This window comes from Dendrobium catenatum, unplaced genomic scaffold, assembly GCF_001605985.2.
Source record: "Dendrobium catenatum unplaced genomic scaffold, ASM160598v2 fragScaff_scaffold_716, whole genome shotgun sequence".
Lineage (NCBI taxonomy): Eukaryota > Viridiplantae > Streptophyta > Magnoliopsida > Asparagales > Orchidaceae > Dendrobium > Dendrobium catenatum.
The window spans coordinates 19,662,707-19,716,604 of record NW_021319178.1 but is presented as its reverse complement, the minus strand read 5'-3'; the positions used below and the strand labels follow the sequence as shown (position 1 = coordinate 19,716,604).

Genomic DNA, 53,898 nt, shown 5'->3' with positions numbered 1-53,898 from the left:
TTTTTTTAAAAATTAATAGAAATGATATTTTGTAACTATATTTTTTATTTTAGGAACTTATTAATTGTCAAAACTATAAAAAAAAAAAAATAGTAGTGCTTTTTATATGAAAAATTCTTAGTTAATTATATATTTATTTCCTATTAAGTTTATACTTATGATTGTTTTATACTCCTTAAAAACATATTATGAGATTAGAAATTTAATTTAAATATATTATTTTGTAAATTATGCAATTAGATGATCATAATATAAATATTTGTTATATTGATTATTTATATAAATGATATTTATCATGAAAGGTGATCAATACTAAAGAAATTATATATGTTGATCGAGTAATATATAATAATTATGCTACAAGTTATAAAATGATACTTAATTTTTGTTGGGATTATTAAAATCTTTTGTTTGATCTAGCAAATTTTTTTTTAATAGGAAGCATATTTGATTTAATTAAGATGGACTAAATTAGAGTATAACTTAACTTCATTTTACTAACTGGGTACCTAAATAAGCTCAAAATAATGTAATAAACTAATCGACAATGTTTGATATCTCATATTGAGCTCGTGGACAGTTAGGCTACTCGAGTTGGGGCTTTAAGAGTCCAAATTAAGCTAAGTTGGCTCAACCATAACAAAATTGTGCCAACTCCTTATACGTTCTTATAGGCCACCATTCCTCTAAGAATTTGGCATTCTCGTGAATACCATTGTTGTTAGAGTAGTTCCTTCATTTTGTGCAACTAAAGGTTGTATAGAATTAATATATATGTTTAAGGCCATAAGGCTGATAACTACTTTTTCTATTTATAAGCCTTCTGTTCTAATTCATAATATTTTGTTAAAAACTCTAGATATAATCCTTTACATTCAAGTACTTATTGTAGTTTATTCCTTGCACTCATTTGTATAGTAGTTGTCCTATTGGCCAAGCATTTCAATTTTGCTTCAATCTTGTAGAAGCAAGAGTTATACAACTTGAGTTTGGGTTAAGGGGTTGAATTAAATTTGTCGGTCATTTGCACAATTATTAATGCTTCAAAGATAAGTTTGAGATTGTGAATAATGCAATTAAGGGTGTTGCGTAAAAGTTGAGTGTTATATCTTACCAAGCAAATCATTTGCATAAAATCATTAAGTTGTAGTTAAAGAACATGTTGGAGATGAATGAAAGACTGATGAAGCTTTTTCAAGAGACAGATATTATTAACTTTGTTTACATAAGGGAAAACAATGAAATCTATGAATCTTTAAATTATATTAAGGATGATTTGCAAGTATACAAATATTAATTGATTTTTTTAAAGCAAATTAGCTATGTACTTTCCATTGAGCGCCCCAGATTAAATTTAACCATGGAGAGCCTCTGCTTAACTTGTGACCTTTAATAGGTAATAAAAGTCCTGATTAGCACCCTTTGAACCTTTGAGGCACTATGACCTATTTTTAATATTCTATAACCCCTTCTACCCATTGAATTGTTATTATTTTAATTTAATTAAGTGAAGACTCAATTAGCCTAAAGTCAGCCAAGGGTGACTATAAATTGTTGAGGTTCTAATTAGATAATAAGCCCCAAAGTAGGAAAACCAACCTAATAATCTCTTTACTAAATCTTATTTGCCTAATAATACCAAAATGAATAATGTAAATACTTAATAAAGTCTAACAAACCTTAAGACCTAGATTGACCTTGATTAAGGAGTCCTTTGACTTGTATGAGACCCTTAACACCCGTGAGATTGTGAACCCTTAGTTGACCTTAGATTCTTAATGAACATAACATCTAAAGGTCACTGGTTATTTCAGAACCCCTTACCCTTAGTAGACTATAGCATAGCGATTTCAAGAGAATATTGAGTAATATTAAACGCAAGCCTTAGCTTTACCCTAAACTTAGAGTGATGTTGGAGTAACCTTGATCTTAGCAACACCCACACTCCTAAACTTGGCATATACCCTAGTTAGTTTAACTAACCTAGTTAGCCTTAATTCTAGGTCAACTTAGATGACCCAAGCTAAGTAACCTAAGTATATGTGAACTTATATATTTTATTTCATCCTCCATTGCACTATAGCTAGCTTATTCAAACTCAACTGCCTAAATCAACCCAAACCTGCCTTAATCAACCCTAGCCTAGGTTGACCTCTATAGGGCCCCCAAATTTGACTTAAGCATGACCTAATCAACCTCAAGTTACTCTATGCCAACCCTATATTAGATGATCTCAGGTACAACCCATGCTAGACTATACTTGACTAAACCTAGATATGACTTGACTTATATGGCCCATTTGATTAGAGTGACCCTTAGGAGGATCCAATTAGAAATTGCAACTACTTGCTTTAAACATCTAAACAAAATTAGACTTAATCAATCTAAACTATTGAGAAATTAGCCCTAACTTGACCTAATTAATGCAGGCTAAGCCTGATGTGACCCATTATGGGTCATTGAAGCTGACTTGACCCATAAGACATTAGGTGACATTACATCCACCATTGAAATTTAAGTATTTGGTTAATTCTAGACAGTTTTAAAGAATAAAAAATATTTCGCTCCCATCTGATATATGAATTGGCTTAAGCCAATAAAGCTGCTATTTAAATTATAACAGTTTGGATGGACCTTAACAACTTTGTTTGTAAATTATATTTGATTGTGTCATGATTTGCTTTGCCCCACTTGATGATACTATTTAGCCTAAAAACTAGCTTGATTATGCTAAAAATAGAGATTATGAGCGAGGCAAATGACTTGACAAGGTCAAAAAGGTGTTTGCCATCACTCATGCTTTTAAAGAATATCATCAACGTAGAGCTCCAAATGATTGCCTTCTTACTTTTGAAGATATTGTCCATCAATATTTAATATATGACTCATATGTTCTAAAGACCCAAAGGAGCAATAAAGCCCCATCTCTGTAATAAAGCATATTTTCTCTTCATCCTCTAAGATGCATATTGACCTCATGATATGTCAAGAACAAGTCAAGAAAATTAAGTGTGGTGAAGCCCATGATTAAGGCTTCATTTGAAATGATTTTCTTACCGCTTCTTAAAATTTTTGTGCTGGAAAGCTGCTTTAAGAAGCAGTAAGAAAATAATCCCAAACGAAGCCTACGTCAGCCATAATGTTGATGTTTGGTAGTGAATATAAGTTTTTTTAGACATGCATTGCTAATGTTCTTCAATGAGACTAACAAGGTGCTTTTCTGATGTGAACATGTTCATGCTAACATTATCCAACATACAGTAGCTCAAAATTAACCTAATGCAACCAAAATGAAATTAAGGCAAAAATATACAAATTCAATTATCCTCACAAATCATTTACATTCATTAAAAATAAATAAATAATTTGAATTTAAAGTACCTAAAAAAATACTTTTCTATCATTACAAATTGATTGTTGCCACATAATTAGTTTTATAGATTACCACATTCAAATGTAAAATCTAAAGTATTAATGTCGACCCACAACTTAGAAACAACTTATTGATCTAATTTAGGCTTCGTTTGGTACAACTTTAGATCATTATTTTTCCTCTGCCTTCAAGATATTTTTAAATTAAAAATCAGTTTTAAAAAGTAGTAAGAAAGTCATCCCAAATGAAACCTTAATCTCATTTCTTGAAAATTTATGATCATATAACATGAAAAAATAAATAGTATATAGGTTATAACCCCACACACTTGGAATACAATTTTTAACATAATTTTTTTTTGAAATGAAATGACTAAATTTATTCTCAATATGTTTTTTTATATGCTTAAAAAATTCATTTGATTTGAGTAGTAAATATTGAACTTAATGAGTCATTCATATCCTAATTATCTTTATTGTCCATTATTATTATTTATATATGCTTTATTCATGACCAAATCATCATAGAAATTAATCAAATTTGATATCATAATTTAATTAATCATGAAAATTATCTACTCCACCATTTTAGAGGAATAAAGCATATTTTTCTTTCATATCTTTCACCCCTCCATAAATTTTTAATTAGAAGCCTTTAATTTACACTATCAGATATATAGAAATGGCAAAGCTGATGAAAATCTGAAAAAAAAAATATATATTTATATTTAATGAAAAATGCAGAAGTGAAGCAATGTGCAGTAACATTCTGACTTGTTTGCTTGCTCAAAGTGATGGTATTGAATGGGCAATCACATTAATGACTGATAAATGAAATGCAAATGGAAATGTGAATTTCATTATCAGTTGGGTGGGGTATTCCAATCCTATGATTCAGCTCCAATTAAAAGAAATAAACAAAAGTTAATTTCACCAAATGCTTTGTTTTGTACTGCTTCCTTATTGCTTTCTAAAGCAACTTTTTAGTACAAAAATTTTTAGTTCAGTAAAATTTTGAACTAAAAAACTGTTTTACAAAACAGTAAGAAAACCATCTCAAACGAAACTTAAATATAATTGAATGTTGAATAAGAATTGCTCAACTCTTTCCTTTGATTTACAAAACTGCAATAGCGAAGAACACTAAACAACTTATTTTAAGTGTAACATTGTTGTAAAAATCGAATCAGATTAGTTGAACCAGTCAGATTATGAACATGATGAGATTTTTTTTTCGGACATTTAGGTCAATTAAGACAGATTCACACACACATCACATACACATACTCAAATCCAAGACCTTTTAGTTGCCAATATGAGCTATACGTGACGAGATACCAACCAGATAAAGAGTCAATTGGTTACAACACAATAACAATAGAAACTGTACAAGAGAGAGAACCCAAAATGGCTTATGGGTTTTTCCATAACAAATATTGGCTTAGAAACTTCTCAATCAGAATTTATTTAAGCACCAAAAGCCTCATTACAACAACAAGCTTTTTACATGAATCATGTTTTTTTCTATTAGATTCAAGAAATAAATTCTCATTTAGATCTACTTCTTAAAGCAACACAGTTTACCTGAAAACATATGCTATTATAGCAGCACTTAATATGTGGTAACAAATGATTCTTTCAACAATCAGCAGTTCATCAAAGTGAACAAAATTTTCTATAAAACAAAATTTCATTAAGAAGCATGAAGGCTGCAAAAATCAAAGAAATTATAATAAGATAGTTCTAACCATTTTCTTCAAGGCAATGCTTTACTATTCCACACAGACCGTTTGAAGCAACTTTTCTGTCTCATCGCTTATCACCACATTCTCCATCTTCAATCGTCGCCGCAAGCCGGGGCTCGTCTTTCCAGCAGCTGCATATACCTTTACAAGGGCCTCAAAAACCTCTTCTCCCAGATCATTCTGCACCATCTTTAAAAGCTCAATCAATTTCTCCGCACTCTTTACAGCCTTCTTCTGCTCAAAATAAGCCATCAATGCCATAATAACTTCATTCTTCGGCACCCAGATCCTCCCATGGCTTCTACCCTTCTTCACTCCACGATCGACACACCGCAGTACCATCTTCATATCTCCTTTCCTCATGTAGTAGTCCATGAAGATCTCCCATGTTTTGGAATTTAGTCTTCCACCTCTCTTCTTTGCTCTCTTCTTAAAAGCTTCAGCTTTCTCTAACATGTCTTCCTTTAAATAAGCCCCAATTAACGCATTGGCCACCCGCATATCATATGTTGAGCACTGCGATTCCCATTCCTTGAATAATGCTTCAGCAGCTGGCATATCCTTCAGCTTCACGAGCACCTGAACCGCATTTAAATAGCTAATATTTGGGGTCTTAGGGAAAGCCAGCTTCAGAGAACGCCATATGCGATGAACTTCAACAAGATTACCAGTTCGACCATAAAGTGTGATCAAGAATTGATAAGCCTCGAGGTTTGAAAGTGATTTTCTCTTTTCCAGCTCTAGCAGAGCTACTTCAGCTTTCTGAAACATGCCAGCATCAACATAGATGGATGCCAGGTTGCTATATGTAGTCCAATCTGCCGAAATCCGGCCATCTCTCTTCATCTCTTCAATGACCCTGTCCACCCCAGATATGTCATTCATGGCAGCAAGGCCCCTCATCCAAATGTTATAGGTGTAACAATCGGGTAGGATGTCATTAGCCTTCATTTCTTGTATGATATTGGGAATCCTTTCAGGTTGATTGGTTTTTGAGTAGAGGGTCATTAAGCTGTTGTAGGCCATTGAACTGGACATGAAATTCAACTCTTTCATCTTTTCTACGAGGGCTTCTGCTTTCTCTGTTTTCAGTTCCTTGCAGTAGCAATTGAGTAGCGCCCCATAAGTTAGATGGTTTTTAGCATGGTCTTGGAGCTTGACAAAGTATTCCTCTGCAGCACTAAGTCCCCTGGCCTTGGCTACAAGATCTAGCTGGATTGCATGATCACTGAGTGTCAAGTTCATGCCTCTCTTCGCCATAGTTTCTTGAAGCTACAACAAGAACCTTCTTAAGATTTAGTATTATTTACACCTTCATTCTGATATAACAAATTAGAAGACCAAGAAAATTCAGAGCATAGTTCATTAATTACCGTCATCAACTACTAAAACTCAAAGAAAGCTGAAGAAGAGATGACCAACTTTACAGTATGCCATGATTACGAGACATACTTTTAACTTGATATATCAAGGATTCAAAACTAAACACTACCAAATTAATCATAAAATAAAACAAGACTTCGCGTTATTAGAAGGAAAGAATTAAGAGTAGTAGCAAGGTCTACTGCATGCCTAACGGTTTAAATTATCCAACAAGATTAAGAACAAAAGCCAAGATATTCAAGCCCTTAAGACTAAGGTTTCATTTGGGACGGCTTTTTTATTGCTTCTTAAAGTAGCTTTCTAGCAAAAAAAATTAAAATTTTTATACTAAAAAGCTGTTTTAAGAAGCAGTAAAAAAGCAGTCCCAAATGAAACCTAAGACAAGCTGAAACCTACACTCAAAATTAAACAGAACGATACATATGAACTAAAGTTTTGTTGGTCTCCTTTTAACACATAAAATTCCTTATCAAAGTCAAAAAATCATAAGCACTATTCAAAGATACTCATTACTGCTAATCCCACCACAGAAGGATGGTGAATATCCGGTCCAAGAAAGATGATTCTATGCTGCTTCCTTCAGCTTATTGATGCATTATCAAGGGAATTATAGTTTATTTTTATCAAGGTATTGATCACTCAATATGGATATTAAATATTACAATTCTAGATGATGTATTTCTTGATAACTATTATTTTCTTGTATGAGATCCTTACTACATGGGAAAGATGCACAAAGGACACTGGCTTAAATAAAAACAAAATTATATTTATGGAACATAATTCCACTTTAAAGCATAATACAACCAATAAAAAAAATTAGCAGACTTAATTATGGTATTGTAATGTATATCGCACAATAAATTGATCTTAGAGTTGTAAATTTATCTTATAGAAAATAATTTTTGTATGCAACTTCAGTAAAACTACCAAATAGAAAATTTGTCGAAATGCACAATGCTGCAAGCCTTCATAAATACCTTGTGGGACACCTTTGAACTCTACGAAAACAACAATAACATCAAGTCTTTATCCCACCCACTACGTGAAGTTAGCTGCATGAATCTTTTTTCTCTATTGTGCCCTGTAAAACCTTTATCCCACCTTTGAACTCTACAAGAACAAAAAATTTTATGTACGAAGCAACTCCCAAACCCCAGATCAGTAGAAAGTTTTGATTTTGGGTTCAATATAATGGTCCAATCAAAGCCAAAAAGAGATGAAGTGGGAGCACCCGATGAGAAAGCAGTTGAAAAACTTTTGGGAGCATCGATGAGAAAGAAATCGAAAAACTTTAAGTGCTAAATAGTCTAGAGCTCTTTTGGAATTAAGACTTAAAAATACAAAAAATGAGAGAATGTAGGTGCCAGTAACTCTAAGGTGTTGGTAAATTTGTTTTGATGATATGAATACGGAATTAATGCTATAGTCGCTTTAAAATTACAAACCAAATTTGTTACAACTAGGAATTGCAAAGAGCTCAAAACTAATAAACAGCTACTGGGTTTTAATGGCGTACTTGAAAACTTTAATATAATTTAAATTCTAATGGCATGCATTACTGAAAAGAAGGAAAAAAAAAAACAGAGAATAAAGGAGCTGATTCAACTGTGTAATTAAATGGAGGAAACTAATTATTTTCCTAAAACCCACAAGAGTTATTGCGGGTAGCACATTTACCCCAACTCACCAAACTATTTGTGGCTCTACCACAACTTCAACCTGTTCTTTCAAGAGGGCAGCTCCACGGTTTCGAAGCCTATAATATCACTACAGAAATTGAATCAGCAAAATAGGTTGATAAAGTGCCGCTACATCATACTGGAAGAGGTTACAACTTATAGGCAGGAACCTCTTTCATCCTGAAAGCTATGATATGGAATTCTTTGGAAAATACCACGCAACAGGTGAAGAAGCTAAAAATATAGGAACATTAATGCAGGCTGTAGCTTCTAGGAATCATTACAGCTTATGAATCATTTGACGATTAATACATCTACTGGCTTGGAAATTGTAATCACTAGTTTTTAGCCAGATACAGCAAAAAGTCAACCACGGTTAAAGGGATTTTGCATAACATGGATTTCAATGGCCCCGAATCCCTTTGAAAAGTCAGAAATTGGCAAAGGACGTGCCTTCCAGGGTACTATCCAGGCCTTCGAAGCAAAAACTTGTCAATTTTTTTAACTCCAAGGCATAGACCAAATCTACCAATATCAAGCTCCAGCTCTGAATTCTTACGGTATCACATTGTTATTTCTTGACAAAATACTCAATCATAGCTTATTAGCTAGCACTGAAGAATCGTGGAAATGGGAATACAAAGTCTAAACAGAGGAAAACAATCAACAGCAACTTCAACAGAATCCAATCATGACATCTAAACTTGGTTTAGATAAATCCTCAGTTCTATTTAGTCTCCCATGCATCCCAAGTAATTACCAAGACATGCCTCAGAGAAATTTTTTTTTTTTAAACGATGGCGTATCACAACAATTTACACTCCAACGACATCTAAGCTGAGACTGAATACAAAATTACACCCAAACGGAAAGATTTAACACTCAAAGCATAAAAAAAACTCAAAACAACGTTTTTATAGCGTTTGCGACCTCTGAAAATACTCCTGAAAGCCGAAAAACGAAGAGGACCGAAAAAGCGATAGGGCGACATAGAAGTTGATGTAAGAGATCAATCTAAGGTTTCCCAGTCACCTTAAGTGCTGGAAGGAAGCGTTTTCGTTCCCGAAGCTTGCGGATGGATAATCCGACCTCCCATTTGAAAACGCGCTTTCGGCTCTTAAGGAAGAGGGTAAGCTCCTTTCTGATGCTCGGCGGTGAGCTTCCCTCACGGAAGAGTCTCTTGTACAGCGCCTCCTCCAAGTACTTGCTGGATCTCTTGGCTATCAGCCTCGTCGCCGTCGTCATTCCCCTCCTCGCTACAGTTCGGGTCCAGGTTTCTGCTTCAAGTTTATACAGTGAGGGATTTCGGACCGGACGGTGCCTGGCTGAGGTTTTTCTTTTCAAGTTTTTATTCATAATCTTTTTAATGAACCGGCGCTGTTATGGACCGGGTTTGAATTGATCCAATCCAATATGTGTCTAATTGGATTATTTAGTCGAACTTTTATTACGTCCAGTACAAGGACGTAGAGGAACGTCCGGTTGGAGGCAATTTCCCGTAAAAAAATTAGGTATTTGTTCGGTACAACTAGGTATTATTTGATAATAATGAGGAATACCGTTCTCTGAAGACCAATACCGAGTTATACCGAGTTGTACCGAGAAATACCGAGTTTTTCTGGAAAAAACTCAGTACAACTTTGGTATAACTCGGTATTTGCTCGGTAAAGCCCGGTATAACTCGGTATTGATTCTTCAAATGATGGTATTCTTCGTTATTGTTTGGTATTGCTCGGTATTTGCTCGATACAACTCATTTTTTGGCGGGAATTTGCCTCCGACCGGACGTTCCTCTACGTCCGGTCGGAGGACGTATAGTCAGATTTTGGAGCAATGAAATACAATAATTGTGTGTGAAATAAACAATTGGAGTGTTTGGTTAGGATAGAATCGAAATGTGCCAATTTGAATTGAACTAAGGCTTCATTTCGGACAGTTTTTTTGACTATTTTTTCACAAATTTTAATGAATTTTTATACTAGAAATCTGTTGTGAAAAGCAGAAAAAAGTTGTTCCAAACGAAGCCTAACTCTGAAATGTAATAATCGTATGTGAAATAAACAATTGGAGCATTTGGTTGGAATAGAATCGAAATGTGCCACTATTAATTTAACTAAGGCTTCATTTGGGATAAATTTTTGCGATTTTTTTTTTACATCTTTCAATAAACTTTTATACTAGAAAGCTGCTTTAGAAAGCAGAAAGAAGGTTATTCCAAATGAAGCCTATAACTCTAACAATCTGATTGTGTTCTCCCCAAGTTTGTATCATATGAGATGAACTTGAATGACTCAAAATAATAATAATAATAATTCATGCTGAGTCAAGTTTTAGCCAATTTGAAAATAATGACTTTTATGAAAATTTCATATTAAAAAAGAATTGTATTTTCTTTATTTATCTTGTCCAAATAAAAAACATATTCAAATTAGGTAATTGTGTCCATATCAATTTTAGGTTAATACTGACCCATCACAACCTGCTTGGTTTTTTTTTTCTTCTTTGTGATGGGTCAAGGTCAGGGTCAAATTTGTTTAAGACAGGTTTAGATTGAGATTTTTAACCCACTTAATACATGAGTCAAATATGGGTTGACTACAAACACGAAAGGCCTTCTAAGTGAAAGTAAGAACTATTGTGCAACATTTATAACTTGTTTGGTATAGTCAGGACATCCAATATTGTTGGTACACCATAACCCTACAACAAGTACTTCTCATCCTTGATCATCTAACAATGTTAGGGATGATAACACAGTACCATATATCTTTCATACAATTATGGACTGCAAAAATAGATCTGAAGTGGAACCATCTCACATAGCATCTGGTCGAGATTATTCAATTATGGGCTTCAGGATCTGTCGCTTGCTAAGGAGAGAGAATTCCGTGCAGACACCGGACGAGATAACCGCTCAGTACTGCTCGGCCTCGTGCTCGGTACCGAACGCGTTACACTTTTGAGGTGATGTGACGTATTTTTATTAGTCTCTGAACGACGTCCGAACTCCGCACAGAATAATGTTTCCTTGCTGCTAAGGCCAGTGAACGCACTGGGATCGTGATGTGCACAGCTTGCGGTTCCCATGGGAAACTAGCAAATGGATGGAGACCTGTTATTAAGAAACGCACAAAAAGAAAGCACAAGAAATTAGAATTGAGTGGAGAAAATAGGAGAAAAGGAGAAGCAACAAAGAATAAATGATTTTTAGGTGCTATGGAGTAACATCTTGATCCTGTCGAAACACTGCTAGAATTGTTGTGACAAGTATAGCAAGCATGTTTATCATGAAAGATTTAAAGCTTCTCCTTTCTAGTAAGATCGATGAAATTTGGCTTCTAGTAAGACACATGTATTTGGCTTTAAGGAGAAGTATTTATTTGTATACCTCTTATGATAGTTTAGGAAAAGTCAACCCCTTCCTCCTCCTTAGCAAATGAAAAATTTCAGGCATAATTTTTCATGAGATAGATTAGTTTATTCTAATAAGATTTTACTTAATGTTATGTCAGAATTTATTTAAATCTAAAATCAATAATCCTTACCAGTACAAAACACCATAGTAAATTATCCTGTTGCATGTAGAACAGGACTCTCAATTAAAAATGTTGCTTAGGCTCAAATTAAGATTTAGATTCAATATTTAAGTTTGACGTTAATTGACAGAGAATGGCTAGATGGGTGGGTGGAGATAGACCCAGTCAAAATCACATAATTTCATTATCCCAAGCATACCAATGGGCCCAATATGCGAATGGCAAAGAGCTTTGAACTACAACGTCTACAAAGTATGATTGGCAACAATGGTTGCCTCCTCTTAGATATCGGTGTTGGATAAATTTTTTCATCCTCAGCAGATTGGGATATTTTGTGATTGAGCACAGCATAAAAAATAATATATTATCCTGAAGGATAAAAATATTATTTTGCTATGAACTCAATAACAAAACTCATAATTTTAATTTTAAGGAAGATTTTTTCCTATTCAAGATTTGGTTGAATGGAGTTTATTTTATTATGACTTATGAGGTACATATACCCCATAAGGGCAACCCCTATGGTTAAATACATTTCAAACATTTATCACTTGAGAATACTTTTGATTAAACTAGTGTTTCTTTTTTTAGTCATCAAAATATTGGCTAATGTTTTCATTTTATAAAATTCTTATTCAAAAATTTAGTTTTTGAGAATTTCAAGGATGATAAGATCAATTTAAATCAAATTTTAAAGAATTGAAGCCAGAGGAATGTCATGTGCGAGTAGTTGATTCTCAGACAACTCAGAGGTTCTTAAACTATCTTATGTTGGGTTTTATATTTTAACATCAGATTTTCTTTAAGTTGACCACTTTAATTTAGAATGTTGGCGCTTATATTACGACAACACATATTGGAGGAAATGCCCAGAATATGAGGGCTTATGAAGTAACTATAGTCAACAACAACCTCGGATCCTAGAACTAAGATGAGACTACTAATAGTTAGTATCTCGAACATAAATCTAATAAAATAAAAGAAATTACAAACCTACACCTCACCTGAGGCATAGTCAGCCCGACTGAACAACCATGCCTGTAAAGGACTAGCAAACCCACCTAATAGTTTTTAAAACCATACAGTCCGATCTCAATGCATATGAAGAGTAGGGAATGTTGTTTTTTATTTATAGAATAGGACTAATAGCTTGGCTTTTGGATAAGATGTCTGATCATGTGGTTATGAAAAATGCTAACTAGCATAATGCAAATTTCTTTGTTATCTGGTACTTAAGTGAATGCTTTTTACATGTGATATACTAGCCCTGCATGATCATTTTAATTTTTTTAAACTTAGCTCATTAAAATGAACCATGAAAACTTTTCTTTTATTTGAAAATTGGTGATTCATATGATTGATTTTAGATTGCTTACATATTAAGTGGTAAAAAAATTAATTTTATCCAAAGAGCCTACCGCATAACACAAGTCCAAGCCACCCCCAAGTAATACAAGAGAAGAAACCTAGGAAAAAACATACATTTTTAGTGCACACTCAGTAAATAATAAAAAACATACTTGTATATATACAATCAACCAAAAAACAGGAATGTAAAGAATGTCAAAATTATTATAAATATTTTATGCAGCTGAGTTGTCTACCATTTTACAATCTAGAAATAATTTCTTTACAAACTCAATTTGTGGGATCTTCAAGCTTTGGCTTCTAGGTGGGTCTTGGGCTTCACCTATGGTATGCTAATCCTCCTGATCCACCTCTATGGTAGGAACTGCTTGCTTTGAGACAAGCCTGCTACTTATGAATCCTAAAATACATTGATATAGACATTACACCTGTTAGGGTGGAATGATTAATTATTGTATCAAAGAAACTTAGGTGATTTTTAAGAATTTTGATGTTCTCTTAATATTTGGATAAGAGAGGAGTGTTTACCTAACATAGTAAGGTAGACATACCTAAGGGTTTGACTTAGAACTTTATGAAATTCACCTAATAGAATAAAGTGAATTTCAGAAGATGGATGGCTCCTAAAGGACATCTAAAGATTGTGCTTTAGTTTTCATGAGAGGAGAAAAAGATCACTTGTTTTATTATGTGAAAATGATTGCTTAGATTTTGGATCCAAGTAAAGAGATCATCTATTCGATTGGGGATCAAAATAGATGAAAATGTAAGACCCCAAAGCTTTGGAGCTAAGGGATTGGGAATTCTCTTTAAATTTGGAGTTAAAGAAAGGGGAATCTCCTACAACTTAGAGTTCGGAGGAGATGAAATGAGGCTTGTAGCTTTGAGGCTAAGGAAAGGGGAGTTTCCTTTAGCTTTGGGACTAAAGAAAAGGAAAGAAGATGTCCAACCTATAGCTTTTGTGCTACGGGTTGGAGAGTTCTCTTCAGCTTGGAGCTAAGAAGAGAGAAAATCTCCTACAACTTTAAAGTTGGAGGAGAAAGAGTAGCTTATGAGCTAAGGTTAAAAACCTTCTAAGACTTTTGGAGCCCATAGAAGTAAGAGAAGACTTGTAGCTTTGAGGCTACAAATCAAGAGGATGTCTTCTTGAATTTTGTATTCAAAGAGGAGGATTCACTTGCTTAATTTAGGCTAAGCAAATGAAGTGAGTTGGAACTTTAAATCCTATGTTTGGTGGCAAGAGAGTCACCAATTGATTTTAGCTTAATAGATGATAAAGATGATTTGCAACTTTGGAGTTATCTTTTAATTTTGTGTTCAATGATAAAAGTCTAATTTGCTAAATATGGGTAAAACATATATAAGAGGATGATATGTAGATTTGGACTATAAATCAAGAGGGGTTCTTTGAACTTTTGGGTGTCCAAAGAGAGGAATTCATTCATCCAATTTGGGTAAGGAGAATGAAGGGGAGATATGATGTTGATTCCTTACTAAAGGTGGAATTATGTGTTGATTTTGGCTCAACAAATAAATAATTTGGTGTATGTTTCATTCACTCAATATGAGTTAAATGAATGTTGGAATTTACTACAACTTTTGAATTGTAGAAAGAGAGAAGAAATATGCAACTTCTGGGTTGTAAATTAGAGGATGACTCGTTGAATTTTATCTTCAATGAAGCATGATTATTTTCTAAATTTGTGTTAGGTAAATATGGAAAATGGCGTGCAGCTTAGAGGTTGCAAATTAGAGGAAATTCCTTGAGCATTTGGTGTTCAAAAAGAGATTCATTTGCCTAATTTGGGGCTAAGCAAATGAAGAATTTTCTACAAATTTTTTAGCTTTGTAAAAGGAGGGAAAATGCAACTTAGAAGTTACAAATTTGGAAAGGTTTCTTTGAACTTTTAGTGTTCAAAAGAGGTATCCATTTGCCTAATGTGTGGGTAGGCAAATGAGGAGAACAAGGAACTTGGATCCTATGTCTAAAAGAGTATCCATTAGTTTTGTGTCACAACGAATAAAGTAGAACCCAGAATTTGGTTCTAAATTCAAGAGCTTCATGCAACGATGCCCTTGAAATCTTGGAGGATTTCAAATAGTCATGCATAAAGAAGAGAGATGATTACTTGTTTATTGATTTTGTGTTTCAACAAACAAATCAAATGAATCTAGAAGTTGACCCTAAGATTTGCTAGCGCTCTTTTTGGGCTCTTTAGAGGTCATTTAGAAACCTCTATGTCAGCTTTGAGAGCAACAAATAAGGAGAAGATTTGTTGGTTTTGTGCTCCAACAAAGAAGATAGGGGAACTTGTAGTTTGGTTCTAAGTTCACGAGCTAGTGGCACGATGCATGTAGCAATTTAGGGAAATCCAAGGCACCGTGCATGCGGAAGATCGATGATAGCTCGTATTTCCTAAGGTATGCTAAGATTCATGCAACATAACACTTAGAGCCTTGAGGAGACTCTAAGTATCATGCATGAAGGAGATGTTCACTTGAAAGAGAGCTCCATAATTTCTTTTAGGAGTGTTTTAGACTCATGTAGAGAGGAGAGATTGATTCCTACAATTTCTAAGAGGTTTTGAAATCATTTGGATATGAACTAGAAATCCTAGAAGTGTATGTAGGTGATTTGCATTTTAGGAAATTGATCATTTCACTTCAACCTTCTAATTTAAAAGTTACATAAATAGGGTTAAATAATTCTAAAATATGAGGGCTCGTGGGCCTTTGAGGGCCCATACAACATCCCAAGTTCATTTCAAAATTAAATGACCCTATTTGATTGTTCTCCAAATTTTCAAAGGTTGAGAGTGTTTCAAGCAAGTGATGATTGTCATTTGAATGCTCTAAATTTGGTGAAGAAGCCATCGTGGATTTGGTTGATCATGCATATTTTGAAGTTTACAACATAGGTCTTTGGGGACTTATGGTAAACTTCACAACTATTTGATATCATAGATAATCACAGTGCATCAAACAATTCTATTATAAGCTTACACCAAATTCTAGGGGCAATCAATTTTAATGTATGCGAGTTCCCCTAAATACATGTCAATTGTGTCATGAAAATGAGAATTGAATAGCTCCACATGCAATTTATACATCTGAAACCTACACACGCATGCAAGAAATACACATCTAAGGCCCAAGGAAAATTCTAATAAATTTTGGCATGATATAGTGTATTGGAAGCACGAATGAAAGTCTCCCATCTTAGGGATTTTAGCAAATGAGAGCAATCGATTATTTGTTATCGTCTCTCTACAAGCTTCACAACACATCCGAAATGAGTTTGATTAACTACGCATGCTCGAGGACATGTAAAATGAATCTTTGAGGGTTCACATAAAATCCTACAACAAGTCACTGATTATTTTCCAAATCAATCAAAATGCATTTTGAGTGTCTACAGGAGTTATAGCAACTCACAACCCCTATCAAGTGCAAGCTCCTATAATCGAAGTCAATCTTGTCATGACATATGACTTTAGGAAAGGAGAACACTGCATGCAACTTGCACACTTAGATCCTACACATGAACATTTGATATGTGATCAAATGGCAGCATCTACCCTATGGGATTTGAGTTCAAATGTGATGTAAAACTACTAGGAGTTACGTTCAAAATTAAAAAGAGAATCGTAAAAGTTTGCTTTTATAATTTTATGGGATCATGCAAGATTGAGTTAAGATGTCAAAACGTCAACTTTGCTTAGGCGAAAGAGTTGCAAACTAGATTAACCAAAACGATTCTTTCAAAGTTCTAGGCGAATTAGTATGCAAAGTACGACAACAAAACCCAACGTTTAGCAATGAGAAGTTCACCTTGGGGACGTATCACTCAAGAGGTAGTGGACTTTTGGCGGAGATAGAAGATCCAAGAGATGAAAGAAGTTACCACTAGGGAGAGGGCGCCAAAGAACTTCGAATAGGATAAAAACAGTTTTAAATGTTTGATATAAAGTTCGACAAAATACATTGGGAAGCGTTGCTTGTTAAGGCATTTGAATGCATTGGCCTTGTAGTCCACAAAAGCTTGAGATTCATGGAAAGACTAGCGGCTGACTTTACCCGTTGTCAAGAAATGCAAAAATTGGGAGAGCTTGAGAAATTAAAAAACAAAGAAAATTGAGTGGAGAAAAGAGACGAGGAAGAGAAAAAAAAAAGATTTTCAATGAACATGGAATATCACCTGACATGGTGGATGCCATAATTCCATAAACACAAGGGAAAATACCTTTCTGAGGAAATTTCAATTAGAATTTTTTGGTGTTAGTTAAATATTCTTTATATATTCTCTTGAGTTATTATCTCTTTTGTTTATTTTGAGAGATGTGAGGCTTCTGTTTTCTAGTGAGATTGGGTGTATTCATGCTAAGAGAAGAGTGTTTTTTAATGCCCCGTTATATTTATAAATATATTTGGCTTCTCTATAGCTAATTGAATCCTTTATTCTCTTCTATAGATGTAAGTTATTATTTTGATTGAATCCCGAAAATATCGGTTTTTTTTTAGTGCATAATCCCTTTGTGATCACTATGAATGTCATCAAATTCTATTTTGGTAATGTTTCTGCGTAGAGTTAGGTGCTTCTCTAAAAAATAGTAAGGAATACTCTACTTTTTTTTTAAGGAATACTCTGTGATTTTGCAAGAAATTGTAAGAGATTTTTGTATGACTTCCAAAATTGAAAACTATCATAGCTTTGAACTACATCTAAATAACCATGGTCCTAGAAAAATGACTTTTTCACCAAATAAAACATATTGCGGGAAATTTGTTGAGTGAGCCTTAAGCACACCTAGTACTTTAAGAAAAAATTCAGTTTACTAAGGAATTTTTTGCAATGTTTAATTGATTTATTATATCAACTAATGATTCTAGTCAACGTTAAGTAAATATGAAAATAGATGAATTTTGCAAATCCCACTACGGTTTTTAAATGCCAATTCTCAAATAGGTACAACAAGCACCTCCATTGCTGCTGAATTTCATATAAACTTAGTAGAAATAAAAAGAAAATAATCATTTATACTAGTTCTAAAATTAAATAAAGAAATCAATCGATAAGCATTTAGACAAAAAAAGGATCAAATGAGTGACTTGCCTGCTACACCAGATAAGCATCGCTCATTTCGAAATGCAAGATAATCAGTCACCAGCCATGTCTCCTTTCAGGAGAGTTGACATCAAATAGATATTCCCACAATCATGACTTCGATCATCAAATAGCCTTCAAGTATCAAACTGGTTTGCTTCCTCATTGGACACTCTTGATAAACTCTCATTTAACAGAGCAAATGTTCGATAACCAAGAGAGCAGTGCCTCTCCAACATGATAGATAGCATATCAGAACAAACATTAATAAATCCTTCTTTCAATAGCCCGTCTATAAGAACTTTCCATGCAACTTCATCAAAATTATAATCCATCCCAAGCATTTCATGGAACTTAGCTTTAGCTTCCTCAAACTTACCCTCTTCACAAAGCCCTCTTAGAAGAAGATGGTAAGTCCTTATACGTGGCAGATAACCACATTCAATCATAGAGCCTATCCATGAAGAAGCCTCAGTATGCATCTTTAAATTGCAGCAACAACTAATGAAAAACGTATAGGTATCTTCATCTGGAACCAAACCTCTTTCTATCATCTTAGTAAACAAAGTACTAGCTTCTTCCAATCGTCCTTCCTTGCAGAAACCAGAAATGATGGCATTATAAGAGATAAGATCTGGAAAGCAATCATGTCTAATCATCTCATCAAAAAGCTCCAAGATGCTGTCCATTTTCACCAGTTTCCACACGTCAGCAATGTCATTAGCGTTAAAATCACCTAGCTTTCTCTTAAATAGATGTTTTAGTATAATGAAGTAAATAGAATAATCAGGTTGACATGCAGAAACAATCATTTCTTTCAATAAACCAAATACGCGATCCATAAACCCTAAATTTCCATAACCATCCATCAAGGTTGTGTAGGTAGTCAAGTCAGGCAAAACTTTTGCTTTTCTCATTTCAGTAATAATATTCTCAACCTCCTCCATCCTTCCTTCACTGCAATAGGCGCGAATGAACACAGTGTATGTGAAAGCATTAGGATTACATCCTGAAGAACACATTTCATTCAATAATCTCTTGGCATGTTCATGTTCCCCATCTTTCAATCTGTTATCAATAAGAATTGTATATGTTGTGGCTGAGGGCTCTATACCCTTCTTCAACATATCCCCAAATAATGACAATGCTTCTTGCAGTTTATTCTCTTTACATAAACCATCTATCAAAGAACTATAGGTGTATACATCCGGTAAGCATTCCTCAAAAACCATCTTGTCAAAAAGCAACCGAGAAATATCAATCCTTCCACATTTACATAATCCATCTATTAGCACACTATAGATCACCTCATTTGTTTTTATGCCTATATCATTCAAAGAGTTGAAGAGAGAAAGAGCATCCTCATATCTCCCATGTTTACATAAGGCGTTTATTAGAATCGAGTATATATGCTGATCAGGAACTATGCCACTAAATTCGATTGATTTAAGCAACATAAATGCACTCTCCACCTCACCTTCATTGCAGTGTCCATGAATTAGTAAGGTATATGTATAAAGGTTAGGAGATAACCCCTCATTTTGCATTTTGCTTAGCAAAGTCATTGCCTTATGCACATTCCTCTTCTGACAAAATCCTTGCATGAGCAAGTTATAAATCCAAGTGCTTGCTTTGCATCCTTTTGATTCCATCAGTTCTAAAATCTCCTCTGCCGCATGTATATTTCCAGTATTACAATACCCGCCAATCAAAGGACAGAAAGTAACAACAGTTGGAACTAGCCCTTCCCTGATAACTGTATTCAACATCATCCTAGCATCATAAAGTCTATTCTCTTTACACAAACAGTTGATTAGCAAAGAATAAACATAAACATCTGGCTTGCAATTATTAAATTTCATTAGATTTAGAACACGAAAGGCATCAATAAAATTTTTCCTTTTGGAATGCCCATCAATCAAGCAAGTATAAGGAAAGGCATTAAACTTCAAACCATTCTTAATGCCTGCATCGAGCATGGCTTCTGCATCCCCTAGCCTATTCTCCTTGCACAGAGAACTGATAATGATTGCGTAAGTATAATCATCTGCTTTGCACCCCTTTGATTCCATCAATTTTTTAACTCCAAAAGCAGCTTCAAACTTTCCAGCCTTGGAGTACCCATCAATCAAAGTATTATATGTCGCAGTGCTAGTGAGGATACCTTGCTTCGAAATCTCGTTCAGCAATTCCTCTGCAACCTCCGGCTTTCCATCCTTGCAGAGCCCATTCATTAACATGGAGTAAGTGTGCACATTGGGGAGACACCTTTCTTCCTTCATCTTTGAGAAGAGCAAGAAGGCATCATCGATCTGATGGGCCTCACAGAGACCATCAATTATAATTGTATAAGAATATACATTCCTGCTACATCCAGTTTCAGGCATCATCAGGAAAACCCAGCAAGCCCTTTCCAAATAATTATTCCTACAAAGCCCCAATATCAGAGAGTTATAAGTAAAAGAATCTGGTCTCAATCCAACATCCAATAAATGCCTAATATACTTCTTCACCTCAGCAAGATTTCCTTCATCGCAATATGCCTTGATGATGGTGTTATAAGTAAACAAATCCGGGAAAATTCCATCTTTAAACATCTGCCGAAACAGTACTTTTACCTCGCTCATCAATCTGAAGCTCGCCAAGGCCTTCAGCAGGAGATTGTAAAGCCAAAGAGAAGGCTCAAATCTAACACCAAAACCATGCCGTCCGCCGACAGAACGTCTTAGGCCTCTGATCACTGAAAAAGCCCGGCGCGCATCTTCCGCAGAACCGCATGATTTGATCATGGATAAAACCAACTTGTAAAGATTGATCGAAATTCTAGCTTTTATGAGAATTCTGAATAGCGCTTCATAGGATTCAACGGTATGTTTACAGTCTGGCCTGACGCCAATCCATTGGAAGAAAGCTAGGGTTTTATTTATGTCTCCGGAGAGGCCTTGGAGGATCTCGGTGACGTGGTGGCCCGTGAGAGATGGCGCCAGTTTCCTTAAGACGTGGCTCCGGTGCCAGCTCCGGCGAGTGAGGATGGAGGAGACCTCGGAAAGAAGATGTGCAGTAGGGCTTGTGGCGGGTAAAGATTCGAAGGGGGAGATTGCAACGGCGGCCGCGGAGGACCCGAAGGGTCGGTGCATTGAAACGAGAAAGTGGGAGACAGAAGGAGAGGCATCGGCTAGGGTTAAGGAGGGCCTCCATGTTCTTCTCATGGTAGGAGGGGGTTTAGGGTTTAAACGGTCGCTTTAGATCAGAAGGATCCAATAGGATCCATTCTAAACCGTCACTCGCATTTACGTGAGCGGTGAGCTAATAAAAACGCTAAAATTTATGCAACTCAGCTTGGTCTTATGGTGAATCATGAGAAAAGTAAGCTCATTCTTTCTAATTATATCACCAATCAAATCATGAGAAAAGTAAGCTCATTCTTTCTAATTATATCACCAATCAAATGCCTGTGTGTGAGGCTCTTAACATCTCTGCCTGTTGTGAGAAGATGGTCTATTTCGGATTGACTATTTCAGCCAAGAAGTCTTGCAAAACTAACTTTCAGCCTCTCATAAACTCTATCTCTAATCACTTAGCGGGTTGGAAACCAAGGCTTCTTTCATTTGCGGGTCGTCTACAATTCCTCAAATATACTGTTTGCAATACCATAGCTTATTGGATTAGAGGGGCTATCATTCCTAAAACTTGTTTAAAAAGACTGAGCGGGATTTGTGCTAAATTTCTTTTCTTTGAGGATTTAGATGCAAAAAAGCTACAACTCATTGCTTGGAATCATACCTGTAAACCTAAACATAATGGTGGCTTGGGCATTCCGGATCTCTTTGGACTCCAATTTGCTAATATCTGGTCACTTATATTCAGGTTTCATAATGCAACATCCCCTCTTTTTACCTACTTGAATGCTAAATATGGATCTCCTTGGTGCTTGCCTCCGTCTACTGCTTGTCCCTTATAGAAGGATATGGGGAAGGTTTCAGCACAAATTTACTCTACCATAAAGTTTGAATCTAGTACTTTAACCTGGATTGATAGGGAAAAGCCTAGTTTCTCTTCTTTTAATAAATTCTTTTATAGAAAGGGCGTCATTGTGGATTGGCATCATCTTGTGTGGCATAAACATCACACCCTTAAATACTCCATTTATACATGGATTGCTATTAGGGGTGGATTAAAAACGGTGGAGGAGCTTATTAAGAGATCAATTGCTGTGCCTTCCACTTGTATTTTATGCTCTAATCACTTGGAGACTAATGCCCATATTTTATTTGAGTGTGATTTTGCATTCTCGGTTTTAACTCAACTGATTCCAGAACTGGGTGATTTTCTGTTGAGACCTAGGCTTCTTCAAGTATTGCAACATTTGGGTGATAAAAGATATTTGAACAATAAGCAAAAAGAGTTACTACTTTTGATCACTTGTTGTGCAGCTTATTTCATTTGGAGGGAAAAAATGAAAGGAAGTTTAACTCTAATTTTAGGAGTTCTACACTATTAAAATTGCGGTTGAGGCTAAAGTTAAAAGCTGGAAGCACTCAGAAAATTTGAGAATTCCTTGGCTTCATTAAAATCTTTCTTTCCATGCTTCCTGTTTTTGGCTTTGGGGGACTCTAATTTTGCTCTATGTCTACTGGATACCTATTGAGATGTTGCTTTGGAATGGCGGATTATGGAATTCTTTATGGCAGTTCCTCTGTTTTTGTGGCTCAGTTGGCAATTAATGGCTGTTCGGGACGGATTTTTAATGATGGATTTTGCTGGATCTTCTAGGCACTGCATACTATATGCTCAGATATTTGATGGAGATTTAATCCCTGGACGGCTACTTTTAGCAACATGGGATTCTGTTTTTGATAGATTTTGCTATAGGACGATGATGTAACTGCTAATTATCTCCTTGGAGGGCCTTTGGGCAACCAGGAGATTGCTCTCTCGACGGTGTCTGCTTCTCTTGCGATTAGCAGTCTGAGTCGATTTTGACGACCCATCTACCTCATTCGGTTGACTGTTTCCTTTCCAATTGTTTTTTTTTATCTTGATTTACTTTTTGGCTGTAAGGGGGTATAGGTTTTTGGTTATTCTCAGCATTTTGTTTGAGTTTAATCTTTTTGGTATACCTTACTTGTAATTCTTCTTTTACATAGTAATATATGGGCTTTTTGCCCTAATTTTTCAAAAAAAAAAAAAAAATGACTATCAATTAAGAGGTCTTAAATTTAAATATTCAATATATGATGTATGTATGAATTTGCTTTAATTAATCTAAATGTTAAAAAAAATAGCTAAAATTTAGACCGTCGACTTCTTTGATTTAAAAACTAATTAAATTAAATATTCAATTAGTAATTTACAAGTCTGATGAACAAGTGAGTCAAGATAAATTGACCGACTTCAATTAAAAAAGAGCTTAAGATGCATCCATAAATTTGCGTGGTCAGTATGGATTTAAAACTCAATATCACTTAAATTCTGATTTGAGCAAAATTATAGTTGAAGTGAACATCTCGACAAGACGAATCAAACAATATCAAAAGTTATCTCATCCAAGCATAAATGAGCTAAAAACAAGTATTTGATACGTCATTGGAAACTTCATGTATTTATTGGATAATCAAATTATCTTTAAATTTAGCTTGCTTATAGTCAAATTAAGCGGTTCGACGAGATGAATCTAACGAACATAAGATCACTTAATTGTTGAGTAAATAATTCATGACCAAGAAAATCAATATGGACCCGTATGATGGACTGTTTTGAATTATGGCCAGAATTTACCAAAATGTTTATCTCAAAAAGTTTATAAATATAGTTTCATTCTTTACATAAGAGGTCCAAGAGTTGAAATAACTATAAAGCTTTCTAGAATTTTTTACTATCATTGCCAACAACCACTAAGAGTTATTACCATCTAATAGCAATGCCAACTATCGTCACCATCGATAACTCCATACTCCTATCAAGATCTAATATTTTTGTTGGGTATTAACTATCTAGTACGCACACATGTTTTTTATGATCCCAACAGGGGAATTCAAACATGGTTGTTCTCAAAATAGTTCTTTCCTCTTCGTGTTAAATTGTGAGGTGCTATTATATAGTGAATTTTCGATTGGGTAAGGCCCCATAATTTTTTCACTATTTTGATTTTCCATGTAAACAATTTTTTGTCTTACAACTTTATATGTAGTTGCTAAATTTTTATCTAACGCTAAGAAATAAAACAAAGACTCTATCTATACAATTTTATAGCACATAACATAGCTAATTAAACAAATATTAATTAATAATAATAATAAATAAGTAATGAATAAATTATATTAAAGTTATACAATATAAATAAATATAAACAAGCTTGTTCGTTAACTCTTACAAATATGAAGGAATTATATCAAATCAATATGATAACCATCTTCTTTTTTTTTTTGATATTTTTAAAGTACACATATTTAAAAAATGTATTAATTGGATGTAAATTAATTTCAATGATATATTTTTATGTTTTTTTATGTTATATTTTTATGATGAATAGTGGTCAGTGGTAATCATTTTTCAAATCATAAGGATGTTGACCTCATTTTTGTATGAGGTCACTAGGGTCAATCCAGACCTTAGGATCTACCTAGATCTTTGAAATTTAAACCAAAATTCAATTGATTGAACGTCATTTTGATCTTTCGAGATCATATGTTGTTCCCCCTTTGATTACGATAATTCGGATAAATTTAAAATTCTGAAATTTGAACCCATTAGGGAACGATATGATCACCTCCCGAGGCGATATACTGTTCATAATGACGTGTTCAATTTTAAAAGTTAAAAATAAATATTTCCCAAAAAAATTTAATCCTTTTTCAAAATTAAATATTTTTTTAATCAAAACAAAGGATACTAAAGCCTAAAATCAAAAAATATTTGGCAACAAAACTTAGAATTTAAGGTAGTTAATTCATTTAAAATTTAAATTTAATTCATATTTTAAATATGAGTTATTCATTAATTTCAATTTGATTACCGCTAATAAGTTACAATTATAAATGATAAAATTAGAAATCAGCTAAATTATCAAATATTTTGATTGAAATCTCATTATTAATTACAATAAAAAGAGGGAAAAAATTAAAACTAACAAAAGTTATTAGATGCAAATCCTTAGTGCAGACGTATTCTTCTCTTCTATTGCATGTCTATTTATATAATTTTTATTTTATTTAATCATTATCTATGCTTTTCATGCCTAAAGTGTACTCTTTTTCATGGCCATTTATTCATTGCTGCTTTGGCTTCGTGTAAAATAAAGTTTTGAAAGAGTTGTTAAAGAAGCTTATTTGCCTCCTTAGATGATATTGGATTGAAAGTAACAATGGGAGCTCACTCGCTATGATGGTAATCATCTTTCTCCCATTTCGCAGGTTTCTTCGTCTGCCAAATCTCATAAATCCGTCGAACTCCTGAATTTAGTACGTCCAGAATTTACGCTAAAAACAGGGATGAATCATAAGATTTATTTCTTCATGAGATTTAAGATGTCTATATAGGAATATCCACTTAGACTTCACTTTATTTAGGCTAAATCATTAATTCAAAATGCCTAAAAAACTTTATATATTCTCTGAAGAAATAGAGAAAGAGGAAAGTTTCCAGAACCAAGGACAAGAAGAAGAGATGTAGACAGAAGAAGAAGAAATGAATTATTTCCTTATTCAACATATTGAGATTACAGCTTTACATAGAGAATAGACAATCCTAAGAGCCAATGAGCTCATGCCAACTAAGCAGTAGAACTAAATACAAATATATATTTATTTGTGTTTATACTTTAACATTCCCCCACAAGCTAATGGGTCTTCGGAGACTGTTAGCTTGTTTCGCAATTTGACAAATCTTGGTGTGGAAAGAGCTTTAGTAAAAATGTCCGTTGTTTGATCAATGATACTGATTGGTATAAGACGAACATTGTTTTGTTGAAGATGTTCTCGGATATATTTCTGATCAATTTCAATGTGTTTTGTTATGGCGTGAAAAACTGGATTGTTCGCCAGAGCAATAGCAGATGTGTTGTCACAGAATACTTTCGTGGGTTCCGCTTGATCAATCCCGAATTCAGATAGAAGTCTTCTTAGCCAAATGATGTCTGTCGTAAGTGCAGCAAGCGCTCGATACTCTGATTCCATGGAGGACCGAGCAACTGTGTGTTGCTTCTTGACCGTCCAAGAAATGATTGTGTCGCCAAGATAGGAGCAGTAGCCTGACGTCGATCTTCTTGAATCCGGATCTCCAGCCCAATCCGCATCTGAAAAGGATTTTAGATGAAGATTAGTTTTTGTAATCGGAATCCCAAAATTGATTGTACCTTTGACATAACAAAGTAGGCGTTTGAGCATGAAATAATGTTTCGGTTGAGGTTCATGCATATGCTGCGATAGCTGGTTAACACTGTAAGCAATGTCAGGGCGTGTAAGTATTAAGTATTGCAACGACCCCGTTAAACGTCTGTACAGCTGAGGATCCAGCAGCATTTGATTCGTCGGATATGAGTTCGAGAATTTTGTGCAGGTTGGATTGGCTAACGGTTTGCAATCTTCAAGATTCATTTGCTGAAGAATTGAAGAAGCATATTGACGTTAGGATAAGAAATACATGTCCTCTGTTTTAGTTATTTTGATCCCAAGAAAATCGTGAACTGGTCCTAGATGCTTCATGGAGAAGCGGGTACGGAGCTGATTGATGACCGATGAAATTGCATCCAGATTATTTCCTGTAATTAAAATATCGTCAACATAAACAAGTAAGAAAATGGTTGTGAGCTGATTGCGAAGAGTGAGAAGTGAGGAATCTGATTTATTGTGGGTGAAGCCAATGGAGATGATAAATGAAGTGAACGTGTTATACCATTGACGAGGTGCTTTTTTAAGGTCATAAATGGCCTTGTGAAGTCAACAGACGTGATTTGGAACCTGTGAGTCTTCAAACCCGCGGGACTGCCTCATAAAGACAGCTTCAAATAATGTGCTGTGAAGAAACGCATTGGCTACGTCAAGCTGATCAACTTGCCAGTTGTTGTAAAGAGCCACCGCCAGTAGGATGCGTATGGTTGGTATTTTGGCCACCGGACTGAATGTTTCATTGTAGTCCATGCCAAATTCTTGATGATTTTCGAGAGCACCAGTCGCGCTTTGTATTTCTCTATGGAGCCGTCCGCATGCAATTTTGTTATAAACGTCCACTTGCAGCCAACTATGGAGTAATCTGGCTTCGGTTCAACAAGGCTCCAGGTACCCTGTCGCTGCAAAGCTAAGAATTCTTGAGCCATTGCGTCTCGCCATGCTGGTAATTTAACAGCTTGAGCATAGGTCGTTGGTGTGTCTGTTTCTGGAATAGATGAGGAAGAATGAAGCAAGTTCAGGCGATCTGGAGGCTTCAGATGCCCTGTTTGCTTCCTCGTGATCATAGGGTGAGTAGGATGTTTCGTGACAACAGGAGCTTGAGGCAGGTTGGAAGACGGTGCCCGTATAGGAGATGTACAAGGCCTGAGACAAGAATCCTTAATACAATTTTGAGTATTTTGTTTTGCCTGACTTACATGAGGAGCAGACAGCGGAAGCAGCAAATTCGGATGTATAGTGGAATTTAATGAACTTTATTCTGCATTGGCAGTTGGACCTTTTTGAAAAGGAAATAGCATTTCATCAAAAGAAATATGCCGAGAGAACAAAATTTTGTTTCTTGATATGTCCAAACATTTATAACCTTTATAAACATCAGAGTAATCAAGAAGTACACATAGAGGTGCTTTTGGTTCAAGTTTATGATGATTATGGTTTGGAGATAAGGGGAAGCAAGCACACCCAAAAGTTCGTAGGTGATTGTATGTTGGTTTACTATTGAAAAATAATTCAAAAGGTGTTATGTTAGCAGTGTTGAGAGAGGGTAACCGATTAACCAGATAAGTGGTCGTGAGGACGGCATAAGGCCAATATTTGTATGGGACCGAAGCAGTGTGTAGTAGCGTCCTCGTTGTTTCAATCAAATGCTTGTGCTTGCGTTCTGCAACCCCATTCTGCTCTGGGGTGTAAGGGCAAGAGTTTGATGAGCTATACCGTGCGTTGTCAAGAACTGATTGAATTTATTGTTCACGAACTCAGTTCCTCCATCAGACCTGAAAGTTTATATAGTATGCATAGTATTCTTTTCTAGTTTGGTTTTAAAATTAACGAAAATGTCGAACACTTCAGATTTTTCTTTCATTGGAAATATCCAGGAGAATCTTGAAAAGTCATCGACGAATAGCACATAGTAGTGATACCCTTGAGTGGAGACGACTGGAGCCGGCCGGCCCCCAAACATCAGAGTGCACAAGTGACAGTAGAGAATTGCTGCGATTATTTGATTTTTCGAAAACAATTTTATGACATTTTGATTGTTTACATGGTACGCAAGCTACATGATCAGTGTTTATTTTCAGTAAATGATTACACTGTGAAATGGTTTTGATCATCCTCAAATGGGGATGTCCTAATCTATTGTGCCATTTGGTTCAGTTCTCCGAAACAGCAGCCAGCCCCGCATCGGAAGCAGAGAAATTTGAGTGCCGGATCGGGTATCACTACAGGAAAACAGCTCATTTCCGGCGGAATTAAATTCGTCACATATTCCGACGGATTTTCCGACGGAAAATTTTCAACAAATTTCCGACATAATTTTTTACTGTTTTTCCGGGGGATTTTTTTCGGAGAGATTTCCAGTGGATTTCCGGCGGATTTCCAGCAGAATTTAAAAAAATAAGTTTTAATTTAATAACTTATTGTTAAATCCCTAACTTTTCCCAAAAAAACTTATTGTTAAATTATAAAATCTTCAGTTTTTAAATGATGGCGAATTTGTAGATGGCGGATGTAGGAGTCTTTGCGTGCGCAGAAAGGAGGGGGCGGGGTTCGAACCCCGCCGAAGGCAGGAGACCACGCGGGCCTGTTGGGCGGGCTGGTTTGTCCACGTGGGCGCTGCCGGGCTCGGTGACCACTGTGCGGGCTGGCTTAGCTGCTTGGGCTGAGAGTAAATTCGAGCCCCCGGGTAGGTCGGGGTTTAGAATTTGTGATTAATTTTTTTAAAAAAATTTTATTGAACTTCCGACGCAAAAAAAAGTCCGCCAAAAATTTTGTTCCTGCGAAAAAATCGCCGGAAAACTTTCCGGCGAATTATTATACGTCGGAAGGCCTTTTTCGACGCGAGTTAAATCGGCGGAAATATTTCCGCCAGAAATCCGCCGGAAATGCTAATTTCCGGTGGATTTTGGCCAATTTTCCGGCGAAAATGTCCGCCGGAAAATGACGTTTTTCCTGTAGTGTATAGACCATTTTCACATAGGCCTTGGAGCAGCACCTGTTGCGTCTTCATATCCTTAATCAAGAAACCATATGGATTAAAGATAATCGAAATGTCATTTTCTTGAGTGAATTTTGAAATTGAAAGCAAATTAAACTATAAAAATGGCGTGTGAAGAATTTGAGATAAGGATAGCTTACGGTTGGGAGTCGGTAACAGGCCTTTGCCGGTGTTTGCAATGTTAACCGATCTCCCGTCACCTACAGTAACCGTGTCGGAGCCTTGATAAGGTGTTGTGATGGACATATTGTCCAGCGAGTTGGTGAGATGATTGGTGGCACCAGAGTCAAGAAACCACTCCGAATAGGAGTTTTCTGTATTTGCCGCAAGAGTCTGGGTTTGCGATTGCTGTTGCCTGGGAACGTAGTTGAGGTTCGCTCGGTGCCAGCAGCTTGAAGCCAGATGACCTCTCTTGTCACAAATTTGGCATATCTCTTGAGATGTAGATGCAGAGCGGGACGTCATGATGTTGGACGACGATGCCCTGCCCTGAGAGCGGCAACCTCTGCCATGATTCGTAAATAACGCCGAGTGAGGATCCGGTAGAGCTGTAGTACGAGCATTGTCCGATGCAATGTGAACTTCTTCGCTAAGAAGCATAGGATATAGCTGATCCAAGGAGAGAGGCGTTAACATTGTTCGGATCGATGTTTTGAAAGATTGATAAGCCGATGGTAGACCATTGAGGATGTAGATAATAACATCTTCGTGATTCACCGTCGCTCCCGATGTAGAGATTTGATCGACAATTTTCTTGATTTCAAATAAGTATTGAGTGATAGTTTGATTCTTGAGAGAAATGTTGTGAAGAGAGTTCTTGAGCTGTATCACTTTGGACCTATTTGTTGATTGAAATATTGATTCAAGCATGGACCAAATTGATGCCGTCGAGTCAAGATGAACTACATATGGTAAAATAGAGGATGAGATTGTAGAACATAGTGCAGCAGCAAGATTTTGGTCTGTTAGAATCCATTGATTGAACTGCCGATTTGGAATAGATCAGTCGTCTTCTTGAAGAACGACCTTAGTTGGAGAAGAAAAGGAGGAATCAAGAAAGCGATCAAACCCGTTTGCACGAATTTATTTTTGCAATTTGTTCTTTCCACACGAGATAGTTGTCGGCGTCCAGCTGAATGGAGACGATTGTCTTCAAGTTCGAGACGACGAATTTCAGCTCCGATGAAATCATTGAGTCTTCCGTCTCCTCCATCTCCGACTGTTCTCCGGAATTGGATGTAGCAGAACTCATCTCTGTAAGATCTTTTCTTGCCTAGCTCTCTGATACCATGAAGAAATAGAGAAAGAGGAAAGTTTCCATAACCAAGAACAAGAAGAAGAGATGTAGACAAAAGAAGAAGAAATGAATTATTTCCTTATTCAACATATTGAGATTACAGCTTTATATAGAGAATAGACAATCCTAAGAGCCAATGTGCTCATGCCAACTAAGCAGTAGAACTAAATACGAATATATATTTATTTATGTTTATACTTTAACATTCTCAAAAAATTATCTTGATCGGGCACGAATCTTGAGGCAAAACCCAACCCGAAACTTAAAAAATTAATTTCGAGAGCACCCAAACTCCAATTTCAGCAAGCTACTCAAGTGAGAAAAGAGAGAGGAAGAGAATAGAAGAATGGAAAGGGAGAATCATCTCCTCCTCGACCACCGTCGGAGTTCTTTCCGCCGCCTGAATATGCCAGAACTCTGCCGAATTTTCAGGAGACGCCTGAATTATGCAGAACTTTGTAAATTTGCTTCAAGTTAGAAGAAACGAATTGTAATCTGATCGTCCTGACTTGTGGGACGAATCAGCTTCTTGTAATTTACAAAACACTAGTGAAACTTTTCAGCTGGACGTGGCCCCGTGATTTCTTTCACTCTTTCGGGTTTTTCACGTAAAAATCCTGGTGTTCATTTTCTTTTCTGTTTGTGTGTTGAATATTCGTGCAACGCTCAGACGTGAATTTGTAAACTCTACCGCCGTGTATATTCTAGCCCGCAACAAAAGTATTATGAGATATTTCAAAATTTTTACACAAATAATTTGAATAAAATACAAAAATAAAATAAAAATTAAAAACAATTTCAAAATTTCTATTTTAAGCTTGTTGCGTCCTGGAATATTCGCGGCGGTAAAGAAATATATGGTTTAACGTCTTAGCATTGTACGAAGATCCAGCACACAAACAGATAAGAGAGGGGGGTGAAATATTCATAAGAGACACCAGAGTTTTTTACGTGGAAAACCCCTGAAAGGAGGAAAAACCACAGGGCCAGGCCCAGTTTGAATGAATCCACTAGAATTTGTAGTCGATTACAAATGAGGCCCTTCCTTGGGAGAAGGCCTTGGATTGATGTAGCAAATATACATCATATAGATTGCATTACATGGTAGGAGTGACATATACATGTTCGTTTGGTCGGAAGGACCGTACTCGGCAGGAAGCTCATAATAATTACAACCAACGTCCCAAAGAAAATTAGACAACCCAACTTTACACACTTAAAACAGGTCCCCGCCTTACCTGACACGATAGTGACACGCTCAAAATAGGTCCCCGCCTACCCCGACACGGTTGAACAGCAAAGATACTTCACCATTGTCCTCCATTTCGTCCTTGCCTACACACGAGGGCATTCAACGGCCTTGATTCCGTCGTACCACCGACCATCCGCCGCCACCCCAATTGTAGAAACCCGCCGCAATCCCATTCGTCGGAAACAGCTCGTAGGTCGAAGCCTTCGCGCGGACCACCGAACCTTTCAACCCGGAATAAAATCCTCTCCAATCACACACTTCTCTGAATAAATCACCTCGTATAAGCCGTACATTTATTTTGAATATAGTAAAACGAGTTAATCTCAGCCGTTAAATTTAGAAGGTAGATGAAAAGAACATAAATGGTTGGATAGTGCTACTTCTAATTTATATTGCAGTTAACCGTACTTCGGATCCCCGCCGAACCTTTGTGGTCTCTTCGGACGCAAAAAAGCGACCAAAGAAAGAACTCGGCGTCCATATTCTCGGATCAGGATCCGAACTGAGTGTGGCCCACACGACAACAGAGAAGTGAGAGGTCGCAATCATGGCAGAATAAATGGGCTAAGGCCGCTGACCTCTCTCCAGGCTGCCCGACTCGCGTGAAGCCAGCGAGGCGAGGTAGCTTCCATCTCCCGTGTCTCGTCTCCTATGCTTGATTCTGTAGTTTCTATGAAGTGTTTCTATGAAGTGTTGGAATCGATCTCAGATTTTTCAGTATTCGATTGACTTTGATCGGATTTGGTCGTAGATCGGTTCGAAATCAGGGTTTTTGGGGCTGAAGCGAGCTTGATCTGAGGTTTTGGTTGTCTTCTTGGGCCTAATTTTGGGGGGCTTTGAATTGGTTTAGTTGGTTTCAGTTGTTAGGGTTTCCAGATTTGGAGGGTTAAACTGTAAATCATTACTTGATACTTGTTTTGGAAAATTATGCATCATTCCTCTGAGTCTCTTGGATATCGAGTTCGATGATATAGGGATGATTGGGTTTTGTTCCGAGGTTGGGGATTTCTAGGGTTCCTCAGAGTTCCATGGGGAACTCCGGCGCTGACTGGCGGTGTAACTGTTACAAAGTGCCAGGACTCTCTTCGCCGATTCTGGAATCGCCGCACATCGCCTACCTCGGCGATCGCTACGTGCTCCGCGAGCATCTGGGCTGGGGTCAGTTCGGCGTGATCCGAGCTTGCTCTGATTTGGTCTCTGGCGAGGCGCTGGCCTGCAAATCCATCGCCAAGAACCGGCTTGTCTCCGTCGAGGACGTTCGCAGTGTTAAGCTGGAGATCGAGGTAATGGCGCGGCTTTCCGGCCACCCTAATGTGGTGGACCTCAAAGCCGTGTACGAGGAAGAAGATTTTGTTCATTTGGTTATGGAGCTATGTGCCGGCGGGGAACTTTTTCACCGCCTTGAGAAACACGGCCGGTTCGTGGAGCGGGAGGCGGCGGTAATATTCCGGCATCTGATGGAGGTGGTGTTGTTCTGCCATGATAATGGAGTTGTTCATCGGGATTTGAAGCCGGAAAACATTCTTTTGGCTACCAAGTCTTTATCTTCTCCTATCAAGCTTGCGGATTTCGGCCTCGCTACTTACATCCAACCTGGTATTTTTAGGAAGATACAATTTAATTGTTACTTTGTTAGCTGATATCTGTTATTCAGTGTTAAGTTCTTACTTCTTAGTATAGTAAGTTCTTAGATTTGTTGATATGCTTATATGATGATTTCTTTGATGACATTTAAATTTTTTTTTTACATTGAGATTTTTGATTAAATGATCAAAAGAATGTTAATAATCCCTGATAATTATTATTTAAATAATATTATAGCGGGATTAAAATAAATATCATAATATGTCAAAAATACGAATCTTTATATTTACTTTAATAACACTTTAATTTAGAGATTAAAGTTTTATGTAAATAAATATAAAATTTTGAGTATTGCATATATGAGTACATTAGAATTAAGTGCTATCAGCTATGTATGCAAAATCTTGCTTAGTGTATTTTTAAACCGAACACACTATGTTGAAAACCAAAGTTGGAAGATCTTCTTGAGAGATCTTCTTGCAAGATCTAGAGAGGGAGAAAGGAGGGAGAGGGGAGAAGAACCGTGAGCCAAAATCTGATAATTCTTTATTCCCTTGGCTTACCTATTACAAGCTAAAGACTCCTTTATATAGACTCCTAAAGCTATACAAAGCAACACAAATGGCTATACACTTTGCCATACAAGACACCAACACAAAAGCAAACCTAAATCTAGGAACAAATATCTAACAATCTCCACCTTGGTCCTAAATTTTACAAAAACAACAAAAGATAACCACTGTTCTTTAAAAAACAGCCAAAGAATGATCATGTCGGTCTCCTCCGCCAAAAGCGTCCACCGACATTCTAGCTCCACCTCCCGACAGATCTCCTGTCGCACTGCATCCAACGCAGCCAATCCCCGAGCACCCCTAGCCCGGCTTCCGCGCCCTGTGCCTCCACCTGCACCCTGCGCCTCAGTGCCCGCGCCCTGCATCTCCAGCCCGTTTCCAAACGCCACAAGCCCGCGCCCGCGCCTTGCACTCATGTGGTCTCTCTCCGACCACATCCTGCACGTATCCACCCGTGCAGCGAGCCCTGCGCCTTCACCTGCGCTCCGCTCATCACCAGTGCCCCACGCTCCTATGCTGACTCCTCGTGCACCGCACGACCTTGCATCTTCAAGCGCCCCGCACTTTCAACCCTGCTCTCCAAGAACAGCTGACACTACCTCAGTGTCTCCCGGACTCCACCTGAAGTCCAAAACTCCACCGCAAAGATCCAAACTGATCTTTCAACCAAAGAACAAAAGAAAAAAATCTGCTTCAAGAACGATCAAAACTTGATTCAAGATCAAGCAAAAAATTCGGTCTCAATGACTTCCATGCTTCTGTTCTTGTCCGCCTTCGTCAACCTCTAGCGTACCTTTCCTTGAAGCTCCTCCACCTTTCACCTTCAAGCATATTGATCGCTGCTCTCTTGATCGGCTAAAGAATCGCAATAAGGTGTCTCCCGATCAAGAAGCCTTCTCTGATTTCGCACGTCCGCCTGAAGCCTCGCTCACACCGGTGCACACCGAGCGACTCCTGATCCAGCTTGCAACTGCGGCACCAGGCCGCTACTATAGCTCCGATCCGAGCTAAGCCAGGCCTTACCTGAGCTTTCGGTCCCCTCGCTCAACCGGCGAACCCGGCCAAGAAGCTCACGCCGGACGTCCGGCCTCCTCCTCACACGAACCCAAAGGCAAGCCCGCCGTTCAACCCCTCACACAAGCCAAACAGCGGACATCCGCCTCCGCCAGGCAGCACACGCTGCCAACTAGCTCCGCCTTCTTGCGGCCAGAGTCCTTTGGAATCTTGATCCTGCCTCCGGTAACCCGGTCAAAACCAAGCCGTCAAATCCTTCCGACTTTCGTCTGTGCGGCTTCTCGTGAACAGCCCGCTCTCGTACCTCGCCTTCCTCTACAAGCCCGAACGGAACCAACGTTGGTTTTGATTTTTACTATGTCCGCCTCTTATCTTTTCTTGGACCGAACAACCTCCTCCTTCCTTGATCACCGCCAAGGCTCTGATACCAAGTTGTTGAAAACCAAAGTTGGAAGATCTTCTTGAGAGATCTTCTTGCAAGATTTAGAGAGGGAGAGAGGAGGGAGAGGGGAGAAGAACCGTGAGCCAAAATCTGATAATTCTTTATTCTCTTGGCTTACCTATTACAAGCTAAAGACTCGTTTATATAGACTCCTAAAGCTATACAAAGCAATACAAATGGCTATACATTTTGCCATACAAGACACCAACACAAAAGCAAACCTAAATCTAGGAACAAATATCTAACACACTATATATTAGATAAGGGCATCTCCAACCAAAAATTCCATTTTTCACTCCAAAATGCAGTGAAACTAAAAAATGTCATGATTCATCTCCAATCGAACTCCATTTTGCACGCTTCTGCAAAGATAACCGTGTTTCTCCTCTTTCGCACATTTATTATGCAAATCCTGTTGAGATAGAAAAATCGTGTATTTGAACAGTGCATCACCAATATTGGCGTCGCGTTGTTCATCCTCCACGGACTAGCAATTTCTTTGTTGTTCGAATGGAGCAAACCAGTTACGCCTTACAGTCGTTTGGAGTTTGGTTGGAGACGCCCTAAGAAAGAGTTGGGCAGGGACCTCCTTACCAAATCTTTGGTTTGGAAGAGTTTTAAATTTATTGAATTGATACAAAATTTTTCCTTGATAGATAACACTGTTAATTTTTTAGCTGATCAAAGTGTTTGATATTTGTAATGAAAGAGATGAGATTTGGGTTTTGCAGGGCAGAGTCTGTGTGAGACTGTGGGAAGCCCATTCTATATAGCACCAGAAGTGTTGGCAGGCAGCTATAACCAGGCGGCAGATGTTTGGAGTGCAGGGGTTATTCTCTACATTCTACTAAGTGGAATGCCGCCGTTTTGGGGAAAGACTAAGTCAAGGATCTTTGATGCAGTAAGATCATTGGAGTTGAGGTTCCCATCTGATCCATGGGATGGGGTGTCTGAACCCGCAAAGCAATTGGTTTCCGGGATGTTATGCAGAGATCCACTACAGAGACTAACGGCTAAGCAGGTTCTAGGTGAGCTTGAACTTCTTATTTGTAAAATTATTATTCTTATTTAGAAGAGTCAATTTGTAGGATGATATTTGTTTTCTTAGAACATATAGTGATGTTTGATGTGGTGTAGGATGTTTTCAAAGTGCCAAATGAAAAGTTTATCTTGAAACCCTCAGAACATAGCTGTTAAGCTGTTGGTAGACATAATGTAGCAACCAAACTATAAGTTGTAGGTCCAATATTTATGGCTTATTTCATTAAGGTTGTTTTATGAATTATATTTAATTTTTTGCTACCTTATATTTTCATTTATAAAGAGAGAAGGGAAGTGAATCTATGTAAAATTCTTGGTGTATTTTGTGTATGTTCTTTTTTTGTTTTATTTTTAATTTTTAAATTTTTGGAGATTAAATTCGGATTCATCTTTTTACCCAACACCATTTTTTAATTTTTTAATTTTTATTTTTTAAAAAACTTTGATTGAGTATTGAACACACATAATCAAAAATTGCCAAAGAAGAGAATTCAACATTCTCACATGCCCTCACCACACTATGTGAGGTCAAAAGAAAACAACATGATCCAACATGAATCTTTTAGGGGTAAAATGTTTTATAGGGATTTTTTATCATTATAAGGTTCATACAGGAGCTATGACTTCCATGTCGTTCTCGTCATGGTTACAGGCTTGACAACTGTGGGCGTAAGAAGTTGTGCTTGTACACAAAGTTATGTAGGGAACTTCAATGGCAACTAAATGCTAAATTCAGCATATTAGCAGCTTTTTTTAAATTTTGAATCTGTCTACTGCTTTGATAGGTGTTGAATTCCTTATATTTGATATTTATACCAGATTGGGGAAAAGCTTATGCCTCCTTCAATCTGTGCAGTAATTCAATACCTGTGTTGTGCCCCCCTAATATCAATAACATATACTGCATCATAATTAATATTGATCATCTGGAGTTTGCCTTTCTAAACAAACAAATATTTTCATTATTACTTCTATGTCTAAACCATAGCCCATGTTTTTATATTAATTTGTGTTAGAAGCTTCATTTTTCAAATTAAGGTTTCGTTTTGGACAAGTTTCTTATTGCTTCTTAAAACAACTAATTTTTTTTTTTTTTTTTTTTTTTTTTTTTTTTTGTATTAGAAAGCTGTTTTAAGAAGCAGCAAGAAAGCCGTTCCAAACGAAGCCTAAAAAACACTGTTGAAGATGACTAACCTTTTGAATATTTCTACTGTCTTTCGCTATAGGATTATCTCACTAAAAAAAGATCAGAAGTCAGATCTCGCTCATATTTTCACCAATTCCTGTTCATCTGTTTTTGCAGAGCACTCATGGATACAAGAATATGCTCAGCAAATGCAAGAAACTGATAGCCATCAAACTGTACTAAGTTTTGTACAAGAGGACTTGGGAAGCTGTTCTTTCTCAAGTTTCTCAAATCCAATCACCCCAAGAAGCCATGATTTCAGCTTTGGCTTCAGCCCAGTTGTAAATTCTGGCACCGGGACTTCATTTTCTCCATTACAAGCTGATACCACAACTGGCTTTACCTTCCCATTGCTCCCCAGCTTCTCATTCTTCAGCCCCCCTCCAAATCCTCAAGAAAACATTTTGAATTTGAGTTCCAACAATGCAAAAGGAAACACCATTCAAAGAGGTAGCTTTCTCCTTTGAACATACATAGTAATTCTTTGTTATGCTTGTAAATTCCCTTCTAACCATATTCAATTCTGAGATCTGATACATTAAGCTAATTGGTTTCAGACTCCAGCTTTGGGATGCTATTTGACAAGGAAGCTAAGGGGTTAGCGGCTACACCGAGACCAGTCGGGCTTCGAAGCAAGCGAAATCATACCATCGGCCTCGGTGAACACGAGCAGCTCGATCTCATGGTATCGGAATCCGTCATACGATGGGCTTCCTGCACGCATCTTCCGAGCGCAGCATCTCTCAGATCATCGCTTGTTTGCTGATTATAAATGTATTATATCAAATTGGTGAATGAAGAGCTGGGGTAATTGTATTATAATTGTATTTGTTTACCAGAGCTTTCCGTAGGTTATAGGAGATTGAAAATTGTTCTTGTTAATGTCAGGGTGAGTTTTCTCCTGTTAATGTATTATTGGCATCAGATGTGTGCTCTGTGAGTGGACTACTGTTTCCATTCTTATAATTAAAGCAAGAGCAATCTTCAGTTCATAGACTCTTTGGTTTGGAAAATAATTCTGTGCGGAATTCAAATGTGTTCGGAGGCTAATCCGGCCGCGCCACGTCACCGGGGACTAGTGCATCTGGTGATGTGGCATGTCTAGATTGGCCTCCGAACACGTTTGGATTCCGCACAGAATAAATGCTCCTTTGGTTTGAGGTCTGAAAACTTTTTTTTTTTTGAAATTGAAAAGTTTGTTGATTTTATTATTTAGAAATGTTAATAGTGCTGAATTAGGGTTTAGGGTTGATAATGGATGCCTTTTTTGCATTTGCTTGTTAATGATAAGTTAGGTTATTAAAAGATTTTGAAGGTATAATGAGGTTTTAGTAGGCCCATTGAAGCGTAGAATGGAAGGACTTTGTATGGTGGGGATGTGCTAAGGAATAAATGCAACTATCAAGGAAATATCTCACCATTAAATACAATATTAAGGGAATATATTCTCCATTAATGCAAATTATTCTCATAACAGTTGCTTCCTTGCAAGCATGTCGTACATGATTATTGTTGATTTATGATTATATCAAAGGCTTCATTTGAAATATTTTTTTACTGTTTTATAAAGTAAATTTTTAATGTAAAACTAAAAAAATTTTAACTAAAAAACTATCTCATAAAATAGTAAGAAGGTTTTGTTTGGAATGATTTTTTTTTTTACTATTTTTAAAAGCAGTTTTTTAATATAAAATTTTTAATTTTTGTATGAAAAAATTATTTTAAGAAGCAATAAGAAAATCATCTTGAATGAAGCCTAAGATTTTATTTGGGATAGCTTTTCTGTTGCTTTTTAAAGCAATTTTTTAATATAACTTTTTTTTTAAATTAAATTTTTTTTATTAGAAAGTTATTTTATAAAACAATAATAAAGTTTTTTATTTTGTAATCTTATGAATAAATATCCTAAGAGTATGAGTCAATATCATCATAAATCTCATGTCCTTGTCTTACATGATGTTTTTTTTTTTTTTTTGAGAATGGGGGTATCGACTCGCTGCCACGTCAGCTTGTAACGCATTTGGTGATGCTATAGTTTCCTTCATTCGATAAGGAGATCCTCTTCCCCTTTCATTGTCAGAGGTGTTGAGCCCATTGCTCTTTCATTTTCTTGGGATACCCTAATCTTCATAATGCTTAAGATCAAGGCCTTGGATTTTTTTGGGATACTCTGATCTTCATAATGCTCATACATATTTTGGCCTCACAAACCAATTTTTTTATTTCTGCCGTATCAAATTTGTGGAGAATGTTTTTCCCACCATAGCCTAGTTTCACAATAATGATAAAATAAATATATTTACTCTCTCCAAATGAGCTTTTACATCCCATTTTTACCTACCCTAAATCTCAACATAACTGTCCAAAATCTTACTGCATTAAATGCTACCATTTCTCTACTATTTCAATCCAAGTCTCCATTAATTTCCCTAACTCACACAACCTTCCATTCACTACAACAAACCCAACTAATGCCACCACCTCTGCCACAATCATTGGATAATTCGTCTTTAGCTTCTCTTGCGACGTCTCGCAGATATGATTACTATAGCTCTCCCATGAATCCTAATAATTAGAGAACATATGAACCATCCACCTCTGATCATATGATTACATGAACTAAAAATGTTATATTTAAACATATCACCAAGCTTTCTTTTGGTTTCACCGAACATCCCTAACCCCTCCCCTTGAACCCACCACAACCAAACAAACTTTCTAAAATTTCAAATGGAGAGATGTTATGTGCATTGAAATACAAACCCTTCAAATTAACGAATGATATATTGTTACACGTCAGCCTCATCATAATTTCATTGATTGCAAATGAGTGTTCTACATAAACCAACTTCTTGATGGTCACATTGATTATTACAAAGCTCGACTTAATTGCCAAATGTTTTCATCAACACTCGACATCATCTACATTTATATCTCACTCATAATTAGTTCACCTATTAGATTAACTACAGGAAAATCTGTTATTACCGGCGGACTTAATCCGCCGGAAACAATGTACAATCCGACGGAACCGGTAGTTTCCGGCGCATGTTCCGGCGCAAATATCTCCGCCGGTTTATGGTGCGAAGGAGGTGCTTTTTTTCCCAACTATTGAGCTTGATCATTGAAGCATGTTCAAATCTTGTGCCCACTTCGATGTTTCCTTTATGATCTTACGCAAGCACCTAATACTTAGTTCATCGAACTCGAGAGTTTTGTTATATTACTCTAGTTCACAAACTCTAAATCAAATTAGTTGATATTGATCTACACTAAGAAATCATTTGTTCTTTATCTGTTGGTTGATGTAGAATATAGGTGATCTTATGAGGATACAGAATTCTCCATTCATTGTCAAACAAATGATTCGTGCTCTTGCTCATCACTTCTTCATCAAGGACCTTAGTGTCTAGCATCTTCTTCTAAGAGTTGAATCCAACTTAGATTTACAAAAATGGAAGGCATAGTGAAAATTATTGCATTTGATAAGCCTTTTCAACATCTCTCACACTCCATCATAGGTTGACTACCACAAACATCACTGAATATTGCAATCTGCCAATCTTGCTTACAATACTTATTTTTTAGCCTGCTAGACATTCCATTCATTGTGAACAAACTTGCTTAGTTTTTTGTAGGCTACCACTCAATTATATTAGACAAACATCAAAGTGACTACTCAAGTAACTCAAAATCACCACATCATATAGCATAATCCTATCTCAAGCGTCATCCCTCTTTCTCTCTCTCACAACCAACTTAGATTTGGATTGGGTAGGGGTCGCAAAATCGGGCTTCGGGTTGAACCCGGAAAAGCGAGTTCAAACGGGTCAACCCTAACCCGACCCAGTTATGTAAACGGGTCGAATATTTGGAACCGACCGGTCGTGTTACCGGGTTGACCTGACCCTGCACGATTGATGGATGGACGGCGGATGGCGGGGCTTGTGACGAGGGCAGGTACGGGTAGGCAGTCGCCGACAGCCTCAGGCTAGAGTGCGGGCAGGTGTGGGCAGCGCGGGCGGGCAGCTTGGGCACGACGCTAGCAGCCTTGGGCATGAGTAGCTCAGAAGTGACGCGCGGGCAAGCTCGGACAGCGCTGTCAGCTCATTTTAAACAGGTTTACAGGTCAATATAAACCCGACCCATTTTTTTCAAATGAGTCGAATCTGGGAACCCGAACCCGACTCATTTTTAAATAGGGTCGGGTCTAACCCAAATTTTTGGGTTGGGTCTAACCCTAATTTTCGGGTCAGATTCAAGTCAAATTTTAGTATCGTGTCAAATATTGACACCTCTAAGATTGGGCGCATCATCAGGATGATTCCACATGTGTTTCTTCTTATGTCATTTTCCTCAATTGCAATCTAATTTCTGAGTATTCAAAGAAACAACAAACCTTTTCACGATATCTATGGAGGCATAATATTCTGTAATGGCCTCCGCTATCATTGAAGTATGTCAGTTGGTCAAACTCCTCACCTAACTTCACATAAAGCTTCACAAGTCTCCTCAACTTCTATGTGATACCATCATATCATGGCCACTTCACATCAATGCAAACCCAATTTTTTACTCCATGAGGAAGAACCTCCATCTAGGCTATCATTTTGTTCACAAGAAAGCTGTTGATGGCTCACTGAATGCCTCTCATTTATCTAATATATATCTCCCGCTCACGATCAACAAGCTCACATCCTTCCTCATCTTACAGAGAGATTATTCTGTGCGGACGTCGAACGCAGTTCGCCGTCCGGAGACCAACCAGAATGCATAACATCATCGATACCGAGCCGAGTACCGAGCGGTAACAAGCAGGGGTGACAGCCAATTTTGATTGATCTCCGGCATTCGATATCCGCACAGAATAATTTCACCATCTACTTCTTGCAAGGGCATATAAATCAAAATGATGTAGATTTATAATTAGAGACCCATTAATTAACACATAAAAATTCATGGATAGGTAAGATGTCACTTCATTGTTGGGAAAATTTACAATACCCTTCAGTGTAATCAATTTAGAAAGAAATTTTTTTTTTAAACTTTAATAATCCTCTAAATTTATTTATTAAATAGTAGGTGTTGGCTTCTTGGCTCTAAAATTGTCCATGAAAGATAATTGAGAAATATATAATGTTGAAATGAGATAAGAAGAGAGAGAAATTAGGTCTCTTATAATTAATGTTCAAAATTGGCTCAAAATGCATTGAATAAAGAAAGATGAATCAAACTAAGGTTTTGTTGGGGACAACTCCCTTACCGCTTTCTGGAACAGCTTTTTAGTAGAAAATTTTCTAGTTTAAGAAAATTTTGTACTAAAAAATTGATTTAGAAAGCAGTAAGGAAGCTGTTCCAAATGAAATCTACAACAACATCAAGACTTTGTTCCACTACGTGGGGTCAGCTACATGAATCATTTTTCTCCATTGTATCATGCTAAAAGTCAAATTCTCATTTAAATCTAATAAAAAAAGATCAATTTGAATATTTTCTAACCAAGTCTTTTTAGGTATACCTCTACCCATCTTAACATAAGTCAAATCTAATACCTCTACTTTCCTAACCGGGTCATCGGAAGGACGACATTTTATGTGACCAATCCATCTAAGACGACTTTCTCTAAAATTTTCTTTCACTGGCGCTACTCCAATCTTTCACGTATATGCTCATTTCATACCCTATCTTTAAGAGTAAGCCACTCATCCAACTGAACATTCTCATCTCTGTAACACTTAACTTAGTATGCAACACGTAACTTAGTAAGCAAAACCTAAATCAATAGAATTTTCTGTTCCAAACGAAACCTAAGTCAACAAAATTTGATTTAAAAAAGAGAGGTTTCTTATGGCACTGCTTCATCACCGGCCTATTTATTGGAGGAGATTAGAATCAGTGCTACAAAGTAGTCATACTTCATAAGTCTCTTTGAGGTGACTTTTTAGTGAGAGAGTCCTAAATATTGCATTAGTGCCAACCCTTTGACGACTGGTCTAATAAGCGTTTTGAGGTGACCTTTTAGTGAGAGAGTCCTAAGCTGCAAATGGTCCAAGTTGGATCATAGTTAGTGGCTGCTTGAACTTGTTTCAGATTTTATTATGACTTAGAGTTAGGTTGGAATGGCTGTAATTTTTTTGTAAATATCTATATAAAATTATTATAGAGAAACCAGCATTTTAAAAAGATCGAATATAATCAATTTTTTAATAGTCAATTAATAACTTTTTAATAGTCAATAAATGGGATGGTCTGCGGACGGGCGGAAGTCTGGCGGTGGCCGGAAAGAACTCTGGCGGTGGTCGGCGGACAAGCAAGCTCCCAAATTCTTCCCTTCTTCTCCTCCTTTACTCCTCCCTTAATGTGAAGAATGGGAGCATATTTATAAATTTTTTTAGAGTGGCACAACTTGTAAATATGGGGAGGATCAAGATCGAGATGAGAGTGGTTTGAATGGACGGTCGATATTGATCTATTTAATCTTGGACCGTTTATTGATCATTTGATGTATTAATGATATCAATTCAGCGATCTTGGGTTCGTTGAATTCATCTCGTCGAGCTGCTCAATTTGACTATAAGCATGCCTCATTTAGAATTTATTTGGTGATTCAAATTATGCTTTGGACTCTTGATTTGGGATCATTTGGGCTCAGATTAGACTAATTTTGGTTTCGCTGTGTTCGTCTTTTCGAGACGTTCAGTTTGATTATAAGCTTGATGAAATCGAAGTTTGGATGATCTTGAATTTAATTTTTTAAAACTTGTATCTCTCATTTTTGCTTCAAGATTCATGTGTGATCAAGATGAATTTTTTACTATATAAATGATACATCATCAAAAAATTATCTTGATCGGGCACAAATCTAAATGCAAAATCAAGTTGGAAACTTCCGAAATTAAAATTGGGACCATCCTAACTCTGATTTCAGCAAACTTATAGTCAAACTGAACGTCTCGGAAATACGAACCCAACGACACCAAATTCGACTCAATCCGAGCCCAAATGTGTCCAAAATAAGGACCGAAGCGATGTTGGAAGGTTCGAACCACAATTTGGATTACCAAATGGTTTTCAAATATTACATGCTTATAGTCAAATCGAGCGGCTCAATGAGACAAATCCAACAAGCCCAAGATCACAAAATTCCAACATCACTAGGACCTTCAAATGTCTAACGAACGGTCAACAATCAAGGGATTCAATATTGGTTGTTCATCCGAACACTCATTATTTACCCTTTATCTCTCACTTATTTATGGGTCATGCCACTCCATAAATCTATAAATAGACCCATCATTTCTCTTGAAAAGGGAGACCGAAGTAAGAAGAGAAGAAGGAAGAAGACAAGGAAGAGAAAGAATAAGCTTCTCCTAGACTACTATCGAACTTCCGCCGGACCACCACTTGAGGCCCTCACCTCTGCTGTACAACCGCCTGATGTCGTTGCTCCACTAGACCACCACTTGAGGCCCTCGCCTTCGGCGGATCCCCACTTGAAGCTCTGAGCTCCACCGAACCACCACTTCAGGCCCTCACATCCGCCGAACCACCGTCTAACGTCGTTGCTCCGCCATACCACCACTTGAGGTCTTCACCTCCGCCCGACCACCATCTGACGTCGTTTCTCCACCGGACCACCACTTGAGGCCCTCACCTCTGCCGGACCACCTCTGCCGGACCACCGCCTGACGTTGTTGCTCTGTCGGACCACCACTTAAGGCCCTTATCTCCACCAGACCACTATCTGACGTCGTTGCTCTGTTGGACCACCACTTCAGGCCCTCACCTCTATCGGACCACCGTCTAACGTCGTTGTTCCGTCGGACCACCAATTGAGGCTCTCACCTCCATCGGACCACCACGTGACGTCGTTGCTCCACTGGACCACTACTTGATGTCGTTGCTCCGTTGGACCACCACTTCAGACCCTCACCTCCGTCGGACCACCGCCTATAATCATTGCTCCACCAGACCACCGCTTAAATCCCTCACCTCCATCGGACGAGCAACTAGTGTCATTTCTCCTCCGGACCACCATTTGAGGCCCAAACTTCTGCCGGACCACCACTTGATACTGAGAGTTCTCCCGAAGTACTGCCCTTCTACTACAATCTTTTAGACCCTGGTCTCCTATCGACTATGGTCCTTCAGACCTCTGTCGCCTACTATGTTTGTTCTGACCTCCATCACTAGACAACAGTCTTTCTGACCCTGGTCTCCTGCCGACTACGATTCTTTTGACCTTTGTCGTCAACTATGGTCCTTCCGACCTCCATCACCAGACAACGATCTTTCAGACCTCGATTTCCTGCCGACTACGGTCCTTCTGAACTCTGTCGCCTACTATGGTCATTCCGATCTCCGTTACCAGACAACAGTCTTTCAGTCCCCGGTCTCCTTCTGACTACAGTCCTTCAATTCCGACCTCCGTCGCCTACTATGATCATTCCAACCTCCATCACCAAGCAACGATCTTTCAAACCTCAGTCTCCTGCAAACTACGATCTTTCAGAACCATGTCTCCTAACGACTATGGTCTTTCTGATCTCCATCAATAGATAATAGTCTTTCTTACCCCAGTTTCTTGCCTACTACAGTCTTTCGGACCCATGTCTCGTGCCAACTATGACCCTTCCAATCAAACAAACATATCAATGGTATTATTGTAACTCCCAACATGTAATGCGCTCTATATGATGTACATTTTTACCATCAAGACAAGGCCTTCTCCCTAAGAAGGGCCTCATTTGTAATCGACTACAAATGCTAGTGGATTCATTCAAACTAGGTTAGGCCCCGTGATTTTTCCCCCTTTTTAGGGGTTTTCACGTAAAAATTATGGTGTCTCTTATGAATGTTACACTCTCTCTCTTATATGCCTGTGTGTTGGATCTTCGTGCAATGCTAAGATGTTAAACTACATATTTCTCTACCGCCTCATAGGATATTTAATATTGACAATGTAAAGAGATATATATATATATATATATAAAATCAAAACTCAGATGCAATCATATTCTTAGATATTTTCAAACCTAGCCTAGGATAGTTAAACTTTTATGCGGAAAAAAAAAACATCCACAAGACATGTTTTTTGCTAAGAACCTTTTTTATGATATGCACTTCCAGTAAATACAATCAAAATTGTAAAATCTTCCACTAGTTTTAACTCCCTTACCATGAGTTACAAATCTTTTTAGCCGTAAATTTCAAATTTCATTAAATTAAAAAAGGATTCATAATCATATGCTCAAAAGGAGACCAAAACTATATATTACAAAGCTTTAATCAACAGAATAAACTACAATTGCAAAGCAACCTTAAAAAGACAAAATAATCCAAAATTTAGTCATTCTGTAGGCAGCCAAAAATAACCAAAAACAAGTAAAGAAGGCTAGGAACCCTGGCGAACTCCGAAAATGGCACGAGGCATGTGGAATTATTACTGCTACAAAGAAGATATTGTTGTTCTACTTATTTGTTGGTCTATCTACAAATAATGAGCTTGCTCAAATTAGGCTCTCATTGAATTTGTTGATGCTTAAAGCTATAAATAATCTAAATTGACCTTAATATTATCTTGATCAAGTTCGTTTATTTATTTTTTTTTTATCAAATTTGGATCAAATTTAAACATTATTTGATTTTAAATCTTATTCAACCTTTATTTATTGGAAGACAGGGAAGCTTGCGAGCAAAAGCAGAAAAAATATTGAATAAAGCTTTTTTGGTTTTTATTTTGATTTGCTTGCTTGATGTTGTTAAGCAATAGGTGCTCACGGTCATTTGCTACACGAGCTGCTGCTGCTGCTACTTTAGAATGGAATATTCGTATTGGGTGTATGCGCACATGGGTTGTTATAACAACCTCTGTATCCTTGTCTCTACCTAGTTTTACTGTATAAGTATTTCATTGTGCTGTAATACACCTTTAAGCAGTATGAGCAAGAGAAAAGATTGCTGAGCTTCATTACTCTATTTTCCACTATTTACTGTATTCTTCATTTCTTCTATCTGCTCTACATTTCTAACATGGTATCATAGATGTGATTCCTGATGAGTACATCATCTGCATCGTCGACTGTTCAGCCAGACAAAGCTGACGCAAATGGAGGGATGCTGGATGCTACTATTCCTTCCCAGTTAAAGTTCTTGATGTCCAATGTGAAGAACATAGTTGCCAGTCCATTGACAGCGAAAAACTATCCGACCTGGAAATCGCAAGTTGCCAAACCTTTTCGTGCCAATGGCTGTGAGGGATTTCTCGATGGAACTGTTGCTTGTCCACAGAAATTTGTTTCTGATTCGAGCGGTTCTTCTCTCTTAAATCCACAATACACTTCTTGGGTTCTTATTGATCAGAATCTAGCTGCCGCCCTTTACTCTGTTATTTCACCCGCTATTCTTCCGTATGTGTTAGATCTTGAACACTGTACCAAAATCTGGAATACAATCGCCAAACGGCTTCAGTCGTCGACTCTCTCACGCATTATGCAATTGCGCAATGAGTTGCAGCATCTTACCATGAAAGACAAGTCGATGACAACTTATCTGTTGGAAGTTAAAGCTAAGGTCGATTCCTTAGCAGCCGCTGGTTTGACGCTTGATTCAGAAGAAATCATTCATCACACTTTGAATGGTTTGCCAGCTACTTATCAGGCGTTTAAAACAGCCATCCGCACGAATCTTCAGCCATTGTCACTTGATGACTTGTATACCTTATTGTGCAGTGAAGAATTGAATTTGGCTCATGAGGTCACACGCGAATTAATTTCGCTTCAGCTCACTAGCTCTGCTACTTCCCTCGTTGCATCTCGCGGTCGGGGCCGTGGACGGTTTAACAATTCTCGTGGACGCTCGCTTACCATGGTCAAATCCTCTCCAGCTACCTCCCCCAGTAGTCGTGGTGGTCGTTCCACTCGACCGTTTGTTGCTTGTCAAATATATGGAAAACTGGGACACACCACCGTTCGTTGATGGTATCGCCATGACCCTCAATACACTAATGATCCACCAAATTCTGCTCTATTTACGTCTGCCAATTCTACGCCAGCCACTGAGTGGTTTCTGGATAGTGGAGCTTCATCTCATTTAACCGCTGATCCAAATCTTCTTCAGTCTTCTCACTCATACAGTGGATTAAATCAGGTTATACTCGGAAATGGTTAGCCCATTCCGATTCAAAATACTGGTAAAGGTATCCTACCCACTCCGGCAGGTAGCATTCGCTTATCTCAACTTCATCTTGTTCTAAATCTCTCCTTTAATCTTCTCTCTGTTCATCGTTTAGCTCATGATAATGATTGCGACATTTCTTTCACTTCTTCTGGCTATTTTATCAAGGACCGGAAGACTCAGTGGCCTCTTCTTCAGGGACCATGTATTAATGGCATCTATCCGATTTCTTCCTCTTCCGCGTCAACGTCCAAGCTTCCTTCACTTGCTTTAGTTTCTGCTCAAGTCGTTCCCGATCTATGGCATCACCGGTTGGGGCATCCTGCGTTCAACACTTTATCTTCTTTAGCTCATAAAATTTCGGTTATTTGTAAAACTGCAAACGCGTCGGTCTGTCATGTATGTCGTGTGGCCAAGAGCCATCGTCTTCCGTCTGTATCTTCATCAAGTCGTTGTAATGAGTCTTTTACATTAATACACTCAGATATTTGGGGTCCTTCTCCCACAAATTCTGCCTCTGGTTATCGTTATTATCTTTTGTTTATTGATTATTGCACTCGATACATTTGGGTATATCTTCTCCTAAAGAAATCTGATGCATTCTCAAAATTTTGTGAGTTCAAAAGGATGGTTGACTGTCAATTTCAAACTCCTATAAAAATTTTGCGAACCGATGGTGGAGGGGAATACCTGAATAATTCTTTTCAAACCTTTTTAAAACACCATGGCATTCTTCATCAGTATACCTGTCCCTATACACCATCTCAAAATGGTGTTTCTGAATGTAAACACCGCCACATCTGTGAAACTTTGCGTTCTCTGTTGATTGCTGCTCATCTTCCTCACTATTTTTGGGTAGAAGCTCTGTTCACTACTGTTTATTTAATAAATATATTGCCTTCATCCAATACAGGCAATGTCTCTCCATATGAGCTTCTTTATAAGACAGCTCCATCCTATGATCATCTTAAGGTATTTGGATGTTTATGTTATCCGTGGCTTCGTCCCTATGTCTCTCACAAACTCTCTCCATTCTCTCGACCTTGTGTTTTTCTTGGCTACGCTCCCTTTCAGAAAGATTATCGGTGCCTAGATCTCTCAACACATAAAATTTACATATCATGTCATGTTGTGTTTAATGAGTTCGTTTTTCCTTTCTCTTAATCATCTAATTCTACGGCATCATCTCAGTCTCCAGATAATATTCCACCATTACTCCTTGTTCCTACATATCATTCCTCTCCTGCTTCCAATCAGTTTTCGGTATTGTCTACACCCTCATCAAAATCACGTTCAGTCACTTCTCCTACTAGTTTATCTAACTCTCTATCTGTTCATAGTCCACTTCTGTCTCAGCCATCTTTACAGCCTTCCTCCATTCCACGCCATCATCCCATGGTTACACGTCTACATCATGGCATCATAAAACCAAAGCATATTTTCAATCTTACTCATCTCATATATCCAGAAGATCCTACCAGTTTTGTGCAGGCTTCTAAAATAGAGCATTGGTGAAAGGCGATGTCCACTGAATTTCAAGCTTTGCAGTCCCAAGGAACCTGGGATCTCGTTCCATCTTCTGAAGCTCATAATGTGCTTGGTTGCAAATGGATTTATCATACCAAACTCACCTCTGATGGGAAAATTGCTAGGTACAAGGCTCGTTTGGTCGCTCAAGGCTTTAATCAAGCACCTGGCTTAGACTATCAAGAAACTTTTAGTCCCGTGGCAAAAATGCCTACGGTTCGAGTATTTATTCTTGTTGCTATCCATCATTCTTGGTCGATAGCTCAACTGGATATTTCAAATGCGTTTCTGCATGGATCACTTCCTGATCGAGTTTACATGAAACAGCCTCCGGGGTTTGTTGATTCACTATATCCAGATCATGTATGCTGTCTCAAGAAAGCCATCTATGGCTTAAAACAGTCCCCTCAACAATGGTATGCCACATTGTCCATTCATCTTCAGAATTTTGGTTTTGAATTCAGTGATGCAGATCCGTCTCTTATGGTGTTTCGGTCCAATTCTAAAATTCTCTACATTTTAATATATGTATATGATATTTTATTGATCGGCAATGATCAAGCAACACTAGACAGCTTGCTTACTAGTTTACAAACTACATTTTCCATGCGGCATTTGGGATCTCTTTCCCAATTTCTCGGTATTCAGGTGACTGATACTTCTTATGGGATACATTTAAACCAAACTCAATATGCTCGGTCCATCCTTCAGAAGGCTGGTATGGATAACATCAAAAGTGTTTCTACTCCTATTACGTCCAAATCTGCTTCAGATGTCCGAATTCAGCAAATGTTTCCTGGTCTGGTTCTATACCGTCAGCTCGCTGGTTCCTTACAATATTTAACACTCACTCGCCCGGACATTACCTTCGCTGTTCAGCAGATTTGCCAACACATGCATACCCCACTACAATCTCATTTTGACCAGCTAAAATGCTTACTTCGGTTCATCAATGGTACGCTTACTCATGGAATTCCATTAATTTTACTGAGATTCACTATCTCTCCATGGATATGTTGATTCTGATTGGGCTGGTGACTCCCGTGATCGTAAATCTATTTCCGGGTATTGTAATTTTCTTGGCAAATCTATTATCTCTTGGCAAGCAAAGAAACAATCCACAGTTGCTCGGTCCTCGACTGAAGCTGAATATTGTGCTTTAGCCACTGCTGCATCTGAAATTATTTGGCTTCGCAGATTACTTTCTGATTTCAACTCACCTCCAACAGCACCTACACCTTTATACTGTGATAATACTTCAGCAATTGCGCTTGCCAATAATCCTGTTTTTCATGCCCGAACTAAGCATATCGAAGTGGATTGTCACTTCATTCGGCATTGTATTCAAACTAAGCAAATTATAGTTCATCACTTGGCTACCCAGGATCAAATTGCTGATCTCTTCACAAAATCTTTACCTATCAAGCAATTGCTACTTTAGAATGGAATATTCGTATTGGGTGTATGCGCACATGGGTTGTTATAATAACCTCTGTATCCTTGTCTCTACCTAGTTTTACTTTATAAGTATTTCACTGTGCTGTAATACACCTTTAAGCAGTATGAGCAAGAAAAAAGATTGCTGAGCTTCATTACTCTATTTTCACTATTTACTGTATTCTTCATTTCTTCTATCTGCTCTACATTTCTAACAGATGTTACCTTGAAGGTTTCAGCATTTAGTGCTTGTCAAATGAAAAGCAACTTATTGTGAGGAAATTTTAAACTCAGTGGAACCAAACTCATCCTAAAGAGGATCGTCTTCAGATTATGTAAAAGCCATTTCTCTATCATTCTCAAAAATGAATTTTTTTAATTATCATCGAAAAATGCATATATAATTTGAAGTATCTACAATAACATTTGATAATAAAATTTTCAAAAGGTGTATAATCTCAATCTTTATATATATACATAATCAATATGAAATTATTACCATTTTTTAAAAAAAATATTAATTTTATCGTAAAAGTCCATTGTAAAATTCACTTCTTCACATGTGAAATTGAACATGATAGCTATAAAAAGGACGGTTACGGTACTATGCTTGTTGTAATTTTATTTTTCTCACAAGATCATTAAAATCAAATGAATTGATGACATTAAAGTAAAATAAATTTAGGAGAGTAATAGCATGTCTTCTGAAAAGGAGCAAAGTTGATAAAACTTTTAAGAATAGGAGCATAAATAAAAAATTTTAAAGGGAGCATCTAAGTAAACATTAATCCCGTTTTTTGAAGAAAACGTAAAGCAGGAGTCCGTTTTCTATAAAAAATGCGATAGGGCTTTGCGTTTTGTTTTTAAATGGCAAACTGGCTTGCGTTTTTTGTTAAATGGCAAATATTATTGAAAAATTGACATTAAAATATTTGCCACTATTGTTGAAGCAAATAATTTTGTTAGAATAGAATTTTTTTTTATGTTTATGATTATGGTGCAGTTATTACATATTAGTATTTTTTGCACTTTTTCACCCTAATGAATTTTTATCAAAATAGTACAATTACCTTGTGGAAATTGTTGCTCCATTCGACTTTAAAAATGAGGATGTAACATTCTGCCAATCCTTTATGACATGTATTGTTTGAAAAAAAATTTATTGTAGATAGAGAGAGAGAGGTAGAGAGAGAGTAAGAGAGAGACTGAGAGTTAGATAAAAATATCTCCAGGCAAAATACGAAACTATCTGTTATTAAGTTAATGAAAATATAGTATTGAAATATAGTAATAAATTAAAAAAATATTAGATGATACGTCTTCATAAAATTAGCTTGATTGGGCACAAATCTTGAGGCAAAAGCTAGTTGGAAACTTCGAAAATTAAATTCGGGAGCAAATGAACTCCGATTTCAGCGAGCTTACTGTCGAACTGAGCGTCTCGGAAATACGAACCCAACGACACCAAGTTCGACCCAATCCGAGCCCAAAGGGGTCCAAATCATGAACCCGAAGCGCTGTTGGAAGGTTCAAACCACAATTTGAGTTACCAAACGCAAGGCTTTCAAAACCGGACCGGACAACGAACCGGAACAAGGAGAGGTTCACGGTTCGACCGGTTCAACCGGTCTAACCGGGGTCGAACCGGATGACGTAATAAATAATAAGTATTATTTAAATTTAATACAATTAACATAAAAATAATGTTATCATTCAAAGTATGAGATAAAAAATTAAATTAAAAAAATTATGAAACATAAAAACTTATATAATTAAGTAAAATAATTATTTTAAAATCT

General features: G+C 37.2%; 3 protein-coding genes across 4 annotated transcripts; 1 reads left to right on the top strand and 2 right to left on the bottom strand.

The window, feature by feature from the left end:
* Positions 1-4,951: 4,951 nt before the first annotated feature.
* LOC110107658 (pentatricopeptide repeat-containing protein At1g60770) lies at positions 4,952-9,512 on the bottom strand. The gene is made up of 2 exons (XM_020837973.2): positions 9,215-9,512; positions 4,952-6,389 (listed from the first exon to the last, which is right to left on the bottom strand). Exons 1-2 carry the CDS (start codon positions 9,425-9,427, stop codon positions 5,145-5,147), a joined length of 1,458 nt encoding a protein of 485 aa, XP_020693632.1. The 5' UTR covers positions 9,428-9,512; the 3' UTR covers positions 4,952-5,144.
* An 8,691-nt stretch (positions 9,513-18,203) lies between these two features.
* LOC110107657 (pentatricopeptide repeat-containing protein At5g65560) lies at positions 18,204-21,419 on the bottom strand. 2 transcript variants are annotated; one of them, XM_020837972.2, is made up of 2 exons: positions 20,704-20,842; positions 18,204-20,617 (listed from the first exon to the last, which is right to left on the bottom strand). In XM_020837972.2, exons 1-2 carry the CDS (start codon positions 20,775-20,777, stop codon positions 18,328-18,330), a joined length of 2,364 nt encoding a protein of 787 aa, XP_020693631.1. In that variant the 5' UTR covers positions 20,778-20,842; the 3' UTR covers positions 18,204-18,327. The 2 variants fall into 2 exon arrangements, with proteins under 2 accessions (XP_020693631.1, XP_020693630.2); XM_020837971.2 differs by having other exon boundaries at positions 18,204-21,419.
* An 11,262-nt stretch (positions 21,420-32,681) lies between these two features.
* LOC110107663 (calcium-dependent protein kinase 8) lies at positions 32,682-38,952 on the top strand. The gene is made up of 4 exons (XM_020837979.2): positions 32,682-33,717; positions 36,465-36,761; positions 38,078-38,410; positions 38,518-38,952. Exons 1-4 carry the CDS (start codon positions 33,150-33,152, stop codon positions 38,724-38,726), a joined length of 1,407 nt encoding a protein of 468 aa, XP_020693638.1. The 5' UTR covers positions 32,682-33,149; the 3' UTR covers positions 38,727-38,952.
* Positions 38,953-53,898: the final 14,946 nt, after the last annotated feature.

Coding starts and splice junctions, on each gene's coding strand:
- LOC110107658 (XM_020837973.2), bottom strand. CDS start 9,427: ATGACGACGGCGACGAGGCTGATAGCCAAGAGATCCAGCAAGTACTTG. Junction 6,390..9,214: donor GCTTCCTTCCAGCACTTAAG/GTGACTGGGAAA, acceptor TTCTTGTTGTAG/CTTCAAGAAACTATGGCGAA.
- LOC110107657 (XM_020837971.2), bottom strand. CDS start 21,399: ATGAGAAGAACATGGAGGCCCTCCTTAACCCTAGCCGATGCCTCTCCT.
- LOC110107663 (XM_020837979.2), top strand. CDS start 33,150: ATGGGGAACTCCGGCGCTGACTGGCGGTGTAACTGTTACAAAGTGCCA. Junction 33,718..36,464: donor CGCTACTTACATCCAACCTG/GTATTTTTAGGA, acceptor TGGGTTTTGCAG/GGCAGAGTCTGTGTGAGACT. Junction 38,411..38,517: donor AGGAAACACCATTCAAAGAG/GTAGCTTTCTCC, acceptor AATTGGTTTCAG/ACTCCAGCTTTGGGATGCTA.